The sequence below is a fragment of the Vigna unguiculata genome, chromosome 5 (genome assembly GCF_004118075.2).
Source record: "Vigna unguiculata cultivar IT97K-499-35 chromosome 5, ASM411807v1, whole genome shotgun sequence".
Classification (NCBI taxonomy): Eukaryota; Viridiplantae; Streptophyta; class Magnoliopsida; order Fabales; family Fabaceae; genus Vigna; species Vigna unguiculata.
The window spans coordinates 41,361,234-41,422,181 of NC_040283.1; the positions used below are offsets into that span (position 1 = coordinate 41,361,234).

The following is a 60,948-nucleotide window of genomic DNA, read 5'->3' on the forward strand; positions in this document are numbered from 1 at the left end:
TGTTTTCTAGAAACAATTTGATATATCATTAAATAAAATTGCACAAGTAAAAATGTATATGTATAATTAAGAATATGATAAGATAGCAAATATTTTAGAGATTTGAAAAAAAAAATCTCTAGATATTAAACTAGTTTAACTATTGAGACACAGTGAAAATTGTTCAAGCAAAACAAAAAATTATTCAAATGAAATAAAAATTAAGAATGAAAGAATAACAAATATTTTTCTATATTATATAATAAAAGAATGATTTATGCCATTAAACACTTGAAATCTTAAAATTAAGAGCACCAAACATTCTCATGTGACACAAATAAATAAAAATAAAAACTGAAAAGAGGTATAAATAATCAAATTACCTAAAAACTATTTTACTCACTATAATTTGATAACATATCATTTAAACATAACTACACAAAGCAAAAATGTGTAATTAAAATTGTGATAAGAAAATAAGTACCATAGAGATGTGAGTAAATTTTGTGGATATAGAACAAGACAAGCAATTAGAATAGAAGAAGAAAAAATGTGTAGCAAAAGAAAAAATGATTAAAAAACTAAATATTGAGAAAATTATAAATAAACGAGAACAATTATGTAAGTGGAAATAGATATTGAACCAGATATAGAAACGAGAATAAGACAAATGCATTATCACGCGTATCCAATCAATTTAAGATTCTCTATCAAAACATGAACGAGTTCAAACGATTCTATTTGCTGTCCCAATCTAGTTGGATATCTTTGAACCATTTAAGATATTAAACCATATAAAGTTGTTATATTTTGTATATAATTGAGTGGCAGTTAAACTAATAACAATGATCTGTATATCTTTTTTTCCGTTCATTTGTTTTTAAGGATAATTTAAGTTTTTTTTAAATAAGAAAATAAAAATTAAAAAAACTAATATTGTCTACAAATTTGAGAATAATAGATAAATAAAATAAAAATATTTAAAACAAATGTAATGTAATAGTTAAGAAACAAGAGAAAAATTCCATCATATATTACAAATTAATATAAATTATTAAAAATATAAAGTAGTATAAAAAAATTGCATAGTATAAGATTAAAAAAATTAAAATGCTAATAATAAAAATATAAACAGGAACCTTATAACTTGTTCAAGTCTTTACTAATTAAAAAATATTTTTATAAAAATAAAAAATACGCTAATTTCTTAAAGTAAACTATTTAAACTGTTTTAATTTTTAATCATCAATTTTAAAATTATTTAATTAGTTTTTTTCAACCACTTACGTAGTGAGTGGGATTATTTAAACTTAATCAGTACTTTTGTTGTAATAAATGACAACTTTCATCATGTATTGCAGAATGTTCTTTAATTTTAAGGGTTAAGCGGATAGGTAACCTGATACCGGTTCATCGTTTTAATTAAAGAGGTTGTTCTCTCTTTAAGTGGAAAGTGATTTTTGGAAACGAGAAGAGAGATAAAATATATAATTAAATAGAATAATGATATTTTAACTCACTTTTTTGGACCCACTTTTAACTCACCACTTTTATCATTTTTAGATTATGTTATTGGTCCCTTAAATTTTAGTGAATTTTGGAATTAGTTTATTTTTAAAATTTTATACCAATTTAGTTCTTTATTTTTAGAAATATGTGAATTTAGTCATTCTTACTAAATTTTGTTAGGTTTATTTGATATTTTAAACGCATTTTATAATAATATTTGAGTTAACATTGAAGTGAGAAAATATATTAAATGGTGTAAACAATTCAAATACTATGAAATGCGGTTGAAATGTCATATAAACTTAACAAAATTTGGTTAAAAGGACTAAATTCACACATTTTTAAAGATGAATGACTAAATTGATCAAAATTTTTGAAGATGGACTAATTCCAAATTTCACTGAATACAGAAAAAAACTCTATGGAAAAATGGTGGTTCAATTCTAAGTTACTTAATAGGAAGTTCGAATACAGGTGTTAATTAAGTAAATCAATGGAGAGTCTTGGTCCTATTAAGAATACCAGTTTAAGCGAAGAACCCAAAATTTTAACTGATATATATAAAAAATTTCAGAAGTGGATGATTGTGATAATTCTAGTTATAATTCTTTTGATTATTTAGTAGGTGTCGATAACATACAGAGTTTCCTATCTGATAAAACTTTTTTAGTTAGGAATAATAAGAAGAACAGTTATTCCAAAAGAAAAAAACGTATTTAACCCTAAAATATATAATTTGTTTTTTATATTTTACAAACTAGTTTGAAAAGTGGAATTTTAAATTATTCAATACACATTTATTTAAGATTGTAATTTAAATATATTAACATCGTAAAAAGTGTCGCTTACATATTGGAATCCATTTGTTACATAATTATTTTTAGAGATTAATGTATATATGTACACATATTATAATAATCATAAAATATATATATATATATATATATATATATATATATATATATATATATATATATATATATATATATATATATATTCAAAACTAAACTTTACATTCTTTTCAGTTTCTGTTTATTTTTTAAACTTAAACAACCGTTGATTTTTAAAAAGTTAAACAACCCCACAAACTAAAAAAAAGTTATTTTGGAGAAATAGATTTATTACAAAAAAAAAAGGTTATATAACAAATAGGTTTATTATAAAGAAATTAAAACTTAAGAACTTTGAAAAGATATTTTAAATAAACAAAATAATAAAATTTAAGATTCATTTCAAAATAAAATATTGATATTTCACATTTAGCCACTCTCTTTTTATACCTCTATATATATATATATTGTTAAATTTTATTTGAATATTTAAATTTAACTAATATTTATTTTTGTAAATTTTAATTTTAAAATATATATTTTTAAAATAGAATATATTTTATTTAAAGAAAAATATTTAGAAAAAAAAAATTAATTACAACCGCTTTAAATATTATGTAATTCAAAATTCAAAATTTATTGATATTTCTCGTTCAAATACAAGATAAAAGTTATTTATAAAGAGTTGTATTAAATATAATGGTAATTAGGGGTAACAAAAAGATCAACCTGACCGATTTGTGGCCCGGTCGCTCTTGACCTATAAGAGATTAGGTCGATGGACTGGCCTTCCAGTATATATTTTTTTATGTTTTATATATATATATATATATATATATATATATATATATATATTTAAAATATATTTAATCATATAAATATTTTTTAAAATTTGAATTGATTAATTAATATTTTTAATTAACTAAATGAAAATAATTATTATATTTACATATTAAATTATTATATTATAATTTATATATTTACATATTTATAAAAATATAATTTTTTTAATCATTTGAATTTTAATTTTTAACTTAAAAGTAAAATGAATTAACAGATAAAAACACACTGATTCACTTTTGACTTATCAATTTAAGAAATTAGATAAATCAAACTAGAATAGATTAACGGATTAAAAATTATAACCTACCCATCCCATTTTAGCAGACCAACGAAGGATCACAATATATTTTAACATCCCTGATTGTAATTGATAAGATAGAACAGGATCAGAAGACATGCACACCAACCAAGAAGAAGGTCCAACAACAAAAGTTTCATGTTAAGGTCGTATACGTTCAAACAAAACGGAAGAAGCAAAATTCAGAGTTCTCTCATCTTAGTTAAAGATAAAAAGGTGTTTTAAAATTGGTTTAAGGTCCATTCAGAAAAGTATGGGGATGTATAACCCAGAAGTTATTGCTCACTGGTTTCTGCTTGACCAAGAAATCAAGAATGAAGGAAAAGATAATTAATTACAATTAAGGAAATGGGCCATGCTTTCTACAGTTTGCATGACAAAAAAACTCCCATCCCAACCATACTTAATATTAAGCATTCATTACGCCGGTAGAGTGAAAGAGACTGCAAAAATTGTAGGAACCTCTCCTTAATAAAATCGTACTTGATGCAGTTACGCATTACGTTATTCCTGCGGCTCAAAATATAATACATATTAATCCACCATAATACACGTGCTAAACATGTTCTGTCTAAAATGTACCAGTCCACTATAATACACGAAAACATGTTTTTGATTTTTTCGAGACACTCAGTAATGGACAGTTTTTGGGATCATGATACTGGAAGATGAACATGGACAACCTACGTCTAACCATACCATCTAATCAACAAAACTCTGTCACATACACGAAAATAAGGGCCATTGTCGTCTCTCCAAACACTTAATTTTAAATTGGGATGTGTTTTAAATGAAAATGTACAAAATTATCTCAAGTTTAAACACACGTTGTATCACTTGTAAGTTCGGCTAACATATGTTCAAGTTTACATAATTTAAATGCGTCTTCTCGCGTAAAAAATATTGTTTAAGAAGAAATATTTCTCATGATATCTATCCAACTTAAATAATTCAACATCACTTATCCATTTTACGTATATTTATCATAGGGTCCCTTGAAATCTTGTGTTCTTCATTAAAACTACATTGAAAATAAGTGAATAATAAAATAAAATTCTAACACGGCCTAAAAATATCAAACACATCATTAGAAACATACATCACTATTTTGTTTTTCAGTTTTAATCATAAGTACGAGCAAGAAAACATTACATGCATGCAAATAAACATAACAATTAATACACTAGAAAGAAATTCATTAAATATCAACCAATTTAAAAATATTAAATAAATATTAATTATATTGATTAAATTAGAGCTATTTCAATTATTACTTATCTTCTTCTGAATTGAATTTGAGATTTGGGAGTAGCCGTGGTCCATTCTTCAGGTCTTTTTTCTTTCTTTTCTATTCTCTTGGGTTATCCGACAGCTATTTTTCCTTTATTTTCTTCACTTCTTTGTCATTGTCTTCTAGCACCAATTTTTCGGTGAAATCGCCGATCAGTCACCGTCATTTCTGCTGAGCAATTTCTCCTAACAATATTGTTTTTGTGCTCAAGTTATCTTCCCACTTTACATTTCACCATTGCTTATTTCTCTTCTTTCCTCTCATATTTGTCTCAAATTTCAACTTGTAATATATATATATATATATATATATATATATATATATATATGATTTCTCTTTTTGTGTCCACATTTTAAAATATTAATTTTACCCTTTAAATATAATAATTTATTATTTTAAAATTAATTGTTACTTTTACAAGTTTTTTATAAAATTGGTTATTTGTGCTTCTTTTCTTCTTTTTTATTTATTAATGGTGATTCTTTCGTATGTTCTGATATATTTCACTTCATTTTTAATAAATATAATTTTAGTTTATATATTAACTTAATAACATTACAATATTATCACCTACTAATATAATATCATGCATATTTAAAAAATGCATACACACAGACATGATAGTACCTATATTTACGCTAATATATATATATATATATATATATATATATATATATATATATATATATATATATATATATATTCTCTTTCTATTTCTATTTTTAGAATTGACATGTTTAAACAATTTGGAAAATATATTTATGGGGGAAGGAATGTAGGTTTTAGGTAGCAAGTAGAATCCTATTCATTGTCTTTGCTTATGCATTGGAGATGACATTGCCATTGAATTACTCAATATTTGCGACATACCTTGATAACAAATATCCTTAGCAGACCTAGTACAATGCAGTGCACTGATGAAGGTATAGCTAATAGAGGAGTACCTATAAATTTTAGGCACATGAAAACTCAATGCGACACCCTATTAAAAATTGTTAATAGTAATAATACAGTTGTTGAAAAAAAAAATGATGGTTGTATAAAGTTTCGTTTAAATGAACTTTATTTTCAAAAACGTATACACAGTCATCTTTCCAATATTATCAAACATTGTAAGCATTTTTAATTTCTCCTTTCTTTTATGTAAATTATGTTTTCTTTTTTACTTCTTTTTACTTTTTCTAGTTGGGATGACTACTTGTATTAAAAATAGTGGACTTTAAGTCTAATTCAAACTTACACAACTGGTTTGTAAAATAAGGTTTATACCTACAACACACCCCTATACATATCGAGCGCGATACTAGACATTAATGGGTGGAACAATATGTTTAATAAACAACAAAATTTTTGATAGTAGGTAGCACAATATATAAGCCAAAAAAATTAAATTCTCACTAAGATAGATTCTAACTCATGACTCTAATACTATGTTAAAAATTGAACTTTAAACCTAATTTAACTTCACAAAGGTGAGTTTGCATGTACTTATATATTATGAAATGTTGGGAAATCACATACTAAAAATAATCTCTTCAAGCAAAAGCATTTTTAATGGACCAAAACTACAAACATTTCATAGTGCAATTTTTGTGGACCAAAACTTGCTTCATAGTGCAATTTTTTCAAACAAAAATTGCAAACCTTCAATGACACACAACTACCTTAGCCCCCATACATCCAAAAGACTTATTGAGTTAGGGTGACAATTCCAAAAACAACTCTTTACTTTTATAATACTTTTCTACTACTCTTTTCTTCTTACTATTCAATATGAGACTTTGGTGAATACTCACCTAAGAACCAACATGAAATCACCTTATCCTGTGAGACTCCTACCACAATTATATTAATTTCCGTCACCACTTATCTATATGCTTTCATTTAGATTTGGAAGTTTATAAGCATGTTATTATATTATTACAACGAGCTTACGTGATTTCAAATCCTACAAGGTAACTAAATCCTAACATGGTAACTATGAAACATCAAGATTTTGCAACAATTTGCTAACTTTGCTTTTGAATTATAACAATTCTTCAAAAAAACAACATAAGAAGTGTTATAAATTTGTGTTTTAAAGAACGATTTTGAAGAGCATTGAACTTCTGACCTTAACTTCTCAACTTACAATTCCTTTCCTGATGTAAGCTTCTTAAACTATAAAAATTAATGTATTAATGTGTATTTTATTGATCAAGAGTTTCTGGATATGTCCCATTCTCCCCTTATTTTCCATTAAAAACTCTACAAAATTCTTTTACGGTTGACTCAACTTTTAATTTGTGATTATAGTCTTCTAATGTTCAACTCTTTAACTTTATGCTCACACAACTCAATATATTATAAATTAAGTATATATAGTTTAAAAATAATATCAGTCCCAATTATCATTTTTTTTAAATTCCTTTCTATAAGATTCCTTTTATAATTAAATGATGCACTTTATTATGACAAAATATAGATATTCATCAAAGTAGAAGTTGGAATTATAATAGACTAATATAGAAGAAGATATAATGACGTAATTTTAAAAGGAATAGATGAGTCTGTGTCCTATGCATGTCAAGAAACCAATTTGTCAAATGAAAAAAATAAAGTATCTTTGTTTTAAGTAAAAAAATTTGAAATTATTCCTTTTTTAAGAAGTTAAAATTCATCTTTATAAAAATAGATTTATTCTTGAAATTGGTATTAGAATAGAGTTATGGAAAAAGTAATCCAAATATATGTGTAGATATTAGTCCTAAGATATTCAACACACAAGAGAGACACTCAATAGATTTGAGAACATTATTTATGATGTTGTTTGTCTAAAGTATGAAATGAATCATATCATTGGATGACTCTCCAATTATGGATTAGTCTCCAAATGTAAAACCCAAAAGTTTTATGAATTTTTAGCCCAAAAAACATCATGGCCCGATGTAATCATTACATTTAATTATTTTTTTGCTGTTAGATTTTTTATAATTATAATTAAATAAGAGAAAAAATGTCTCAAAAGATCATGTGATCAAATATTATAGCCTTATGAAAGAGACACATCCTATTGACAATCTTATTCCGACATATGTCTACACGGCTAAAAAATTGTGTCAAAACTTTTAATCACAAAGAAAAATACTTTTGTGGTGATCGTTGAACGTTATGTTACATTGATGAATATATGCAGTTAAAAGAATACAAATCTAGTCATAAATCATGTTTTCAAATACACAATAATAGTAGAGGTAAACACGATGAGGTTCGTGTGAAGAGAATGTATTATTTACCTATAATTCCTTAGCTTAAGAGATTATACATGTCCATGAGTTCTTAATCCACATATGAAGTGACATTTTGAAAGTAGCTTTTAATAATTCAACTTCACCTTATTCCTGTTGGTTGATAATTATCACTCCTTATAATCTTTTTCCATAATGATGCATGATTATCTTTTATATTATTGACATTGATTATTCCTAGCTCATATAATCCAAAAGGTAAAATAGAAGTGTTGTAACCAATGATTGATGATTTAAAATAATTATGGAACGAAGTGTTTACATATGATAACTGAAAACAAAAATATGATGAAAGTTACTAGTGATTTTCCTATGAATTATTCATTTAGAAGAAATAAGAATACATTTTATAAATATCGTATTGAAATGTCAACCTTCACATTTTTTTATTAGAGGGTGAATGATGTGAACAATTTTTTTTTTCCAAAAATAATTGAGGTTAGTCCTTGTACATGTGATGGGTATGGTGAGTCATATAAATGAACAAAATAAATGTTCTTTCGATAGTTTCCCTATTGAAAAAGCAATTTGATAAGAAATTAACTCAACGTAATGCATGTACAAAAAATATATGTCTCATACAATCTTTAACACACAATATGATACCAAAAATAAGACCAAAAATAATATTAAAATAAAAATAGATTTGAAAGGGTATTGTAAGTGAAAAAAATTAGAACTAGAAGTTCAACGAAGTGGAAAAGTCTAATAAAATCTAAAGCAAAGTTTGTTTTATACAATAAACAAGATAATATTGTTTACAAATGGAACATTGAGTTGAAAATGTCATATAAGTATACCTCAAATTTGTGTATGTGTCTAAATCTAGATTAAAAGAAGTTGTTTGGAATGAAAAGTTATAATTTTAGCTAAATTAAGTTTTTTAAGAATTTGTACCCACAATATTGCAAGTGGATGATTTGTTATTAGTGAACAAAACATAATCATTACAACATGCAAGTTAGAACAAATCTTTTTATTTTGAATTTTTCAATCCTATGGTATTTACCTATTCATTTACCTTATGAAGTAAGAGTAGGAGATCATCTACAATAGATGTATCCATGTGAGAGGTAATTATTTATTTCATTTCATATACAAAACTTTATATCTTATTTATGAGTTTAGTAGTTGAATAGATACTTAAATAGGTTATAATGAATTATTAAAAACAAATCCAAAATAATCTAGTTCTAAGTACACTTAACTCGGAAACTTCTTATTTATGTTTTTATTATTTCAACCCCATGTTCAATAAATGAGAACTAAATTCATCGAAATAATTTTGAAGATCATAATTACACAAGTCAAAAGATTTTATGAGTTTTCAATGTTAGTAGTAAAATAGAAACTTATAAAAGTCATTATTTAAATAAAAAAGAATTAACTATTATATATTTACATATATATTATGTGAAGAATGCATATAAATGACACATACTTTCTATTATCTGGAATAAAGGTATCAAAACAGGTAATCCGACCCGACCCGATTCGATCCATCATGGGTTGATCACTTAGTGAGTCAACCCAATCCGGCTCACTAATTAGCGAGCCAACAAAATTTGAACCCGACCCAACCCACTATAGGTTGGTAGTAAACATGTTCATTCACGAGCTCACTTAATTAAAAAAAATACACTTTTTTATTTTTTTTATTCAAAACTAGATTATAATTCCAATTAAAATCTAAATAAACTTTAATAGAATCCAAATACAAACCAAAATTACAAAAATACAAATTATCTATGTGTTTACTAAAAAAAACAACCTAACATACCTAAATACAAAGTTCAACTTAACAAAAAAATACTTGTGTGACCTTTTATTTGCGGGTTTGTGAGCTAACCCGGCTCACCATGGGTTCAACCCGGGTGAGCCGGGTTCTAGGTGAGCCGGATCAAAAATCAACCCGTATTGAAATTTGTAAAAAAATTTCAACCCAACCCAGTCCAAATCTGTAATGAGCCGGGTTGACTCGTAGATTTCAACTCATTTTAACATATCTAATTTGGAACCATCCAATTCAAATATAAAGTATAATTGGTATTGATACAAAGATTGTTTAAGAAAATCCATTTTTGTTTCCATACACATTAGATGGTGATCATCAATTTTCAACAACTAAAATAAATACCACAATAATTGTATCCTGCCAAAATTTTGGTATTAATTAATTTAAAATCCAATACCAATTTTATTATTTTGCGGAATTATAATTTGATTTCTAAAATAAAATTTTGCAGCAGTGAATTAAATCTTTAAGGACAATGATACTTTAATTTATTTTTTTAATCCACTATTTTTATCACCCTTAAATCATCACAACATATCATTATAAAAAATTAAAATAAATAATTTAAAAATGATAAAAATAATGAGTTAAAAATAGATAAAAAAATATGGATAAAAAATCATTATCCAATCCTTAACCACTAATAAACGCTTATTTATAGTAGCGACCCTTGTGGATGAGATGAGAGTGTGGGACCAGCAGGCTCTGAGGTTAGGTTTTAGTATTGACTAAAGTGTTACTGATTTGAGAAGTGATAGAATTGTGGCGTACCGATGTATGAGTACATACACACAAAATTTATCGCACTGTCCCTACATTTGACTTCCTCATGACATGCACGGAATCACCTGCCGTCACGGTTTCATTAACGTTTTTTTATTTCAAATATAAATTCAATGTATACATATTTTCATGAGTAGTTTTTTCTATTTGTTTTTTTTGCTCTGTTAAATATTAAAATAGATTCACGCTGTATATTATAATTTTTAGAATTAAATATGTTTTTATCATTTAAGTTTAAGTAAAATTTAGAATTAGTTTTTCTTCAAAATTTTATATTAATTTAATCATTTATTTTTAAAAATGCGTAAATTTAATCATTTTAATTAAATTTTGTTAAGTTTATCTGACGTTTCAAACGCATTTTATGATAATATTTTTCTTTTAACACCTTTTTATTTTAATATTAACTCAAATATTATTATGAAATGCGTTTGAAATGTCAGATAAGTTTAACAAAATTTGGTTAAAAAAACTAAATTCATACATTTTTAAATATAAAGAACTAAATTGGTATAAAATTTTAAAAATGGACTAATTTCAAATTTAAATTAACTTGAGGACAAAAACATATTTAACCATAATTTTTATAATACATTTTAAAATATTAAAATCAATAAATTATATTTTGAAGACATAGCAGCACCAAATTCTACTTTACATATGTTTTCACTAAATGGGCCCACCACCAACGTGAAGATTGTGATTTGTGTGTGGAGAAGGAGTGGTGAAGTGAAACTTTTGGTTGTTGAATGTGCTGTCAGCCAAAAGAAATAGAACTGAAACCGATACTGTTAACACATTATTGTATTGCTTACGTGGCGCTTCCGATCTGATCAGCAATAGAAACAAATTTTACATACAAATTAAGCAACTAACATTGACAGCTGTAAATTAAGAGTTTTTGGAATAAATTCATGTTTAAGATTGTAATTCAATTGATAAAAAGAAAATTAATTCTTCATTCATTTATATTTATTTTTATTTAAAAAATGTTAAGTTAGTCTTTTAATATTTTTTAGTTTTAATTTATTGTTGATTTATGAAAATTGATATAATTTAATCATAATTTTTAAAAAATCTATACAATTTGACTATTTTTACTAAATTTTCTAAAAATTGAATCATGAAATTTTCATCAAATTTGATATTTAGATTATATTAATTATATTAATAAAATAAATAATCTTTATTAACGGCTTCGATATTGGTGAAACTTTTTTATCTGTTTAGAAAAATTTAATAAAAAGATTAAATTGTATTAATTTTTTAAATCAAGATCAATTTACACAAATCAAATAACTAATTTAATATTTTTTAACGATTAACTGAATAATTAATCTTAAAAAACCAAAAATAATCTACTTGACATAGGAAATGAAATTTGAACTTCATTTGTTGATAATTTATTAGGTTATTCTTAGATAATTTATTATGTTCCTTGTTGTTGTAAGGTACAGGATTTGTTTCTAACTTCAAACGTGGAACACATACACATTTTTTTTTTCTTTGCTAGCTATTTAAACTGGAGTTTGAAAGTCTCTAGAGTCAACAATGATTATATTTGACACTGTTTTTTCCCAACTACCTAAAAGTGTTGTTTTAAGTTGAAAGCAAAAATTGACTTATAAGTGTTAGAGGAGTTTGGATAAATAAGTGTTCTTAAGAGATAATTTACAGAAAAAATTCAAGTTACTAGACTATTAAATATATTTTTTTTATTGATATACTTAAGAGATACACACATACACACACATAGTAATATTATATTTATATTCATAACTTTAGTTAATAAGCAGTAAAATTATGTATTAATTACATATGTGAAAGTTTTAACAATAAATTATATAATTTTATAAGATATTACACATAAAATGTGTAAAATAAATTTATATTTAAGCAAAACAAAACAAAAATTAATATATTAAATCATATTTGCTAATATTACGTGTTTCTTGATTCAAAAAGATAAATTAATACTCTTGATTTACATTAAAAAAATATAATTATTTAAATTGTTAACAAATAGAGAACCTTATTATCTACTAATAACCTAAACTTATTACTGTAAGGGATGGAAAGAAATTAGTATTGTTTACATTATTCTTTGTTTTCTAAACTATAATTGTAACTTTGCCGATTTGTTTTCATAAACTTTTGATTTATATATAAATCAGCCTTGAGAAAATTGTTTGAATGTATTTGAAATACATTTCAATTATCGTTTGCTAATTATTTTATCTTTACGATATTTATATTTATACAATTAAATAATTTTAAAATATTATACGTCATTTAAAAAAATTATTTTTATTCCAATTAAAATTAATGAATACTAATTTTAGTATATTATATTTAGTCGAATTAATGACTCCTAAATAGTAAAAAAAAATTATACAATTTTATAAGATGTATTTCTATTTAATAAATAAAAAATTATTTAAAAAACTATAATTTACTTCATACTCTGAAAACACATATGTTATGCTAGGATGTATGTCATTGAGTGAGTGAGTGTTTTTTTTATGAGCAATCTATCTTTCTATTTTTAGCTGAACGACCTGAAGATAATTCTTCATTTTTCTCCAATCTTCTACTTTTCACAAAAACAACTCATCAATAAACTAATTACATATATCTTAAAAAATAAATTTTAATCTGACATCTTTTCATACAAAATACATGATAAAAGATAAATAAAAATTTATAACAAACATGAAAAATAACAAACTATCATTATTATCCGTCAATTTTATGTTACATTATTTTATATCATTGTCTAAGGTAGGCCTTAGTGCGCTAATTTCAATAGTCTCATAAAATGAATTTATATATTTTTGTGTCATCCAAATTTTAAGATATTTAAATTTTGGAGAATAATAATATTGTTTATACTTTGTTGGAAAAATAGTTAAAATGTTTAAATGAGGGGAATTCACGTGAGAAGACATAGGATAACATGCACTTACATAAAGAAAATGTTTAAAAGAATTGAAACCAAGCTAATTTCTAAACAGAAGTAAAGTACTTATATATAGTTTTCCGCAAATGGCCCAACATGTCTTACCCTTTTATATAATTTTATTCAAGCATGTAAAATCCATTTTAATTAGGTTATATGGAAGTTTAAATGATGCAGAATAGTTATGAGAAAACCTAACCTTAACCTTAATCAACAGTGAAACTTAAATAATTGAAAATATGAACTTGATTACATAAAAAATGACATGGATGAATTAAAAAATACCTTGAAACAATAGAGTATTTGATTATAAAATTGCATAATAATTAAGAAAACATGAAGAACATAGTAGCAAAAATAAATTAGATTTATTTATGTGGATTTAATTTTATTAATCGTTATTCATATTGTAAGTTGTAATCAAAGTTGTCAGTTTATATAAATATATATAACATAAAAGCATGTTTCCTATAAAAAGCTTGCATTCATGGACTTTACTAAATAATAGTAAATAAATGGAAAAATTAACAATGTGTCGAATCACATGTTATTAAATTGAATGTGTGCTGAATTGGAATTTCGCTCGAAGGCAATTGATGAATGGATTTTAGATTTCATTTAAAAAAATTTATGATTTTATCGATAGTTAAATTCCTTAGTATATCTTTTAAATTATTAAATTTACTGGCAATTACAGCTATCGTTATATTAAATATAATTTTTTTAAATTATCTTAGCAATTGTTACAACTGTCATTAAATCTTTAAAATTATTAAATTTACTGGCGAGTTGTTAAAAATTAAATATAATATTTTAAAATTTACTTAACGGCAATTACACTCGTCATTAAATTTTTTAAATTATTGAAATTACTAGCAGTTACAATCGTTACTGATTATTAAGTATAATTTTTTTTTAACGGCAATTAAAATCAACTTTTATTTTAGTGACAATTATTTTGACAGTTATAAAAGACCAACATTATAGTGTTTTTGTTATGTGAAATTCTATGTTGGTTCACTAACTAAAAAAAATAGTTACGGTTCAAACCGCTTTTAAATTACATATTAAACTGATACTAAAATTTTAAAATTTAGTAGCGAGAAGTTACATCCATGCAAAACGGAAATAAAAGAAAATATAAAAAGGTTGATTATTTTGGAGACTTATATATTTTCATCTTTATCTTTTATATATATATATATATATATATATATATATGATTTAATAATAAAATATTTATTCTTACTAATATTTCTAGCTCTTTGACAAGATAATTATTGACAACGATAACATTTATGTAGATAAAAATTTCATGTATACCAATATATTATAAATATTCTTTACAAAAATAGTATGTTAATAATAAGTCATGCTAAACCTACAAAAAATTAGTATAGAAAGTAACATGTTACACACGGGACCAAAATATATTTCACACATATATCATGGAAAGATAAATATTAGTATTGATTTAATTTAATATAAATATATTTAATGATAAATAACATTATGATACAGACATATTATTATATAAAGATAATTCTTTCTTTCATATTTTTTTCAATTTATCCTTTGATAACATTTTTTTAAAAATTTAAATAATTACTCGTAATAAAAATTTTATTTTTCATTTTTATCCTTTTCATAACTATTTTTTTAGATCAAAAAATTATTTATAATAATAAATTATTTATATTAGAAAAAGTTATATAAATTATTTATTTTTATAATTATTTTTAATAAAAATCATTTTATAATTTAACAAAAAAAGACACACATGCGCATGTATTTTTACTGATTTTTTACTATACATTTCAAAAAACATTATTGTTTTTTATTATTTAATTATTTCATTAAATAGTATTATTTAATTATTACTAATCTAATCAATATTTTGTTTATAGCGCTGATATCAATAAATTAATTAGTTTGTCTACCTAATATAGTTTTGTTATATGATTAGTTATGTCTAACTTTTCTATCAGATGTTTCAAAAAAAAAGACATCATAACAATACTATATGAAACATTTTTTAAATTACTATACTACTAACTGGTAACACCAAGTATTCACACATTTATAGTTTCGTTTTGGCTTAAATATCTTTTTCGTCTTCATTTTTGTAGTGTTTGTTGCAGATAGTTTTCATTTTGGCAGAATGTTTAAAATAATCCTCATTTTTACCGAATGTTTAAAATGGTCCTCATTTTTGCAATTCATATTTTATTTGGTCCTTTTCTGTGACGTCGTCTAAATCAGTAACCTAACCATTTGTACAATATACGTAACACATCCCAATACAACATAATACAAACAGTGTCACCTATATACTAACTTCAAGGACATCACAGAAAAAGACCAAATAAAATATGAATAGCAAAATTGAGGATCATTTTAAACATTTGATACAAACAAGGATCATTTTAAATATTCTATCAAAATGAGGATCATCCACACTAAATACTACAAAAATGATGACGAAAAATATATTTAATCCTTTAATTTTTGTCATCCCTTTCTTCGTGTCAACTCTCATGTCTAAAATTCCAAAATGATACATCTTATTCTCCATTCATACTCGTCTTGTTAAAAAAAAAGAATTATTCGAAACAAATTTCCCATCTCCATATGGGTCTTCACAATGTCTTTTATACAATTACTTATACAATGCTTGAAATTGGTCCAACCAGATATATAAACGGTTTTAATATATTCATTCATTAACGTGGTTCATGTTCAAAAGCCCATCCTTGTGCCAACACACCCATCCTTGTACGTAAAGGCCGATTTTAGTTCATTATGATTTTTTTTTTCTATGATACCATTGAATATCTTTCATAACATATAACCAGATACATCACCTTTTGTAAGTTACACTTAAAATCTATTTTTTATCGAAAAACAAAAGTCTAATTTAGCAAAAAAATTTGTTTATTAAATGTATTATTCCATAAACCATTTATTATTATTTATTCTCGTACTTAATATATATATATATATATATATATATATATATATATATATATATATATATATATATATATATATATATATATATATTATAAATATAAAAGAGATATGTTAAAAGTTATATATTATTTAAAGAAAAAAACAATTTTATAGCAATTAATAGTTAATATCAATCTAACATTAAAAATTGAATTGGAAAATAGTATTATTGATTGTTTAAAGGAAAAGATAGTAGTATATTGATTAATGATAATTTATATTACATAAAAAAATTAAAAAGAAATCCAAAAATGAGAATCAAAGAATATTTTTTGAAAACAAATTTTATAAGGTTGAATTATTCTTAAAATCACTTTTCTTCGTTCTAAAAATATATTGACACCAAAATCCAAAACCCTCTCGTCAAATACAAAGTTTTCGTCTTTTTCCTTATGGTTTGACTCAATAATATAACTTATTATAGGTCCATTCACAACTCCCAAATACCTATTATTATTCATAGTTTGTGTCCTTTCTCTGCGTTAACCTGTTTCCCTCCCGTGGTTGATATAGATGCCATGCTCAAGTGTATAGCTGTTGTTGATCGCTCTGTTATTCCTGGTTTTCTATATATTCACATCGCAGATAAACATGGTATGAAAAACAATTCAGCCACCAAAGCTACGTTTTTGGACCATCTTCTAAAGCCCACGTTTTCTAAGGTGATTTAAGTTGCGGTGTTTGAAGCCGTGTTGCTTCTTATAAATCAACCTTACTTGGGTTTTTTAGATACTATATTCAGATAAAAAAGATATATGTTAACTGTCTTCAATATCTTTGCCTCACAGAATAGAAGAGCTCACAATAAAAACGGTCATGGCCAAAATCGTTTTGGATCAAAGCGTGGTTATTCGGTAGAACACGCAGGAAGTTCATCAACCGGTGATGAGAAAGAGGCTATTGTGGTCGCAGATTTTCAAGAATGGTCGTCGCCGATTACATGTTCAGACTCGTCCCTATCTGAATCAAATAGCATGTCAAAGTGTGAGTGCAGTGAAGACCAAGTAGAGAATCAAAAGAAAATTCAGTGCGTAGGAATATACTGGGTTCTTGTAACCTTAGCAATTACGGTGTTCTGGGGTAAGATTAGTGTTATTATTTTGATACCAATATTGTTGTGTTTTTTCCCTCTTTGGAATGCAAGCTGTTGCTGGATAAAATGGATTCCCAAGTTTTGCGACGCAGAATCCAAAGCAATGATACGAAAGATACTCGTTTTTGTGCTTGAGGGTTTTCTTTAAAAGTAATGGTTCCTTAAGCACAAAACCGAGACACACTATAGTTCTTTTTGCCACGTTAAACTTTTCTTGTTTAGCAAATATTCTGTAGTTGTGGAACCTGAAGCACTTGTTCGTGTTACTTTCCCCCTATGTATTTTTAACTTTGCTTTTGTGAATCCAATGTATTTCCGAGTTGTAGATTAATCACTAGTATTTGACAGATACTTTTTGTTACATGTATGTTTCAGTCTTAAATTATGAAGATTTTTTTTAGACGAACCCATTACTTGCATGAGACGCATTTATGGATCATAAGTTTCCTGAATTGTTTTTGTGCTTAATTTTATGTATAAAATGCTTCAAATAGACGCTTAATTCTTTATGTTATTATAGATTTTTATAAAAGTTTTCTATCCAGTTTCTTTACTTCATAAGTTACTGGATTTCTTCTAAGTTTCAAGAAGAACCTATAATGTTTTCATTTAACGACATTGATGGTATTCAATTATATCATTATAAATGGTAAAAATTATTCACTTTTATAACAACTGTATAGTATTTCTAATTATAAATTAAGTGTGAAAATTATATTAGACATAAATTAAGCCATAAAAACTAAAGCAATATTTCATATGTAGTAATTGTGCAGGTATAATAAATCAATAAAAATCAAGGTTCACGATTCAAATGCCTATTTTAAATATGATTTGTCAAAATAAAAATATAGCCACCCAATTTTAATTGGTCAAAATAAGACTTTGAATTATTTTATACCTTGAACCTATTGAAACAAGTTTAAAATATTTTATAGAAAATTAACAGTACAAGATATAACCCTGAAATAACAGCATACCGCTAGCGAAATAATGTCACAAATATCGGATATGTTACATCAATGCATATCAAAACAATATATATATATATATATATATATATATATATATATGAATTTAAGATTCAAATCCTAAAACATGTTAGAAAAAAATTAGACCAAATTTTCTATTGATTTTTTGGATATTGTCCTCTACTAAGCATTAATAATACACTGTGTTGATATTTTAAATATCTTTTTAATATATTTTAAAATATCAAAATTAGTAATGTATTATGAATATACAGTAGTGGAACAGTAAAAAAAAATCCAAGAGAGAATCCGGATTAAAAAGATACAAGGAGGTTGCATCTCCTTTAATGCACAATTTTACAGTTATAATTAGGAATAATTCTCTTAGATTAAGAAAAAACAAATAAATGCGAGCTTAAGGAATAAATCTCTCAAAATTATTTTTTGAATGATTGAATCCCTCTTCACAATATACACAAGGTCTCTTATGGGCCATTTTATGGCATGGTTGCTGTCACAGCTAGTGACATAATTGTACTCTTCGATGAAATACAGTTCCATGTACACGAGGATTATGGTCAACGCTTGTGTTTTGGACATTTCCAGTGTTAGTATTTGGGTTTGGCATCTTTAAAAGTTTTTATTCAATAAAATGTTCTCAAGAATTTTTTTCTTATAACCTCTTATTTTATTTCATCCATCGTTTTCATATATATGTTCCTAAATTAAATTTCTATATTGTTAAAAGGAATTATCAATAGTTTAAAATATCTTTTATCGCATTTTATAAATTGTTTATTACAAACCAAAACTATGATATATACTAAATATATATATATATATATATATATATATATATATTTATTCTAAATTTTATTTATAGTATAGTATAATTGTGTAATCACTTAATTCATTGTAAACTACAGTTATATAAAACGAACATTTATTCTTAATATATTGGGGGAGACTAAAATACTAATAATTTCAATAAACAACAATGAGGACAGTATGAATAAACATAACGGAAAAGAACAAAAACAAAAGTGTCCATAGAAAACAAAATATAATCAAATCTAAAATTTCTAACATATCAGTTTAGTTTCGAGAAAACATTCCTTAACATTTATAAATTTTTTTATTGTTGCTACAGTTATGCATAAACACTTAAAAACAAAAATGATCATAAGTACTATCTACACAGAAAAAAAAATAATTAAAAAACGTATTGCTTTTATAATAAAAAACAAAACGTTTTTGAAGGTGAACCAATTAATGATGTTGGGTTTAAAAGCTCTGATTTTTCTTCCAAAAGTGGGAGTCATAATCACATCCTTGATAACATCTTCTTCTCAATACTCTAAAAATTGCCCTATTGTTTGTTCATCCCTCACTCTCTCACTCACCAAAACCTATGAAACCACCTTTGCTCATCACACTAAGCCAACTTCAAAGTGTTCTTTTCTGCAATTGTCCAAACTCACATTCATGTCATTGCAGGCTTTCAAGATTCTGTTCAACACAAAATCCAAAACCCTTTCGTCAAACGCAAAGTGCTCCTCTTTCTTTTCATCTTCTCCCTACGGTTTCACTCAATAATATAACTTATAATTCATTAACATCTCTCCTCATTCATCTCCTTTCTCTGCGTTACCAGAAAACCATGAGAAACGTTTCAAAGAAGAGATTTTTAACCTGTTTCCGTCCTGTGGATGATACGGATGCCACGCTTCAACCTAGGGCTGTCGTGGATCGCTCCTCTAGTCGTCGTTTCGCCTGCATCCCCGTCGCTGACGAACACTTCACCGGAATTTCAGCCGCCAAATCCACGTTTTCAGAGCAAGATTTGCCACGGAAGGTTGTTCCTCATCCTCCAAAACCAACGTTTTCTAAGGTGATTAAAGCCATGCTGATTGAAACCGTGTTGATTAGTGTACGTTTTAGTTTCTAACTTTCTATACATAAAACCTACATTTTTTTTTCTTTTGCAGTTATAGACATAATTATCATCTTGGATATCTTTTTTTCCTGCAGAATACAAAATCTCGCAAGAAAAATCTGGACAGCCAAACTTGTTTTGGATCAAAGCGTGGTTTTTCGGTATACACAGAAAGTTCATCGACCGGTGATGTGAAACATGTTTTTGTGGACAGTAAAATTCCGAAAACGAAGCCCTCTGAATGGTCTTCGACGATTTCATCTTCAAACTCACCGGTATCTGAATCAAAGAATATGTCCGAGATTGAGTCTGCTAAAGAGCTAGTACAGAAGCAAAAGAAGTTTCAGTGCGTAGGAATATACTGGGTTTTCGTAAGCTTAGTGGTTACGGTTTTTTGGGGTAAGGTTAACGTTATTATTTGGACATCGTTGTTGCTATGTTTTTTCTCTCTTTGGAACGCAAGTTGTTGTTGGCCAAAAGAGGTTCCCAAGTTGCGGAGCGTAGAATCCAAAGCCTACAAGAATAGCCGCAGAGAGCGTAGTGGAAGGAGTGGTCGGAATAAGGAACATTCGTAATGGGCACTGAATCTTTTACGTCAGAAGAAAAAAAACAATATTTTCTTAGTCATTAAAGAAAATAAATTGTTAGATACTTTAAAAATTTTGCATGTCCATATATTTAATCAATTTTTATATGACATGCATTATAATATTTACAGATAAAAATTAATAATATATCTTAATTGCATATTATACAAAAATAAATGCGAATCACAGTCAAAAGCTAGAATGTGTATTTTAATAATATGGACAACTTGTTTTTAATTTCTGTAGACCATTTTTTTTGTTAAAGTATATTTGTGTCGATATTTTAATAGTAAATTAGGAATTATGTTGTTATTAAAGTATAATATTATGAATCAATTTTGACATTTTTGTAGTTTTTTTTTCATTTATTTAATGAGAAAATTGATTGTCTAAAATAGTTAAGGATCAAATTAGGTAGAAACGTTACTTGTATTATACTCAATTTAAGTATCATAAACTTTCTGAATTACGTTAGATTTAATTTTGCATTTATGAACGTGGTTAATCAAATAGGAAAATGATCAAATGAATACTAATTTGTACTACTTTTCTTACCACTTTAAGTGTTCTGACACATTCTATTTTATTTTTCTTTTTGAATTTAATTAAAAGCTGAACAATGTCACAGATGAAAGTAGGAGCTCACTTGAGCGCATGGACTGAAAAATTCTCACTCTCTCACCTTATCCCATTCTTTGAAACATTTTGAAACAAAACCCTTTTCTTTTCACTCCGAAAAATTCACACTCTCTCATCCTTACTCCATTAACAGAACCCCTTTTCTCTTCACTCTAAAAAATTCCCAAACCTCTCATGTTTCCATTTAGGAACCCCACCCTCCATCCCATTTGTTATAAACCAAGTATTGGTTTCCATTGTGGAAACTACAATTGGAAAAAGAATTCTCTCCTAAACTTGGTGGACCTAGGCTCTGCACATTAATAACACATCTCATCCCATTTGTTATAAACCAAGTATTGGTTTCGTTGTGGGAAAATTTTCCTGACCCATATGGGTAATTAGCTTGCGATCCAAGACCAATTAAGTTGTAACCCACCAACGACTTTTTGGACAAAAGTAAAATAACAGATTTGGATAGTGCAGGTGTATACAGAATTCCCTCCCAAACTTGGTGGACGCTGTGCACACCAATCAAAAACCCCATCGCATTTGATCTAAACCAACTATTTGTGCATTTATGAATGAACTTCCCTCGCCCATTTTTAAATTTAACTTGCAACCTAATACCAATTAACTAGTAACCCAAAAGTCACCTTTCTGAACAAAACATAAAACAAATTTGGAAAGTGTAGTTGGATACAGAATTCCCTCACAAACTTGGTGGACCTTAGGCTATGCACACCCCGTTTGTTCTAAACCAACTATTTCTGCATTTGCGGGAAAACTTTCCTGACACATATTTTAAAAATTAACTTGGAACCTAAGACTAAATAAGGTGTAATCCACCAACGATTTTTTGGAAAATTAAAAAAAACAGATTTGAAAAGTGCAACTGCATACACAATTGTCTCCCAAACTTGCTGGAACACAACCTATGCACATCAATAATTCACCCATCAATGTGGTTGTAAACGAGGTTTAAGTTCATTTTGGAAAAAAATTTGCCTTTTAAGTTCATTTTTCCAACAGATTTGGAAAGTCCACCAAGTTTGGAAGGAAATTATTTTTCCAGCTGCAGTTTCTACAATGAAAACCAATACTTGGTTCACAACAAATAGAATGGGGGTGGGATTTCTAAATGGAAGCGTGAGAGGTTTGGGAATTTTTTAGAGTGAAGTGATAAAGGAGTTTTGTTAGAAAGAGAATGGGGTAAGGGTGAGAGAGTGGGAATTTTTCGGAAGAGTGGAAAAAAAAAAGATTTTGTTTCAAAATGTTTCAAAGAATGGGATAAGGTGAGAAAGTGAGAATTTTTCGGTCCACGCGCGAAAGTGAGCTCCCACTTTCATCTGTAACATTATTCAACTTTTAATTAAATTCTAAAATGAAAATAAAATGGAATGTGTTAGGACACGTAAAGTGGTAAGAAAAGTAGTAAAAATTAATAGTCATTTGATCATTTTCCAATCAAATAATACTCCACTTTAAACCCGTGGCATTTGCTTAAATTCGCTCACCAAAATATTTTAACTTTTTGTGATTTCTCTATTTTTTTATTAGTCTCTTAGGAGGCTGTGTTTAAAGGAAAAAAAACGTTGGAGGTGAAAATCATGTTTTTCCAAATAAAAATAAAAATTTATTAAAAAAATTCTCTTATTAAATATTTTAATTTGATAACAAATTAAAAATTTTAATAAAATAATATAATAATGTTTTATTTTTCAAAAATGTATATAAATATTCTTGAATTTTTTTTATCAGTCAAACATATTTTATTCATTTCATGAAAAGATAAATTCCAAAATTTTCAATTACTAACGATCATGATTCACAATGATACCCATGAAATTATATAATGTGTTTACACTCATATTATAGTGTTATTATGTATAGGAAAACTGTTGAATTTTATATTAATTAATAAAAACTAATTTTTTAATCTATCAATAGTGTAATAAAGTTATATTAGAAAAGAAAAATTTAAGCTCTATATGTTAAAAAAATATTTAATGCTTGTACACAAATCATGAGCCAAAATAATTGCGTACAAATAAAACCCATATTATCAAATGCGTATTTTAAATATGATTTATAAAAGTAAAAACTTCAACCCCCAGACTTAATTCATTGAAATAAGCTTTTTTGCCAAATTTTATGCTTAAACATAATGAAACACGTCAAATAATTTATAGAAAAATTAAAAGTCACTTTCAAACTCTTGACCAATTTTTTAAATTTTTTATTATGTATTCTATAATTAATGTACCTAGTTCAGAATAAATTTTATCTTCGTTCGTCCTTAAGTACACGGTTGAGATTTTGGCCTCTTTTGGGTTCTTAGTTGAGTAAATATACTTGGAATATGTGCTCTCGTCTTAGTGACTCTCTTGATGTAAGTTGGAATCCAATGTGACACTTATAATTAATTTTTAATAAAGCTTAATTAATTCATAGCAGCAAAACAGAAAAAAAATGAAAAAAAATGAAAATATCAAGAAAAAATAAATTAAATATTGAAAAATAAACGTGTAAGAGAAAAGGTTAGCATGCCTCAAGTGGTTATAGTTCACCAAAGTATGCAAAACTAAGCCCAAAATACCGTCAAGCAGCCATTTTTATCGGTGAGTGGAGTTGGTTCATAAAGTGTCAATTTGACACCTCTAATAAATTAAAAAGAAAAAGGTAATAGAGTATCTTTGTTATATGCCAAATTTTACAATTATATTGCACATGCACGCAATATTTTCTTATTGTTTCCTAGATAGTTTCTTCCTGTAAGATACAAATTAACGACTCACAAAAAACAGGGCAAAATAAATATAATAATTCATGTCCTATCATCATATCAAATAACTAAATTTAACGAGACAAGATAAACCACCGCCAAATATCTCGTTAATAATTTTATGGGCGAGAGATTGAATGCACAAAACAGATACCAATTATACCTTAATGTCCTTTAAGGTTCTTTAATTGTGTAGAAAAATCCTTTAAGGTTCACCAAACACCTGCCTAGGTTTCGAACAACAACAAAAAAACAGAGATCTTCAACAATTCTCGAGCATTCTAAAACATCGAATACGATATGCACATGCAAAACACAGGCAAGTAGTCCACAACACATGTTTGCTTACTTGCAATATTCGGGATCGATATTAATTGCTTCGTATTGGAGGAATATTTCTATAGCACCACCATGAAGGAACAGTGAACCAGGTGTATGCCCAATTGATTATATCACCATGGAAGCAAAAGGGCTCACCATCCTCATTTCCAAGAGTGAAAATGCCCCAGTTGTTTACGTTGGTCTGGTTGAATCCTAAACGGCTCGATATACCTTTTAAATGATCAGAGTCCCATTCATTCCACCAAGGAATAGTTGGATCATTGCAGAAGTAAATGCTGTTTTTAATTCCAACTCCAAGTTCCTTCGCAGAGAAGGATGTTGAGCAACATTTCCCCAAAAATATCATTTGATCTCCCAAATCCTCGACCTTCTTCCATGATAACTGACAAAAGTCCAATGCAAATACCTCAAATTTTTGGGTCTCAATCACTGTATGTTGATTCGGACTAAAATATCTACAGACAAGCAAAAGCTCCCCACATGACTCCACAAGATACCTTAAAATTTGACTGGTATGACGATTATGCAATATTCCCCCTTCTTGTAACTCAAACATCTCAGGCCTTTTTACTTCATGAAAGCGTGTTTCTATCTCTGAAAGTGTTCCAAAATCATCATTACCTTTGTTAATGTTGGAGTAGATACTTTGAACATCAATTTGCCATACATTAAATCCATCTGCCAGGAGATAAAAACTTCCATTACAAAATACAGCATCCTCAAATGGCTCACCTGTTAATTTATTGTATTTACGCCATGAATTTGCTCCTGTGACCCAAAAGGTTAACTCACGGCATTGGCTGTGTAGAAGCATGCAGACAAAGTTATTCTCAGAGGGAAGCCCAGAGGGTACTATCTTGTGATAAAAGTTCCACACTGAAGGGAGACTAATTTGGCTTCCTGAAAACGGATTCAACAAGTTAATTTCAAGATAGAAATAGTCCAGATTTTTTACCATAATCAACCAACCACGAAATGATCCCCAACAATACATCCCATTTGCCTCTGCTAACTCCAACTCCCAAACCCGATTCTCCAATATACTGATACAAGTTCTGGTCTCTTTGTTCTGCTGACCTGACACCAAGAGACAAGGAAATCCATGCCTTTGCCAACTAGGAAGTTCTTCTCCAAGAATAGCATTCCAACTCATACACACTTTGCTGATCGATAAGCAATCGATAAAGGTCAGTTTTTCAGCAATCATCTCAAGTATACCGCGAGGGAGACTAGACCAATCTGCATAATATTCCTTCTCCAGTTCTCTTTTTCTTTTGCGTATTCTTTTACTGCATTTGGCACTATATCTTCTCCTGATAGTTTCCAACAACAATGAAGGGATACTTGGCAAATCTTCATAGCATTTCTTTGACAAGTGCCTTTTCTTATATCTTCTTTTCATCCTTTTGGCATAAATTTTTGTGATGGTAGCTTCCAACAGTAACGAGCGCATCTTGCTTGTTGTTTATTTGTGAACTAGACATCAAATATACAATGAAAAGATTAATAACAGACTAGTCAGGTGACAGGCCTATAACTCCAACTACGAAAGCAACACCATTCGGGCCCAACCACCTCAATAAAACTAAACACTCTCGTTGTCCTAGAAAACAAGGGGGCACGTTTCCTAAATATCACGTTAAATCTGATTTATTTGTCGACTAAAAGGATCTAAACATAAATATTGTTCAAGGTTAACAATTACGGCGCTAGACAACAGAAAAGGGGGAAAATTAAACAATCCTGACCAAGCCAATGCAAAGTCCAACCACAATGCAATCATCTCTAATTCCACCATACATTCACTCTAATGTGCCACAAATTGCATATAGAAGAGAAACAAGAATTTCATATGCTGACTTTCCTTAGAATTCATTGAAACCTTGAAAGTTGAAACCTACTCACCACTAGCATCATTAGGCTAAATTGCAGAGAGAATAGTACATGCTGCAATCCACAATGTGACATCATCCTCATTCTGCTAATGTTGAATCAACAAATCAAGAACCGCAAAGATTTTCAAAAAACAACAATGCAGTGCTCTGTTTAATGGTTGATAGAACTATGAAACATACTCTGACCTAGGAATCAAACAGGTTAATCACACAACCTAGGAATAGTCATATGGTTAAAATCCCCCATCAAATAATAGAGTAAAACTACATATAACATAGTTATCCAACCCCTAATAAAATAAAAATATACAATCCACAGTGAGAGCTCGAGATACAGACACAAGTGAGAGGGGAAGTCCAAATCCGTGAAAAAGTTGAATAATCACTAACCTGGTTTAGCAAGTTTACACGACGTTCCTCTTTAGCGCTATACTAAACCAGAGAGACAACTTGGAAACGAGGAAGCTGAAACAACTGACGTTAGTATAATAAAAAAAAAATGCTGGGCTTAGTTCAAACAAAACTCATATTGAGGTCAGGCCCAAATTCATTATCAACCATTTTAGTGTCCGTTTGGCTAATTAATTCCTCCCCCTTTTATTTGTAAAATTTGTAATTTAGATTAATTTAAATAAATAGTTTAAGTATATTAAAATATTCATAACTATTTTTTTGACTTTATATTAAATTAAAAATTAATTTATATAAAAATGAATTTTAACTTTCTTACAAATTTATGAAAGTTTCTCATATAACCAATTACCACCAACAGTCTAATTTATATTTTTATCTACGTAATATATTATTAGCGAAAAGATATTTGCAAATGGACAATGCATGTCATATTTATTAAAATATCATGATTTAAAAAAGTAAAACTAAATAATGTTATAAAGATATAAAGATAAAAGTTGCAGAGTTATATGATTATTTTTGAATTGAAAATTTGGAAAATTACTTCGAAAAACTGTAAGATTGTATATTTTATTAAATTATAATTTTTCTAATTAAAAAATAATATAATATAATCATATCTTATTAAAAATAAATTAATCTACTTAACTACAAAATAAAACAATATAATTAAAAGATTACACCAAAAAGAAATATAAATAACTATAATTTTTTAAATAATAGCATAGATAACAGTGGTAAACTTAAATGTTAGTTAATGTATTTTATATTTTGTTCATGAAGATTTTTTTTAGAATATTATATATAAATTATTTAAAAAAACGGGTGGGTCGAACGCGTCATGAAGGACGACTGTTCTACGTATCATATTATTGAATAGTCAAACAAGAACAGTCTCATTCGTGTTTGAGTTTGTGTTTGTTCTTACGAGTCTCACTCGTTCCAACAAGAGTTGAAATTTCCTTCTATTATCATGATTTGTTTGTTTGCTCGCTGCAATTGCTCAGTGGGATTTACAGCATGACAAACCCAAGGTTCTGTCTTTCTATTCTGGTTCTGTTCTTTTCTCTGTACACTCATCCTTCTCTTGCTGCTCTCACCACCCTTTCAGCTGATAAAAAGCTCACTGGTGATCAAACTCTCGTCTCCGAAGGTGGGGTCTTTGAACTGGGTTTCTTCAAGCCAGGTAATTCCTCTAACTACTATATAGGCATATGGTACAAAAAGGTCACCCAAAAAACAATAGTTTGGGTTGCAAACAGAGACAACCATGTCCCTGATAAGAACACTGCCACGTTAACAATATCAGATAGTAATTTGGTTCTCTTAGATGGGTCTTCTAATCAAGTTTGGTCAACAAACACCAGTTCTCCTAGGTCAGGTTCTGTTGTGGAAGCTGTTTTACTAAATTCCGGGAATCTTGTGTTAAGAGACAGAGCTGATGATAATGCTTCGGAGCCTTCGTGGCAGAGTTTTGATCACCCCACGGACACGTTCCTTCCGGGTGGAAAAATTAAACTCGACCATAAAACAAAGAAACCACAATACCTTACTTCGTGGAAGAACACGGAAGATCCTGCTACGGGTCTCTTCTCTCTGGAACTAGACCCTGAAGGCTCCACTTCTTATTTGATTACTCGGAACAAGACTGAACAGTATTGGACAAGTGGCGCTTGGAATGGACATATTTTCAGTTTGGTTCCAGAGATGAGGTTGAATTATATCTTCAATTTCTCGTTTGTGTCAAACGAGAACGAGAGCTATTTCACCTACTCCTTGTATAACTCTTCCATTATATCTCGGTTATTGATAGATGTCACGGGACAGATCAAGCAAATGACGTGGTTGGAGAATGCTCAGCAGTGGAACTTGTTTTGGACACAGCCGAGAAAACAATGTGACGTATATGCCTTTTGCGGTGCGTTTGGGAGTTGCTCCGAGTTCTCAACGATGGGGCCTTGTAATTGCTTGAAGGGTTTTGAGCCAAAGTCACCGTCTGATTGGAATCTGGGGGATTACTCAGGAGGGTGCCAGAGGAAAGAAAAGCTGCAATGCGAGAATTCGAATGCCTCCAACAGAAATAAGGACGGGTTCCTAGCAATTCCCAACGTGGTATTACCTAAAGGTGCACAATCTGTGGGATTAGGGAATGCAGGAGAATGTGAATCAATCTGCTTGAGCATCTGTTCCTGTGCAGCTTATGCATATGACAGTAACGGGTGTTCAATTTGGGTCGGCAACCTTCTGAATGTGGAACAGTTGTCTTCAGATGATAGTAGCGGAGAAACTTTGTATCTCAAACTTGCAGCATCTGAGTTTCATCATGATGATAAAAGCAGCAAGGGGACGATTATCGGTGTGGTTGTGGGAGTGGTTGCTGGCATTGGGATTCTCTTGGCCATTCTTTGGCGAAGGAAGAGAATGGTGGCATCAAGAAAGGCTGCAAAGGGTTCGCTGGTGGCATATGGGTACAGAGATTTGCAAGCTGCAACGAGGAATTTCTCTGAGAAATTGGGAGGTGGAGGGTTTGGTTCTGTTTTCAAAGGAACGTTGGATGATTCCAGTGTGGTAGCAGTGAAAAAGTTGGAAAGTTTTGGCCAAAGAGAGAAACAGTTCCAGACAGAAGTTCGGACAATAGGGACAATACAACATGTTAATCTTGTCAGGCTCCATGGATTCTGCTCTGAAGGAACCAAAAGGCTGCTAGTTTATGAATACATGCCAAATGGCTCCTTGGATTTCCACTTGTTCCAAAACAAGAACTTCGTGGTATTGGACTGGAAAACGAGATACCAAATTGCTTTGGGAATAGCAAGGGGATTGGCATACCTTCATGAGAAATGCAGAGACTGTATTATACATTGTAACGTAAAGCCAGAAAACATTCTACTAGATGCTGGTTTTTGTCCCAAGATTGCAGACTTTGGCCTGGCTAAGCTTGTTGGAAGGGATTTCAGCAGGGTCCTGGCAACAATTAGAGGAACAAAAAACTATCTTTCTCCAGAATGGATTTCTGGGGTGCCTATCACTGCCAAAGCCGACGTGTACAGCTATGGAATGATGCTTTTTGAGCTTGTGTCAGGTAGGAGGAACTCTTATTATGAGTTATCTGATTCTGAAGATGGGAAATTTAGGTTCTTTCCAACCAAGGCAGCAAACATAGTTGCCCAAGGTGGCAATGTTCTTAGCCTTTTGGATCCTTGTTTGGAACAAAATGCTGACGCCGAGGAGGTTACTCGAATGGCAACCGTTGCTTCCTGGTGTATCCAAGATGATGAGACTCACCGGCCAACGATGGGTCAGGTTGTTCATATCCTTGATGGGATCTTGGACGTGAATTTACCTCCAATTCCAACATTTCCTCAAGTGTCTGTTGACTACTAAGAAATTTTGTTTAATTTCCTTCGCCAACTCAAGCTACCAATACAAAATCTGACATTTTTCTATTGTCACAAGTGTAGTTGTTGTCTTTCCATGTTGGTTTCATATTATTATTCAATGAAAGTAATCTCATTTCACATTAGCTTTGTTGGGACAATATCTCTGCAGTTAGGGATTGAACGTTGATTGTTAGGTTAATCACCACACCGCATTTAATATGTATATATGACAGCTGATTAAGTTACCTACACAAAAATATAAACAAGGCGTAGTGTTATAACGTAGCTCTGGAGAATTGGTCTAAAGTACCTGAAAATAATTAATAAAATGAAGCCAAACACAACTTTTTAGACATTTTGCTACAAGAGCAAGACTAAAATAGAAGCTGTAAAAAATCAATAGGGAAGACTTACACAATTTGATGTTATCAATAATGAAAAAGTAAACTCCGTTCTGTGTAAACTCATTCTCCTCTCCGTCGTCCGAAGGTGATTCTTTTTATTTAAACTTCGGTGTTAAGTTTCTTGATTCTTGATTATTTTCACGTCATGTATTCATTTTAACAGCAGAAAAGTTCTTGCCATGAACCATTCTTGATTATTTGGTACCTTTCATGCTATATTTTGTGCTCCTGATTCTATTCTCAGTTATTGCAGAGATTTTATCTCCCGCTATTTAAAAGACACTGGTGTTATTTACGTTTGGGATTTTAAATAGCAAAAGTGCTAGACTTTACCAAAACATTGTCAAAACCTTGATGATTGGTTTATCATCAAAAAATAAACTCTTTAATTATGATTTGAAAAATGGAAAAAACTTTAGAAAACCTTATGCTGGTTTACTGGTCTTATTAACCTTTATAATTATATATATATATACATATATATATATATACATATATACATATATATATATATATATATATATATACATATATATATATATATATATATACATATATAAACCCTATATATATATATATATATATATATATATATATATGTATATATATATATAGTTGTCTAGCTATATAAAAAAACTTGTTTTACTTAGAAAATAAGGTGGTCAAATTTTATAACCAAACTTAATTAATTGGTTGTTACAGGAGCAATTAATCATAGAACACTTAAATTCTAGTCTTTATCTTTTGTTTCTGTCTGTGGCATATTATTTTTTCTGGTTTAATAATACAATGATAAATTTATACCTACAGTTTTTGCTTTATCTTCAATTATTTTAAAATACAGATTTGGTACAATAGTGAATTGGAGAAATCAAGCAAAAATTCTTATATGTGCTTAGGTAATAGAAAAGGAGAATGATTGGTTTTTATCTACTCATATCATTTTTCCCATAAAGATACAAATGGAGTCATATACAGAAAACTATTAATATCAAACCACCACCCAACGCATTTGTAACTTTCCATTTAACATATCAATGGGTTTGTTTAACTCCATCCTCGATTCATCATGAAGAATGTGAGAGTGATAGTTCAGGATTGTGGGAAGTTTCTTCCTTTGTTGGCGTGAGCGAGTTGGAAGATGTGGCAGTTGGCATAGAGCTGCAATGTGTTTGTCGGAGGATCTCAGCCGCCATGATTTTTAACAGACAACAGTGTTGTTATAACATTTGTTTAAATACAAAAATTATGAAGCCAGATAGAATACAACATGAAATTGTGATCATAAAAGCTTAAAACAAAAACAAAGTTAATGTTAATGAAAATTGCCTTTCATCTTTGTTGCATTCCAATAGGAAAAAACCAAATCAATGAGTACAGTAACAACTATGTCAAAGAACATATTGATTGAATATAAAACCAACATGGAAAAACAAATCTCATGATTACACCATACATTACAATTACATTAGTAAAAGCCAAAAAGTGGCATTAGTCACCTTTATTAACAAAGAGAAACCAATTTGTACTCTAATTTTCTCCTCCCGTGGACTTGGAGCTTGTTGAAGAGATGTTACTTCTGGCTTGAGAGGAGGTCATAGAAACGTTGCTCTTCTCCTGTGAACTGTGTGTGGAGTTTGAGTCGGTGTAGAAGACTAAACTCTTCTGGTTCTCAACAAACACTTGAAGGGATCTTGGAATCGGAGGCATGTTCACCTCTAAGATCCCCTCAAGGATTTGAACCACCTGAGCCATGCTTGGCCGGTGAGCCTCATTGTCTTGGACACACCATGAAGCAACTTTTATTATTCGAGTCACCTCCTCAGTCTCAGCATTGCCCTCCAAACCAGGGTCCAAAAGGCTAACAACAGGACCACCTTGGACAACAACATTTGCCGCAAAGGTTGGAAAGAAGGTAAATTGGCCATCTTCTGATGGCTCAGAGTTCCTCCTACCGGATACAAACTCAAAAAGCATCATTCCATAACTGTACACATCAGCTTTTGCAGTGATAGCCACCCCTGAAATCCACTCTGGAGCAAGATAACCTCTTGTTCCTCTCATGGTTGTGAGGACCCTGCTGAAATCCCTTCCAACAAGCTTAGCCAGGCCAAAGTCTGCAACCTTGGGACAAAATTCAGCATCTAGGAGAATGTTTTCTGGCTTCACATCACAATGTATGATACAATCTCTACACTTCTCGTGAAGGTAAGTTAGTCCCCTTGCTGTTCCCAACGCAATTTGGTACCTCATTTTCCAATCCAACAACACCTTACTGTTCTTGTTGTGGAACAAATGGAAATCCAAGGAGCCATTTGGCATGTAATCATAAACTAGCAGCTTTTTGGCACCTTCAGAGCAGAATCCACGCAGTCTAACAAGATTAACATGTTGCACTGTCCCTATTGTGCTAACTTCCGTCCGGAACTGTTTTTCTCCTTGGCTAATACTCTCCAACTTTTTCACTGCTACCACACTTGAATCTCCCAAAGTTCCTTTGAAAACAGAACCAAACCCTCCTCCTCCCAATTTCTCAGAGAAATTCCTCGTTGCATTCTGCAAATCTCGGTACCCAAATGCCACCAACGTACCCTCCACAGGCTTTCCTACTCCAACCATTCGCTTCCTTCGCCTAATCAAGAAAAACAAAAGAATGGCCAAGAGAACCCCAATGCCAACAACCAATCCCACAGCCACACCAATAACAGTTCCCTTGCTGCTTTTATCATCATGAAACTCAGATGCTGCAAGTTTGAGATACAAAGTTTCTCCGCTACTATCATCTAAAGATAGCTGCTGCAGATTCAAAAGGTTGCCAATCCAAATGAAACACCCCCTACTGTTATATGCATAAGCCGTGCAGGAACAGTTGTTTAAGCAAGTTGATTCACATTCCCCTGCCTTCCCTAATCCCACATATTGTGCATGTTCAGGCAACGCCTTGTTGAGAATCGCAAGAAACCTATCCTTATCCCCTTTAGAGGGATTCAAATTCTCACACTGCAACTTCGTTCTCCTTTCACACCCACCTGAGTGATCCTCCAGATTCCAATCAGACAGTGACTTTGGCTCAAAACCCGGCAAGCAATTACAATACGGCATGGAGTTCTCAGTGCAGCTCCCAAACGCACCACAAAACGCGTATACCTCACACTGTTGTCTCGGCTGTGACCAAAACAAGTTCCACTGCTGAGCATTCTCCAACCACGACAGTTGCTTGATCTGCCCCGAGACATCCATCACAAACCGAGATATAATTGAAGAGTTATACATGGAGTATGTGAAATAGCTCTCTTTGTCGTTCGACACAAACGTGAAATTGTAGAGAAAGTTCGCCCTCATCTCGGGTACTAAACTAAAAATGTGCCCATTCCAAGGACCACTATCCCAGTATTGTTCAGACTTGTTCCAAAGAATCAAATAAGAAGTGGTTCCTTTGGGGTCTAGTTCCAGAGAGAAAAGACCCGTCGCAGGATCTTCGTTGTTCTTCCATGAAGTGAGGTACTGAGGTTGCTTTGTTTTATTGTCCAGTTTGATTTTGCCACCCGGAAGCCACGTGTCGGTTGGGTGATCAAAACTCTGCCACAGAGGTTCTGAAGCAGAAGCACCGTTATGCCTTTCTCTTAACACAAGGTTCCCGGAATCGAGGAGAGTAGCTATTACAACCAAGTTTGAACTGGAAGAAGAACTCATGTTTGTCGACCAAACTTGTTTAGAAGATCCATCCAAGAGAACTAGATTGGCACCTGATATTGTTAACGTGGCAGTGTTCTTATCAGAGACAGGGTTGTCTCTATTTGCTACCCAAACTATTGTTTGTTTGGTGACCCTTTTGTACCATATGCCTATGTAGTAGTTAGAGGAATTACCCGGCTTGAAAAAACCCAGTTCGAAGATTTCACCTTCAGAGACGAGGGTTTGGTCCCCGGTGAGAGTTTGGTTTGCTGATACGGTTGTGAGAGCCGCAAGGGAATTGTGGGTGAAGAAAGAGAAGAATAGGGTGAGAAGAGAGATGCAGAAGAACCATGGGTTCTTCATGGTGTTTTAAGTTAGCAACTTGCTGTGAAAAATTAAAGGAGATATTGTACTTGGATTTCGGTGCAGTGGAACAGACATAGAACCCATGAATGAAGGAGCAACAATGTCTGGTTACTTAATGCGCAAATAGCGACTGTTGTGTTCATCCTGTTGTGTTCATCGGCGCATTTCGCTCTGACTAGTCTAACGAAACATGTGTTATGCGTCGTTGTCATGAGTTGTAAACTTCTTTTCGTAATAATCCATCAAGCCACTATGAATTGAAACCTTACATTATTTGAAAAATTAAAATAATATTTCTGTTTGTTATGGAGTGCAATGTAATATCTCCTGATTTTTTATACCAGAAGTATAGGAGCCGCTTTGCTTTCAATATCTAATTATAACAATAATTCGAATTCAGAAAAGTTCGTGAGAAATGTGAAGCAGTATTCTCTTCAGGCTAATGCTTAATCTTACGAGAACAATCATTTTATCAATAACCTAAACCTGACTAAACTTTAAAGCAAGACCATTAATAAAAGGAAATAACAACTCAAGATCGTCCTTACCTTAGCATCTTTGTTTAAGGAGACACCATAACAAAAAATATATCAATTCGCAAGAACATCACCTTTGGTCTTAAAATTTTAATGTAATCATTTATCAATTTTCTTTTTTATATAATAGTTAACTTTCCTATTTTCCTAAATGTCAGACTTTAAAATCACATTTAATCTCAAAAATATAATGTAATGTTAATTCACTTAAACTAAGATAAGGCTAAAGAAAAATATTGAAGTATTGTTATACATCATTTTCTCTTCCTTTAATGAAGATTAAGACCTTGGTGATCAAGTTGAGAGGGTAGTTGGAAAAAGAAGAGTGAATTAATGCGTATAATTGATGGAAAACAAGTTTAAGATTTTCACCATAGAATAAAATCTAAAATGAATACTGGGTGGTAAGTAAATTTGTACATGATGTTGACATGATCCTACCATAGCTCCATCGAATAACGGTGATGAGGGGGTGTTTTCCTGTCCTCGTGCTAAAGCGACGTAAAAGGTAGTGGTTCTTTTTCGAAGACTTTCACATTCATATTAGACACTACGATCATAAATATTTATGTAAATGTACATTTGATGAAGGGTATTTTTAGATTGTAAGTATGAGCTGCTGTTTTGTAAAACTAAAAAGTTTTCCAACATATAAATAACAAAAATTGAAAATTTTATTGTGTTTAAAGTTTTGACTGCGAGACAATTTAACTTCTCTTGTATTACTAGTTGGGAATTAATTAAGAAATGTGTTTTGATTAATTAGTTTTTAATAGATTTACGGTTGATAATGGATTTAAAATAAATTAAAATAATAGTTTCAATATCAAGTCCAAGTAATATTTTGTCAAGAGTCCATTATCATATTTGAGATATTATTTGTGTTTTTAAAATGCACCTTAGAAGGTTGAATGAGAAAGGTGTACTTAAATTGATTTGATGTACTAAAATAATCCTACTAATATACTTTTTGTTAAAGTTTCATATCAACTAGATATAAAACCAATTTCAAATATATAAGTATAACCCTCATCTTACATATCTTATAAGTTAATTTTGAGAAATTGAATTATTCTTAAAATATACTTTTTTTTTTACCGTTTTTGTTCTCACGTACAAAGATACTCTTCAGTTTTCTGTTGAGGTCTATCCTGTAGAGGTACTTCAATTGGATCAATGATCGATTTCTAGGTTTCACCGTAAACCTAGTTGATTACTTCCAATTACGTAAATCAATAGTTCAAACCGTACTCAAAGGTAGGGCATTTCTCATTCTGATAGGAACTTCTGTACCAGAAACAATGGTATCTCCAATTATAGTTTCTTTGGGGTGTAAAATATATTTTTTTCTCACCATCCCCATAGTGTATGAGACAAATGGATGCATTTCGATTAGGGTCATATTCTATGGTTACGATTCTACCATATATGTTTTTTTCATTTTGTTGAAAATCAATTTGACGGTATAGACGCTTATGACCTCCCCCTCCATGTCTTGTGGTAATTATTCCTCTGGCATTACAATCCTTACCACAACAATGTTGTCCATAGATCAAATGATTTCATGGATTGAATTTTACTTGACTGTCTACGATTCCATTATGTGTGCTTTGGGTTGAAGTTTTATATAAATCTACCGTCATGCTATTAAGTATTTTGATTTAAATTCTTTTCTTTCGAAGAGGTAGAATAAAATAACTCGGTTAAAACATAATGATGAGACTATTATGTATAAAAAACAAATAATATTTAACTAAAAACGGTACAAATCAAGTTAAACTTTTAATTTCAACTTGTAATTTTATTGATTCAACCATCTCTCCAATTTTGACAACATTGAATAGTAATGTTTTTATGCAAGTCCATAGTCCAGTCTAAAATATATGAAAACAAACACCTTTGAAAAATACCAAAATACCCCATTTTCAATAATTGACACGTGTCCATTTATCAGATTTTTTCGTCAATTAGTTCTGTTTTAGAAATGTTTTCTCCGGTCTTTCATGTGTGATCAGGAAAATACTATTTTAACCTTTCTGTCAACCTCTTTTTCATTTAAGCATTTGAGTTAAATAGTCATTTAGACTTTCCCGCTTCTGAAATTGGTGAAAGGAAAGAGTACTCTGAGTTGAGTTGATAGATTTACTTCAGTTGGACATGTGCACCAATTTTGGGCGCCGACCTTTATTTTGAAAGACCATATTTTAAATGACTGTGATGGAATAATTGTGGGAAAAATCATACCTTTCTGGTCAGCCAACCCACCAACATGAAGTGGGTCATTTCTATAATCCATACCTCTCAACGAATGAATCCCACTTTCCGACACCGAGAAAGTAACTAAACTTCATACAAGCATGTGAAGATCTTTCATGGTGGAGTAACTATGATGGATTTTCTTCTTCCTGTTAAGCTTTATTTTGTTTATAGGTTTTTTAGGTTTTGTTTTCCTATATGAACTTATTTCATGGTGTTTTAGATTTTTTTTTTTGAAGAAGTTCTACGTATCAAAGAGAGTCGTGATATATAACGAGGACGACGACATGGATAGGCATTGGCTCCGATGATGGTGGTGTTCAGGATGGTACTATTATTTCTCTTCGTTAGTTTGTCTCTTCCTTTTAATCTTCTTTTGGTGGTTTTCAAATTTTTTTTTCTTCTAGGATTTTGTTGATACGTTGTTGATAAACGGTAAGTTCAGGATTTGTTTGGTTCTGTAAAGTTAATTTTACAGATTTAGTGGTATTTGAATATTGGTTTATGTGAGTTAATTTATTTTTCATTTTCTATTTTTCTCATTTAAAAGTTTTTACGAAAGAAAAGGATGTTGGAAATAGAAAAGTTTTTACCCACATTGTTTGTGTTTGATCAGGGTTCCAATGGCCAAATTGATTCTACGGGGTGTTGCAGATGATGGTATGGTAATGACTTTTGAAAATCTAGAACTTATAAAAGCAAGATGTGTTAAATCATTTGCACCGTTTCCAACTGGTATGTAAACATGATTTATCTTTACCTTCGCAATATCTAATTATGTAATTTACCAATTGGAAAAATTATAATCTACGAATGATTTTGTAATGTTAGAACATTGATTCTAAACTACTATTGAGGTTACATATTTTTGTCAATGTAATACACTTATAACACACAACTGTGGCTGAAATTGCAGGATGTATGTTTCATAGCAAACATGGTCTGCTAAACTTTAAACATCTAATGAGGAAGATGAAAGCAATGCCAATAATTGATAGCAAGGGGGTTATGTTTGGCCAACTTCAATGTTGACTCCCAACCAAAGATCCAAATGATGCCGCGTGTTGGAACTTGGATGAGAAGGTAACTAGACTACTTGGGACTAATAACAAACCAGGCTGCATTGTTAAACATGACCATGGTAGTTTCTTTCTAATATGAATAACATGAGATTTTAGTTTTTCACTTTGAAATTACCAGGCATGTATTTGCTTTCATTGTATGAATGTTTCTTCACAAAATGAAGTGGAGCCTTAGACTTTAAAAGTTGTATTGTATCTTCTATTCTTATTATGTGGTGAAGGAGCGAAAGTTTTCATGAAGGAAGAAAGCATTGGTTTGTTGGAAGCATTCCAGAATCATGTTGTGATTCATGACCCCAGATGACATAGAATCCCCCAACCATGCATTGCTTGGATCTGTTACTTTTTCTGAGGTTAAACGTAATGTATTTCCCCTTGATCTGTACGAATAAATAAAATAAGAAACGAGACATAAATGGTCACTTTTGCTTTTTTTGGATATAGTTGCTATTGTTCTTATTAATTGAAAAGTTTATCTTTAGAAGCATGAATAACAAAGTATGTGAATTGTTGAGAGTGGTGGTCCTCGGTTTTCACTCTTGCTTAGAATGGCTTAGTCATTGTTTTTAAATGCATGGTTGGGATGGTGAATCAGGTTAGTTGTGTTATCAGAAAATGTTGAACATTTTTTCTATTTAATTTCATCTTGACTAGGTGTTATCACAATTGCTAGAGGAGGGTTCTCAGAACAGTCGACCTTAAAGGATGTCCCTACACTTAATGCATCATTCTCAAATGATTTTGACTTGACCTCAATTTCGAGGATGTGTGCTTTACTGGTGTTAGATGACATGCATTGTTTTGGTCTGCCAAATAAGTTTGAAGGAGGAGGGTTGCACCTTTGGTTCTAGATATGGTGAGATTTTAGAATTTGGGACATGTGTGTTTGCGTTTCTTTTTTTTGTCACATTTTTTATGGTTTTTTGGGTTCTATAAAATTATTAGTGTACATTTCATTTTTAAGGTATAGGAATTACAGGGAAGAGAAAAAGAGAATGATGTAAGTGTTGTTTATAGAAGGGAAACTCTATTGCTGATGCTACCAAACTCTGTTAAATTACTCACAAAACAAAGTATATATGCTAACTCTAATTTTATGTTGCTTGTCTTGTGTATGACGAAATTCCATCTAGCTTCTATTGGATTGGCAGTTTCTGTTGTCTTGGTTCGAAGTCTGTTGTCAAGTATCCTAAGTGCAGTATCAGGAGGCAATCCACATTTGCTGATGCAAAGGTGATTTTATTTTCTTTTGTCACCTGTCTCTGATGGGTTGTGATCTCAAATCTTGGTCGCTAATTTTTTATCACACTCTCAGTAGTTTAGAATAAAGTGTTGTAGTATGTATTTGCAATTTTCTGCTTTCCTTCTGTTTTATACAAGGGAAAGAAAGTAAGGGAAGAGATTGGTTTGAAAATTGAATTGGATTGAAGATGGAAGGATAGAAAAATTAAGTCCTTGTCCGTTTACTATTTTAAAATTCTGTTGTCTGTTCTGTTCTTAAATTTGTTTGTATTTTGATTCATTGGAGTATGAATGTACTCTGTCTGAGTATATCTATGTTTTCTAAAAGTTGATCTCTTGTGCACTTGAAGAAAACAGAGGAAATGAATGAGCATCTCCCAGTTGTTTCTATAATGTAATTTTCATAACAGATTTCAAGGAGAAATTAATTGCTAGGCAATGCCGAGTTATGGTTGTGATTTTTTTTCTTAAATAAAAAATTGGAAGGGAATCAATCATTCTCTGAACATTGAACCTTAGACAGAGATCAGTTAAAAAGTTAGATATTTTAATTCCTTAATTACTAATTGGAATCATTTTACAGGTCTACAGTGACCTGTCTGTTGACTACTTGAAGATGTTCCTGCTGAACGCCCCAGCTACTGTGGTTGCACTTGGATTGTGAGTAACTCTCATTTTTTCTGTGTGTGAGAGCTTCATCCTGCTTAAGTTTTTGATTTGTTTTGGTTTCTTCCATTCTTTTCTTATATATATTGTTACACCTTCAATGATTTAGCTAATGTCGTGAATTGTTAAGTGTAGATTCCAAAGCCATATAGTTTTATTCTAACTTGGTTTGCAGCCATTCCCTTTATTTTGTGGCTGGCTCAATCAATTACAAGGGCAATTGTAAAAGACTTTTTTATTTTAAAGGTACAGTTTTTGTTGCACTATCTCTTTATTCTGCATAACACAAGTACTAACATAGTTTTTGTTGCACTATCTCTTTATTATGCCTTTCACTCTTATATAACAGAATCATTTAAGATAAATTTTAATAGTCATTGTTTAAAGAAATCTTTACGTATTGGTCACTGTGATTACTAAGTGTTATAATTAATAATATTAATAATAAGAAGAATTTGTTGGTAACTTATAAGATGACACACAAATAACTCCTACATTTAAAAAGATAATATTTAGTTTTTCTTTTCAACCAAATAAAAAAAAATGCATTGCTATTTGTCTCTTCTTCCTTTTCCTTTTCACTCATTCAAACATGTTACTAAGTGGCTCATGAATTTCTATTTGTGTGTGATATGATTGTTGTATTTCTATTCTATTGAATGTCTGTAGCTTGCTATATGTTTATCTGGCTAGAATGCATAGGGCTCCCTGCCTTGTGTTCCTTTCTTCTTGGTTTCTTCTCTACAATATTGAAAGATGTGGTCGTAGGGCAGGAAGATATTTCTATGGTTTTTGCTTTAGCAAGCACATGGGTCATGTTCCTTGCATTTGGCAGTTTAGCCTGTGTTGGGCCCATATCATACACTGTTGGCATGGCTTATCAAAATGCATTCGATTCAGGCGTATCACTTGGTAGCCAAACACTTGGAGTAGGGTTTCTGGCTTTGCTGAACAACTTTATTTTCCTTGGGCTGGGTGTTATCATCGGCTACCCTATTGCTTCAGCTTCAGGTAAAAACCCTTTTTTTCTGCTTTTTCCCTTCAATATCTTATGCTTTTTCCCTTCAATTATGAATTCCTTATAGGAAAATTTCATTGTATACCTCAAAATATTCAAATATTGATGATATTGTCAATTTGTCACTACTTCTACATCTGTATTCAATTAACTGTCCTTTCACAGTTAAGGTACTTCAAGGCCTGTGGAGGAATGATTTGGTGGCACTAAAAGGTGCGTGTCCAAATTGTGGCGAAGAGGTCAGTCACTATGATAACTGTCCATTGTTTCTTTTCCATTCTGTCCCTCAACTTATGTTGATAACTTGTGAGACACTGCACATATGTAAGGTTTAATTTCATTATCTGCATTGAGCTGGATTAATTTTCTTTCAGGTATTTGCATTTGTGAGAATGGACAGGAATATTGAGTCACCTCATAGAGCAGATTGTCATGTGTGTGAATGCGTATTAGAATTTCGCACAAAAGTAGAGGTAGCAAATTAGAGTTTTATTATATTTTTAATTGAAACTCTTGCAAATGCTGTTTAAAAAACTAAACTGTTACAATTGAGAATCGTTATGCAACAATTTGCAATGCATGTTATTAATGTGAATTTCTCTTCCATTTTTCATTCTCTTCCTCTGAAAGAAAATTCATCCACCAAAAATGATCCTGCAGTTTTCATGACACATGATTATACATGTAATTATTTAAATGCTAATAATAATATTAAAAATATTATTTATTTTATTATTTAAATATAATAATATAAATAAATAACTTATTCATATATAAAAATAACAATATTAATTTTCTTAATCTAAATTATAAAAAAAATTGTATTATGTTTAACTTTTATTATAAATTCAATGTCTATGTTGATAACGATACCTACATGTATTTTTGTTTAAAATTTTTAACATCAATTCCAGGTTACTCTTACTTTTTTTAATAATGACCATATCATCTCACAATATATTTACATTTTTTCATTTTTTTAAGTTGACTCTTCATGTGTGGACAATATTTTTGCACGGGACCAAAGTTCATAATATACTCACATTTTATGCACATATAGATTTTATTTTAATATAATATTATAACTAATCACTCTGATCATAAAATATGTGCATACAAATCAAACAATTAACTTAGAGTCAATGTCTATATTGATAGCAATATCTTATGTATTTCTTTTTTAACTTTAACCTTGAATTCATGTTAAATTTTTAATAAGATTACATTTCACAGTATGTTTTTGCTTTATTCATATTTGAATGTTACTCTTTATTCAAAATAATTTAAGTTTAACTTCTTTTTTCTTATTCCATATGTCAAAACCTTCCAATATTATTATTGTTTTAATTTCACTATAACTAAATGTTCTTCTATTTAAAATTTTAACATTACATTAGCTTCCATGTACTCTTAATTAACTAATTATAAAAAATAATAGTAATTAATTATTTAATTTTTATTTTATTATTTAAATATCATATATGTAATTGTAATAATAAAATATAATAATATAAATAAATAATTTATTCAAATATAACAATAAAAATATTAATTTTTTAATCTAAATTATAAAAAAAAAACGACCTTTGCGTAAACACGAATCTCATACTAGTTAATTACTAAAACTATAAGTAAACAGTACCAACTAATTGATTGATTTGATTCACCGTTAATGAGTGTGAGACTAGAATGTCATATCAATGTGATAGAAAGTTAGAAATTAGATTTAAATGGACTCAAGCTCAGATAGTTGTATATGTTACAGAGGATAAGAATCCCACCGGTAATAACAAAAGCAATAAAAAATAAATAAAAAGAGAAAATAAGCTATAAAAAAATTTAATGTGATCTTACATACAAGGTATATATTTAATTGCATAATTATAAATATTATGGTGGGCATCTTGAATGGAAATTTATTGAAAGAAAAAAAGTAAAATAATATAAAACATCGGAGATCACACTAAATTTATTATAAAAATTATAATTCACGAAACATAAACAAATGATATCAATTAAGAAAAAAATTTAAATAAATATTTGGAAGTAAAAAATTAAACCACTTGTATTATTCTTTATAAATCAAAGTTAAATTAGCTAACTTATCAACACAATAATTGTCCTCAAGAAAAACATGAAAAATTTTGAACTATATATTTACAAAAATGCAAACATTGACGTCATCTCCTCCTAAGATTCCAAGGAATCACTTATTGATCCAAAAAACCATGACATACTGAAAAAAATTATTCTCCAACCAAAACCTCTAAAATCCTAAATCCTACATCCAAGCATGCTCCAAAACATAAATGTCCCCTATAAACTTAGTATAAATAAAAGTTCGCACCCCTATTAAAGTTAAAAAAAACACTAACATATTCACCTTTATTTTCTCTAAATGTATCAACACATTATCAACACATTAAGCTAAATCAGAACAATCATTTACTGTACCATTAATATTCACATTAAACCCATTAACATATAAAACTTTCCATGTTACATCCCTAACATTGTATTTGGATGGAGCATTTAAACAATGCTTAGAAATTGAAATGCTTTGTATTTGAATTGCCCTTAATTAAATTCCATTCATTTTTTAAATAACTTGTTTGGATAAGGAAATTAAAATACCTGAAATTTCAATTTCTTGTTTGGAAAAAAAATTGAATTTATTGTGAGATAAAATTTAATTTTAACAATATTTATTTTACGCTTAATTATGTTTTGAGTTCATGATAAATTTGGAAACATGCTCGACAACCCAGATGGGTCGGGCAGACCCAACTACGCAACCGGATTGGTTAGACCCGACAACCCACCCGAGTTGGACCGATTGGGAAGCCCAGACAGGCTCGGTGGCCCGATGATCTAGAGGCCTGACGGCCCATACTGCACGATTGTGCCATCAAGTTCGTCAATATGGCCCGGTCCAACCCGTTTAGGTCATTGGCCCAATGCTCCAGATGGGTCCAACGACCCGAACGGGCTCGACGATCAAGACGGGCCCGATGACCTGAACGAGCCCGACAATCCGGACGGGGCCGAATACCCAAACAGGTTCAACGACCCAGACGGGCCCGAAGACCTAGACGAGTCCAACAACTAGGATGGGCCCGAGGACCCGAACGGGCCCGACAACTCGAATGGGTCCGACGACCCAGACAAGCCCGACGACCTAGATGGGCCTGAGCCTCGAACGGGCCCGACAACACGTACGGGCCCCTTCAAACCGTCCGGGTTGTTGGGATCATCCAGATAGTCTGGTTCGTACGAGTCTTCGGGCCTGTTTGGATCGTCGAGATCGTTTGGGTCATCGGGCCCGTCTGGGTCATCGTTCCCGCCCGGGTCGTCGAGCTCGTTCGGTTTGTCGGGCCTGTCTGCGCTGTCCTGCACTTCCGGGTCGTCGGGCACGTCCGAGTCGTCGGGCTCGTCCGGGTTTTCGTGCTCAATGATTTGGAAGGACTAGTTTGGGTCGTCAGGCTCGTTTGGGTCGTCGGGTCCGCTTAGGTCGTCGGGCTCGTCCGGGTTGTATGGCCCGTCTAAGTCGGGCCCGTTTGGATCGTCGGTCCCGTTTGGGTCGTCAAACTTGTCTGGGTCATCGGGCCCGTCTGGGTCGTCGGGCATGTCCGGGTTGTCGGGCCCATCTGGGTCGTCAGGCTCGTCCGAGTCGTCGGGCCCATCCGGGTTGTCGGGCACGTTCGGGTCATCGAGCCCGTCCGGGTCGTCAGGTACGTCTGAATCGTCTAGAATGTGAGGTTGAGTGACAAAATTTTCAAATTTCACCTATTTTGAGGGTATTGAAATTTCTACTAATTTAGCTAATTGAAATCTTTCAAAAAAATGCTTGCATTTAAAATGCTTTTTAATTTCTCTATCCAAACAAAGCATTTCATTACAAAAAAATCTAAATTCTTAAAAAAATAATTGCTTCATTAAAATATTCTATCCAAACATTAACTAAATGAAATTATTCTACCCTCCCTACTTTAAATATTCAAAAATTGTAGTACAAAACAATCAAAGGCAAGTATTAAAGGAATATAGTTATATTGTCCGTTATAATCAAACAATTTAACAATTGTAATTTATTTATATTTAGAAAAAGTATGTCATGCTTTAATTTAATTTTATACTATAAAGTATTAGATATTTTCAAATTTTCATGAAAAATTTGTAAACCAAGCTCCAAAAGAGCTTTAAATTTTAAAGCTAATCTTCATAAATAAAACATATAAATAATTATTTAATAAAATAACTAACAATTACTCTAAGATGAATTTAACTAAACTGCCCATAACATTAAGCATCGATTGCCAAACAAAAAAAAACATATCGCGGAACGAAAGAGAAATCAACATGCGGAGAAAGAAGAAAAACAATTAAAAAAACCGTAAACGACTTTTTTATTTATGAATAATCTATAATATTAATTTTATTTTTAATTATTTTATAAATTAATTATTTTATAAATAATTTATTTTTAACTGTTATTTTAATTTTTTTTATTTTAAATTATTATTTTAAAATCTTTTTTATATATTTATTTTTTTCAATTTTATATTTAATAACTATTTTAAAAGTTAATTATATATGTGTAATTAATTTTAAATTAAATTTCTTAAAAATTAAAAAATATCAACACACAATCACTCGACGACTGTATGTTCGTTAATTATTTTTATGGGTTACTCAACCTGAAATTTATCTTTAAGAGTGAAATGAGGATTAAATCAATTCTTGAAAAAGCAGTGGTACGGTACCATTTTTTTAATATAATAACAGGAATTTTTTGGCAATAGATATTGTAACCATTTTTATGAAAAAATAAATTTGTTGTAATGGAGTAAGATTGTTATAAATAGTAAACCTTTTTTAGTATTTAATGTAATTGTAAATTTAACATGTTTATGAAGATCAGTTCCAGAAAGTTGTATACAAAACAAGTAATTCGACATTTTTTATTTGTGCGTCAAGCTTTGTTTAGTTTTAATTAGAAGTCATAACAAGCCCACCCAAAAGATTGGGATCATGACTAACGCTTTAATTGGGTATTTGACTTTCGAAGCCCAATATGTTTTTAAATGATTTTTAGTATTCTTTTGGTAATATAAACGTGAAATGGTACATAATTATTTATTTTCAGTAAGAAGTAAAAGTAGGTTTTACGTTAATAATTGTGTGGTGGCATAGGGTCCAAAACAGTGATAGAATTAACTTTATTATGTAAGACTACAAAAATGGCATCAATTCTCAATAGAATAAAATTAAAAGGTAAAATATATATTTTTCCTTAATTTTTACTTAAAAATAGAATTAGTTTATCTTTAAAATTTTAGTCCAATTTAATCTCCCAACTTAAAAAAATGTAGATTTAGTATTATTAATCAAATTTTGTTAAGTTTATTTGACGTTTTCAAACATGTTTCATTATAATATTTGAATTATTTATACCGTTTGACACATTTTCGCTTCAATGCTAATTGTGAGTTTGAAACGTCAAATCAACTTAAAAAAAAAAAACATATTAAAGGAAGTAAAAAACTGAAAAAAAGATATTCTCTACACTTTTTTTTTTCTTTTCTCATTATCATCTACACAAAAACATATCGAAGTCTTTAAAAGAAATACTAGATTCAAATGTTTCTAAAAATAAAATACTAAATTGATTTAAATTTTAAAAATAAACTAATTTCAATTTTAACCGAGAGTTAAAAGAAAAAAAAAACATATTTTATCTATAACTAAAAGTAATCATTTTAATTTGCTTAGTATATTTTAATCATAGGACCAAAAGTCTGAGTATTAAAATTTATCTTAATCTGAAATTTATAATTTGTTCACCCTATTGAATTATATTTAAGGTTTAATTCTTAATATAATATAAGTTAAATTTTATCCTAATCAAATTTACTATTTATTATTTGAATCGTTATCTCGTATTATCATATTATACATTAACATCCTATATACATATTTTGATGTGAAAGATATATTAATGATCTCCCGTACGTAACTTTATAAATTATTTTTGTAAAATTTGGTTAAATTTAAAATTAATTTCTTAGCCATATTTTTATTTTAATTTAAATATGTTTAAAAGCGGTAAAATCCAAAAGTCGGTTACGATAAAGCGTTTTCTTGAAGTGCCTGCATTGATTGGACAATGACTTCCCTGCTATAAATCCAAATCCAGCAAGGCTGAATCAATTAGCCATGGATGTAACAGAGAAGTCAGGTTCAATTAACACATCACAAAAACCAGCTGTTATTGAAAACATTTTGAAATTTAGCAACAGCGTTCATTTGCTGCACCACATGGCAACACACCATTCATTATGTTACAAGAATCGACCCCAAGACTTTGATGCACTGTGATTCTCTTCGTTTCTTCTCTTCTCACCTAAGCTGCCATTTATCATTTGCGATACCTCACTTTAATCAAATCCCTTCGACACGTCCCTGTTCAAAACTCTTTCCACTTTCTTACCCTTTTTCTCTTCATTTCTCCTCAACACAAACCTGGCTAAGGACAATTACCCTATCCTTAACACCCTTCTAACTACCCTCCTCAACTACCTCTTTTATAAATTAATTTTTCTCACTTAAAATAACCGTAAATTATTAATTACTTCCTCAACATAAATATCTATCAAAAATGTAATTCATTTTTTATAATTTAAAATGGATTTAAAAAATAAAAAATTATAAGAGAATTAAAAGAATATTACTTTATCTGACACTAAATACTAGTATACGATTTCTGTGTGTGGCAAAGAGCCAAGTTGAATGGTTTATAATTAATTGGTGAATATTGAAACATAGATTAGGCGGAATTAGCAGGTGAATTGATAACTAAGCATAATCTAATCACCAATTAGATAGGAAGAAATAGGGACGTAATCCAAAAAAGAACAATAAACGAATGTCAAAAGACCAACGCACCCTTTCACACACTAAAGTTTCCAGTTTCAAAGAACAGAGTGAGTTCTGCTGACGCTTGAAGACAGTGAGGGGAAAAATAACTAAGAAATTAAGAAATTCTAGAAACCTCTCATCAGAGAGTCTTTAAACCGTGAGGACCGTGAATAAATCAATTGTTCAAAATCAATTTCCCAAAGTTTCATAACTTTTGCATTGACCTTCAACTTTTCTTGTTCTCTGCGGTTATTCGCTCGCAATGAATCCACAATCACCGGACCCTCCGCTTCCGGCGTTCTCCCCACGGTTCGCGCTCATGACGGGTTCGCAACGGAAAATCGCGATCGCGGTGGATCTGAGCGACGAGAGTGCTTACGCGGTGCGGTGGGCGGTTCAGAACTACCTCCGACCGGGCGACGTGGTGATCCTTCTGCACGTGCGTCCCACGAGCGTACTGTACGGCGCGGACTGGGGCTCGGTGGATCTGAGCGTGGCGGAGGAGGGCGGCGCTGGCGGCGACGGCGGCGACGAGGAGTCGCGGCGGAAGCTGGAGGACGACTTCGACAACTTTACGTCGACGAAGGCGAGCGACGTGGCGCAGCCGCTGGTGGAGGCGCAGATACCGTTCAAGATCCACATTGTGAAGGACCACGACATGAAGGAGAGGCTGTGTTTGGAAGTGGAGCGCCTCGGGCTCAGCGCCGTCATCATGGGAAGCCGCGGCTTCGGCGCATCCAAGCGAGCCGCCAAAGGAAGGCTCGGCAGTGTCAGCGATTACTGCGTGCACCATTGCGTGTGTCCCGTTGTGGTCGTGCGTTACCCCGAGGAGAACGACAACGGTAGTGGCAACGGTAACGGCGGCGATGTTCTGGTTGGGGAACAGGCGGAGCTTCCGCCTGTGCCTGAGGAGGAGCACGAGGTGTATCATGATGCTTCCGATGAGCACAGAGGTTTGGTTTCATCCTATTATCCATTTGTTTCACCGTAACTATCATAATTTCGGTATTATGATGTAACATAGCATAGTGTATAGTTGGTTTGACTAATTATCTCACTCGTGTAGCATTGGTAACGGAGAGGATTAAGTATTGGATACTACTTAGATATGCATGCTACTTTCTTCAGTCAAATTTGGTATTTGTCTTAGTTATCATATTGACTAGAGATTAGTGAACATGTCAAAAGTAGCTATGATATTATGATTGTGATTGAGTAATATTCTTCATAATAACAACTTGTAAGAAGATAAAATGATTTGAGTTTCTCAGATAAACTATGATCAAGTTTGTCAACTTTGTAGGAGCATACATTTAACTTATCCAAGAACTGGAATACGTAGGTCGACTCTGGTTTATAAAAGAAGTTCAGTTCATTTAGTTTTTTTTTTTTTGGCCCTTATGAATACTTGTGGACAAATTATCAGGACTCATGTTTAGGTTCTATTATCGACGGAGCTCCCTGTCAAGGTTTTTTCTTGATACTCACACACGTTACAAACGTGAGAAACCTGGTCCATTTGTTTAAAAACATGGAAGCAATAACTTCTAGCTTCTTAAATGTGGGAAACCATGACCCAGATTTGTAATCAAAACATGGTAACTTCCGTGCTGAAGCAATAGAGGAGGAAATCTGAAACAGATATAGAGAACTGGCGTGCCGGTTGACACAACAGCAGAAATAAGAGAAAAGCTTTGTATGACCTTTAAAACCATTCCTTATCTAAATTTAAAGTGACTTGGGCAATAAGAAAATACAACTGTCTGTGAGACATCCTTATTTAAGGTTTTTAAGTTGCTACCTAGACTATGAGACAGTAGGAACCAGAAGTGGTTAAAATGACATGTGCAATAACTAAATAGAATTCGAAATATACACACTTTAGGAAGCTTTACAAATTCAAAATTGCTATACAGTTGTTTACCTAAGGAAGCTTTACAAATTCAAAATATAACTCGTTATATGTTGCCCTTAACCATTTATGTTAAAAACATATCCGTTAGGCTTATAACACTGCTCACCTATTTTCTTATGTATGAGTACTACAATTCAATTCTTCATGTTAAATGCTGAAGGTACTAAACCAATCCGAACATGATATGTTCCAAGTGGACTTTACAACTATCCACCATATGCTACCTACTTTTTTTCCCACAACGGTATTCAATTGGGAGATAACTTCCCATGACCTATAGGCCTAGGGAACACTCATATAGGCTGGCCATACCCTATATAGAACTTACAAATTTCACCAATACACACTAAGACTAATGTTATATTTGAGAGGCTTTAAAGGAAAGAGTTACTAAAGTAATATCTTGGCAAAAGGAAATACAAACCAAAATAAGGGTATTTATTTTTTTAATATAGCTTATTTTTGTCAAGGAGACTACTTATTCCTTTTTTAGTTCTAGATTAGCATAAAGAATAAAAAAAATCAATACTTTTTGCTGTTTAGAGACGCCATCAAATAATGAAATAACCTAATCCTTGTAGGATTTCACCTATTAACTTCAGTTGGGAGTATATTATTACAAGTTGATTAGTTTTTTTTCTTATTTATCCTGCTTATTTTTGGTGTATGTACAGATGCTTAAGGAGAGTATAGAGCAATGTTTATATCCCTACTAACTTCAGGTAATGCATGAATGCATCAGCAATTTATCAATTACCATTTTATCCTTACTCAAGTTTAAATACAAGTTGTTATTGATTGCGGTTGGATTAAATCCTATTGTAAATGAATAGTAACACCGATTGATAACTGTGAGTGGTATTCCCCGTTTTTTTTTTTTTCTGCATTATCTTCAAAGAAATGAATTGGTTGGAATATGAAAAACCTCAACCCCAATGTTATTCCAAGACTATAAGTTCATTAACTCTGAATCACGTTTTCTTTACAATCAAACTAGCAATTCAGTCTATGAAATTGACATCATTGGTCCTTTTAATCCTCAACCTTAAGAAAAGGCAAAGTTAGTTGTTGACTTTAATAATTACGGTCAATTTACTCTTGAATTTGGGAACTATAAGTTATTTTAGTGTTCCATTTTAGCAACTATAAGGCAATTTGATCTTGCCCAGTTTAGATTCTAACATTGGGAACCAAATTTGTAATGCCAAGGATAAAATTAACCAATGATGTCAATTTCATAATGTTGTATTGATTTTATTTCACTCATGCATGGCTACAGTGGATTTTTCATTTATGAAAAATTTCACTGAATAATAAATGATGGTTATTACCTTGTAGGCAGTTTTCTTTTTCGTAGCATATCCACTCAAATTTGCTGTCATTGATTTTTTTTTTTTTTTACAGGAACTGCTCACAGCAGCCAGGCTTGTGTCAAATGAAGAAGAATGTATTAAACTTGAAAAGTATCTTCTTTGGTTGAACAAACTATACACTGTAAATTGGATATTTGGTTGGTTAGCATGTGTATGTTTTTGTACAAGTTTGTTATTACATTGCTTCATACCCATTGGCAGGGTTGTGTATGCTACCTTTCTACTCTACATTTGATTTGGAGGCTCTTGATCCACTTCATGATTGGAACCCAATGATAGATCTAAGATGCAACAAAAAGTTTCATTTTATTATTGTCTTACTTTTGTCCGGTTACTCCAGTTCAATTATGTTGAAGAAAAGTTGGACATCCCCAAACTAAACAATATTTGCATTGATCACGCTGTGTTTGTGTTTTGATGTTCGTCTATAACTAAATCAAAATTAACATAATAAAGGGAAAACGGTTATTAATGTTGCAATAAAGTGTAGAGATCAAGCTGTGAGTAGTTATTTCACCACGTAAAGGAAACCTTAGTTTAGTGAAAGGGAAATTCTCGTGAACCGTAAACACAGTTTTGGGTCCTGTGGACTTGTCCATGCTTTGAATAATGATTCACAAAACAGGGTTGGATTGTAATCAAATTCTAAAAGCCGAAAACTTGACTTTATTTTCCAAAGCATCCTTCTGCTAAATTTACTGTCTGAATTGCTGGCAGCTGTGTTGCGCAAGTCCATTGTTCTTTCCCTTTGGTTTGCATATCCTGAATCATGATCAGGATGAATATGTGGGTGAGTTTAAGAAAGTGTGAGATTTTGTGTTTATTTGTTGACCATGATCAGAAACAGAAATTGGCAGAGGAATAATAGTATCACTGAGGCTGAGTATGTCTATTTCTTCTGCATCAAGTGACTTGGTCTAGACTTCTTACACATTATGAAGCACACGTTCCCACAGCTATTGGTGTGATTGAATTATAGTTAGAAAAATTAAGTTTGGTCGAATGAAATTGAAAATAGTTTTATGGTTTTGTTTTGAAAATAATTCACGTTTCGAATTTAACAAAAAATTGTCAAGCATCATTTGTGTCTTTCAATTGCAAAATAAATTTGGATTTGAGTTCCCAGACTAAAAATCAAACACATATTAAGTTACTATGTCACAACAAATATCCTATTTGTTTTGGCTACAAACCCAAGACTTCATACTTATGATATAGGATTGTTTCGGATTTAGGATGAAATTGGTATTCAAACGAAATTGGATATAAGTCCTAGAACAAAAATGATGAAAAAATTGGAGGACGACAATTTTGGGGATTTGCGTAATGGGAGGAAATCACACCCCTCCAAGATAAATAAGAAAGATAAGTCACTTTGAAGATAAGGATCGGTGGTTCTGAGAATAATTCCGAGACTTGAGAGAAAACTCATTGTTTCTTAAAACTCAAATCCTCCAAGTGGTTGATCCTCATCTTTAAATCTTCAATTCAAGATCGCAAATTTTCTTCACTTATTTTGGAACCTCCTCAAAGTAACGTGATTTTCTTTCATTTCTCAAATCCTCAGAATCAACGTTCTCCAATTTTTTTTCCCATTTTCATTCTAAGACTCATACCCAATTTTATTCAAGTCCCGATTTCATCTTGAATTTTAAATCCGAGACGATCCTACGTTACTTATGTGGTCACCAAAGCAATAAATGTTAAAGGAAAAAAATATCAAATGCCATATATCTTTACGGAAGTCCTTCCACAATCCCTTTCCAAAAAGTTCAATAACAAGTTGGATTCTTTAATTATATTTTTACCAACTCAAACAATATTAGCTAGTTAATCATCATTGTTTAATGTTAAGTTATTAATTAAGTTTTACTAACTATATTATTAATAATTATATGCCTTTTCTTTACACAGTTTTGTACAATAAAAATTTTAGTTTGTATAAAAAATATCAATTCCTCCTCCTTTTCATTATTTCTGTTTTTCTGCCTCTCTACTGTCCTTTCTTTATCATGGTCAGTTTCAGTAAACAAGAGACTAAGTTTGACACACTCTAATACAAGTAAGAACATGAAAATCTTATTAGTTTCCCTATCAATTAAAAAAAAAAAAAAACTTATCAATCACGAATAAGGTGCAGACTATCTATAATCCAACTAAACGATGTGTAAGTTCTCTGTCCCAGAAAAGCATATATAATGTTGTGGTCCCAAGCAATACCAATACTAAGTTTTGAGTAAAACATTCACTCATTTGAATAAAACAAAATCAATAAGCGACCAAATTAACTATTTTCTTATAACAAAATTAAATATTTTTTTTTAAGAAAAAAGGCTCAATAGTGGAAAAGAAAGGGAATAATAAATTTACATAATTATTGTTAATACAAGCCATGCTATTTGCATAATTTCATATCATCTGCTCCTATAATAACTTTTTAAGAAAAGTAACACATTAGAGATTACTGAAATGATTTTTATATTTTAAATGGTTATATGATCATGCTTTTTCTAAATAATACGTCACTTACAGCATGTGAAGTATTCTAATTCTTCCATAAAATATTAATTTAATTTTATTCGGATACGAAACTTACAGAACTTGAAATCTAGTCTACATCGACACACTTAAATAGAGCAAGAAATTAAAAACTACAATCCTAATTACGTTGAGCTTAAACTCTTTTTCTCTTTTTATACATTGTTTTCTTCCAAATTTTCAACACCAAGTATATTGGTCTTTTTGATAAAAAAATTTACAATTTAGAAATAAAAGGTCATTTGACACTATTCTTCTAGCTCAATTATATTATATATTTCTGTTTGGTATAAACAGTAATGCTTGATAATAGACTAGGACGTACATTTTTTTTTCCTCCCAGAATAAATTGGGCCGGTCCAATTCATTGTGGTTGCTTAATTGGGCTTCTTGTTATGTACATGGACGACTAACATTATATTTGAAGGAGTATATCCAAACAGTTGAATTACACTGCCTTTTACAATAGGAATGACATTAAAGTGGGATGAACTTGACCTTGACAATTACTATTATTATTTTTAAAGTATAAATTCATGCATATTTATATCTGATAATGGGTATATATATATGCTGCTTCTTTATTATTTAAATTATTAATTAAATTTTTTTACAACAAAATATAAATGATAATGAACAAAAGATGTTATTATTTAGGATTCAATTTCATAATAACAAGCAATTTAAAAATTTACATGTTAGAATACTTGAAATTAAGAGTCAAATAGTTTCATGGAAATAAAATGTGTAATGAAAACAGTTGTGGATATTGTTTGGGAAGTCAAAATAATATACTCAAAGTTTATATATTAATATTAATGTCATTCATTCAATAAAATTGAATACATAATTCAGTATACTTATAACTGTAAAAGAAATTATACATATATAAAGGATTGTAATCATTTTTTTATATAATTGAATCATAACTAAATCTTTCAACTCTTTTTTTTCAATATAAATAATCATATTATCACATTTTATTAATGTATATAGATTGATTCAAAAGTTATTACAAGCATTCATTTCATTGTTAAGTAATGAACATGTATATTTTTCCGTTTTCATTTTTTGCTTATAGTTTCTCTTTTATCAATTTTTAAAAATAAATTTGAGAGACATGACTTTAAAAAAAACTATGATAATCAAGTTACAATTAAAAACTATCTATGAAATAATGGATTTCTCTTTAACTTTTTTTCTTAAATAACAAAAGAAATAGATGAAAATGAAAAATGACTATAACATGTGAAAAACTCAAAAGACAATGGAAAGAGAAAATAAAAATTATCTTAATAATTTTTTTATATTTTATTTTATATTTTATTATTTGTTAACATTAAATATTGTATTATATAAAAAAATAAAAAATTACTTAACTTAATTTTCATTAATTTTTAATATATTACTATTTAATCTAAAAAGATAGATATAAGAATTTAAAAATATTTATAATTTTAGAAAATTATAGTTTAAAAAAATCTTTTATATATATATATATATATATATATATATATATATATATATATATATATATATATATATATATATATATATATATATATATATATATATACTACACTTGAAGGAAATAATAGAAAATTGTGCAATAAAAAAAGCAATAAGAATTTTAAAATGAAATAACTTTTTCATTTTTTACTTTAATAAATTATGAGTGTTTTAAAAATTTAAAATAGAGACTAATATATGATCGGATGTAAGATTAAGGGTAAATTTATCAACGTTTCTTTAATACGTTTTATTATTTTTAAATTACACAAACTATTAAGTTTACGACTATAATGTTAAAAATAACCTTTGAAATAGCTTCCTAAATTTTAAATTGAATAATAAACTAAAAAATAAATCAGAGAGATATTGGACCGCTAAATGTAATAGTAATAATTAATTTAAAAATATGTGGAAAGTCTTTTTGGTAACGTCAAATCACGAAAAGATCTAACAAAATCAACACATTGAAGCTCATACCTATCACAACGGTGACATGCTTCAAAAACTTACATTCTATTAGTTATTCAATATTAGGAGTGCTCATAATCAACACTATCTTTATTCTCTTACTTCCTCTTAACACATTCATATATATAATAATAATAATAATTAATTCCATTTCGATAATGTTGTTAGGAGTATCAAATTATATTTTTTATACATAAATTAGTTTTTCTTAATTAAAAAAATATTATTTAATCTATTCAAAATAGATATACATGATAATAGAATTTAAAAAAATTATGATTATCATAAATATAAATATAATTTTAAGTTTAATATATAATAATAATAGTAAAATATAATTTAAAAGAATATATAAAATATAAAATGAGAACAGTTTGGGAACTCCTCTGTCAATTAAAATATCTAACTTCTACTAATATATTTAAAAAAATATATATACATTACATAATTTCAATAAATAAAATTAAGTATTAACTTATTTTACATTAATATAAATTTCTGTATATATTTATGTAAAGGAACTCTTAATTCCACCGTACAAATATAATATGATCAAAAGATATGGAATGATATAATTAATCTTTAATAAAAGTTATACAAATGTTTTGTAATGATTTTTCTTGGATGAGAAAAAAATGTTGGTCATAATCATACATAATTATCTTGGAACAAGTTGTGTATCTTTCTTATACAAACATGTAACCGTTGACAATACCAATTTTCTTGGGTCTCAAACCTAACTGGGACACAGTCTCACTGTTTTGGGAATGATTTTTTGAAACACTATTTTGTTACCAGCAAGCATTTGACCATAAAATCTAATATGAAGACATAAAGAAAATTAAAAAGAAATATATATTTTTAGTTCTTGAATTTTTATACAAAAATTAAATTTTATTTATATTCTAAACTTTCAATTAATTTCATCCCTGGATTTTATTAATAGATATAGCTAATCTTCATAATCAAACTACATTAAAAATTTAGTAACAAAAATGATTTGCCACATGTATATCCATTATCCATATATCCATGTTTTGACTCGTCTCTCTCACGTTGGACTTCTACAACTGACCTAAAACTCTCATTTATCTGCTGTATTGATTCTTCTTCATCATCGTACTGATTCGAAGGACGTTCTTCATAAATATGTGCTGATATTTTTAAATCATCAAACTGATTAAATTTACTATGATATAATTATTCAATTAAGCAAATTTGTTTTAATTATATTATTATAATAATTGCGGTATACATGAAGCACTAATTCCATACCTCACACAAATGAGGTATAAAATTAGTGAATAGTGAGTTTAATAATTCACGATTCTCCAAATCTCCCAGGCCTTTATCAGATTATTGGATGGATGAAAAGCATGTTTAAATATGCGTTTGGACGTATTAGAATAAAAATTTGACTTTTCAATGGCAGATGGAACATCGTCGTTGTTTCTAAAAAGATTAGTGATATTTGAGTAACTATCTTTCCAAACATGCACTAAATTCCTTTATTCCTGACCATGCATTCAATAACTTAAATCAAGGGATGAGTTCCAGCACCACAGATCAAATTTATAACATAATTAAGTGTACAAAACTATTTTGTAGCCACATCAAGGAAAAACGAGGAATTCTCAGTACAAATTAAATTAACGGCATAAATCATCATCAATTATCGAAAACTAAAGTGTAGGTATAGTTTTAATAATTAGGTTATAAATGATGTGTGTGGTGATTATTATATTTATTCAGATATTTGAAAAAAAAAAACACTTAAAAATGTTAGTGTAAGAAACAACAATTATGACGATATTGAAGGAGGAAAGGGGCATTGACGTGGTCGTGGTTGAATTGAAGGTTTCCAAAAGAAAGAAAGAAAGTAACTGTAGAGAGTGTGGTACAAATTGAAATAGTTGACGCTGGTAAAAATTCTGTTGTCGCTTTCGCGCCACGTGGTGAGCGGTGAGCGAAAGTTGGGATCGATGGTCAATGGCGTGAGTAGATAGTGGCAAAGGAAATCAAATAAAATGGAGTAGAAAGAAAGCGCAGAAGCAGCACCACACAACCCAACACTTGACACAACCAACAATTCTCCACCACAAGATGCATAACTCTGCCACTACCCACACACATACATAGACACATAACATATCTATCTAGCTATTATGAGTATTATTTTATTATTATTATTATTATATAGTTTTTGTTCCTTGTATAGAGAGAGAAGAGTAATTAAATGGTTTTATGATTTTTTTCCCATTTGTGGCTGCGGGTGACTTGATTACATCGCCCAAAATAAAATGACCAATTTAAGAGGCATAAGTTACGTTTGATTAGACTAGGTTGCTTCCTCTTTAGTCCTATGCTGCCTGCTTGTAAATTCGAATGGTTGGTGTGAGAACCTCCCTCAGCCACAACCTGTCTTGAGGCTATTAAAATACCCTTTTCTAGCTTCGTACCACTGTTACTACCACTGTTAACATTTTATTATTATTATTATTATTGAGTTACTTATCAGATTTTTGTATCTGGTTTCAATAAAGGTGAATTCCATGTAAAAAGCAGATTTGCCCCACTTGATGTGATTGCCGGCCGCGCCAGCCAACCATGCAAAGCGATTCAATGTTTAATAATTAATTAATGTTTATTGCATTTTAACAATGATGGTAGTGGTGATCCGGCCAACTAATCTCGCCCCGAGTAGACTAACTCCCAGATATTTGGCCACACATTTAATGAAAATAAATTAAAATATCTTTCTTAAAATAGTGTATGCATATCAAAATGTGGCTATGCAGTTACGACATTGACCATGTACGACTATCGGTTGGTGAGGGTAGATATTAACTACATCTCTCGCTAAATTACCAACACAGCTTCAGTTTGTGGAAAAGATTCGCCTTCTTACATTTTTTAATTGCGATTATTAAAAAACAGTGGTGCAACTCAGAAACGTGAGACATGAAGCATGGCTTATAATTTGGAATTGGAAGATTCTTATAAATTTATTCATCAATTGACGTGCTTCTTCATTGGTGGTAACGCATCAACAGAACCTGTACATTTCCTCCTCACACGCTTTTATTTTTGTCTTTCTCGCTTCATAACAAATTTCACTGCACTCCTCTTCAACCAAATCAGACTATACCACCTCATTCATACCATATTTTTCTCACAAAATTTATTTCAATGTTTATATTATATTATATTATATATATATATATATATATATATATATATTAAGACAATGATATTTTACCAATTTTTTTTATAATTTTAGATTATATTTTTTAACTAATTTTATGATGTAAATAAATGAGAAAATAAAAAGGCAAAAATTCACTTAGAAAATATTTTCTCAAATTATTAAAAGAAGTTGTCAAAATTTAATTATTAAAAAAGTTATTTATTTATTTATTTATATATAATATAATTATTCTGACTATAAAAAAAATACATTAAAAGAAGTATTTTTGTCACTACTGATAATTTCATTTAAGAAATCGAGATTTAAATACTTTTTTATTCGTACTATTTTTTAAGGACAAAACTAACTAAATAATTTATTAAAATAAAAAATTTCACTTACTCATTTTTTCTCACTGATATGGTCATTTCAAGAACTTCATCAAGTTTTTATCTTTAAAATATATAAGAAAGGAGAATGTGAAAACAAGCACTAAATGAAATTCCTGGACTAACAGGAGACTTTTTCAATGTATTGGAAACAAACTTTTAAGTTGAGAGAGGGGTAATAGTGGTAATATTTTTTACGTAAAATCTCCGTAATTAGATTCACCAAAATGAAAATTTGTTTGCGTTAATGTGGGTTAGATTAAGATAATTTTTTTGTTTTTATTATTTTTTTAATTTTGTGGAAATAAATAAAGATAAACAATCCATTTACTGTTAAATAAGTTATATCAAATATACATTTATATTTATGCACACAAAAAATAATTCTACAAATAATGTCTATTATAAAAGAGTTTTGTGTGTACCACTCTAACATTATCTTGTGTTTTAAAGAGTTTTGAATCTAACCCAATGTACTGATAAACACCAGTTTATAAAAATATTGATTGTATATTGATTGTATTTATTGTACATGCTCATTATTTATTCATTCAACGCCTTGGTTATATTTATTATCCAACCCTTTAATTATATTTTAGATGAAAATATTAATGAGATATGTAAAGTTATAGTTGTAAAAGAAATTACGTATCAGTTAAAAATAATGTTAATGCTTAAATTGGAATTGCTATAATTTAAAACTAACTAATATATTAAAACTTTACATTTAACATAAACAAATGTTAATATCAGGATCAAGCTTTAACGAGTAGGGATGGCAACGGGGCGGGGCGGG

General features: G+C 30.1%; 5 protein-coding genes across 14 annotated transcripts; 3 read left to right on the forward strand and 2 right to left on the reverse strand.

Moving 5' to 3' along the window:
* Positions 1-24,519: 24,519 nt before the first annotated feature.
* LOC114183942 (F-box protein At2g05970) lies at positions 24,520-27,286 on the reverse strand. 3 transcript variants are annotated; one of them, XM_028071145.1, is made up of 3 exons: positions 27,204-27,286; positions 25,651-26,394; positions 24,520-25,512 (listed from the first exon to the last, which is right to left on the reverse strand). In XM_028071145.1, the coding sequence occupies exons 2-3, from the start codon at positions 26,369-26,371 to the stop codon at positions 24,947-24,949; spliced, it is 1,287 nt and encodes a 428-aa protein (XP_027926946.1). In that variant the 5' UTR covers positions 26,372-26,394; positions 27,204-27,286; the 3' UTR covers positions 24,520-24,946. The 3 variants fall into 3 exon arrangements, with proteins under 3 accessions (XP_027926946.1, XP_027926945.1, XP_027926944.1); XM_028071144.1 differs by adding an exon at positions 26,824-26,896 and having other exon boundaries at positions 24,520-26,394; positions 27,204-27,263; XM_028071143.1 differs by having other exon boundaries at positions 24,521-26,394.
* An 835-nt stretch (positions 27,287-28,121) lies between these two features.
* On the forward strand, positions 28,122-30,745 carry LOC114185135 (G-type lectin S-receptor-like serine/threonine-protein kinase At2g19130). Its single transcript, XM_028072671.1, has one exon. The coding sequence runs from the start codon at positions 28,248-28,250 to the stop codon at positions 30,609-30,611; it is 2,364 nt and encodes a 787-aa protein (XP_027928472.1). The 5' UTR covers positions 28,122-28,247; the 3' UTR covers positions 30,612-30,745.
* Positions 30,746-32,326: 1,581 nt separating this feature from the next.
* LOC114185134 (G-type lectin S-receptor-like serine/threonine-protein kinase At2g19130) lies at positions 32,327-35,275 on the reverse strand. Its single transcript, XM_028072670.1, has one exon. The coding sequence runs from the start codon at positions 35,047-35,049 to the stop codon at positions 32,542-32,544; it is 2,508 nt and encodes an 835-aa protein (XP_027928471.1). The 5' UTR covers positions 35,050-35,275; the 3' UTR covers positions 32,327-32,541.
* A 2,418-nt stretch (positions 35,276-37,693) lies between these two features.
* Positions 37,694-42,439, forward strand: LOC114185136 (PGR5-like protein 1B, chloroplastic). 8 transcript variants are annotated; one of them, XM_028072678.1, is made up of 12 exons: positions 37,701-37,963; positions 38,068-38,172; positions 38,461-38,579; positions 38,761-38,927; positions 39,581-39,782; positions 39,891-39,926; positions 40,060-40,159; positions 40,752-40,828; positions 41,010-41,080; positions 41,675-41,845; positions 42,018-42,091; positions 42,227-42,439. In XM_028072678.1, exons 6-12 carry the CDS (start codon positions 39,922-39,924, stop codon positions 42,335-42,337), a joined length of 609 nt encoding a protein of 202 aa, XP_027928479.1. In that variant the 5' UTR covers positions 37,701-37,963; positions 38,068-38,172; positions 38,461-38,579; positions 38,761-38,927; positions 39,581-39,782; positions 39,891-39,921; the 3' UTR covers positions 42,338-42,439. The 8 variants fall into 8 exon arrangements, 7 of the variants coding, with proteins under 7 accessions (XP_027928479.1, XP_027928473.1, XP_027928475.1 ...); XM_028072672.1 differs by having other exon boundaries at positions 39,581-39,926; XM_028072674.1 differs by having other exon boundaries at positions 38,084-38,172; positions 39,581-39,926.
* Positions 42,440-48,818: 6,379 nt separating this feature from the next.
* Positions 48,819-52,367, forward strand: LOC114185138 (universal stress protein PHOS34). The gene is made up of 3 exons (XM_028072680.1): positions 48,819-49,723; positions 51,360-51,407; positions 52,090-52,367. The coding sequence occupies exons 1-2, from the start codon at positions 49,033-49,035 to the stop codon at positions 51,365-51,367; spliced, it is 699 nt and encodes a 232-aa protein (XP_027928481.1). The 5' UTR covers positions 48,819-49,032; the 3' UTR covers positions 51,368-51,407; positions 52,090-52,367.
* Positions 52,368-60,948: the final 8,581 nt, after the last annotated feature.

Excerpts from the sequence above, each read along its gene's own strand:
- LOC114185135 (XM_028072671.1), top strand. The coding sequence starts at position 28,248 with ATGACAAACCCAAGGTTCTGTCTTTCTATTCTGGTTCTGTTCTTTTCT.
- LOC114183942 (XM_028071144.1), bottom strand. The coding sequence starts at position 26,371 with ATGCGCTCGTTACTGTTGGAAGCTACCATCACAAAAATTTATGCCAAA.
- LOC114185138 (XM_028072680.1), top strand. The coding sequence starts at position 49,033 with ATGAATCCACAATCACCGGACCCTCCGCTTCCGGCGTTCTCCCCACGG.
- LOC114185136 (XM_028072672.1), top strand. The coding sequence starts at position 39,805 with ATGTGTGTTTGCGTTTCTTTTTTTTGTCACATTTTTTATGGTTTTTTG. Across the intron at positions 39,927-40,059 it reads GAAGAGAAAAAGAGAATGAT|CTTCTATTGGATTGGCAGTT; the intron begins GTAAGTGTTGTT and ends AATTCCATCTAG. Across the intron at positions 42,092-42,226 it reads GTCCAAATTGTGGCGAAGAG|GTATTTGCATTTGTGAGAAT; the intron begins GTCAGTCACTAT and ends ATTTTCTTTCAG.
- LOC114185134 (XM_028072670.1), bottom strand. The coding sequence starts at position 35,049 with ATGAAGAACCCATGGTTCTTCTGCATCTCTCTTCTCACCCTATTCTTC.